This window comes from Zosterops lateralis (assembly GCF_965231275.1).
Source record: "Zosterops lateralis genome assembly, chromosome: 3".
NCBI lineage: Eukaryota > Metazoa > Chordata > Aves > Passeriformes > Zosteropidae > Zosterops > Zosterops lateralis.
This window is the reverse complement of record NC_139764.1, coordinates 21806250-21876767: the sequence shown is the minus strand read 5'-3', so window position 1 is coordinate 21876767 and position 70518 is coordinate 21806250. Positions and strand designations below refer to the sequence as shown.

The window sequence follows — 70518 nt, the reverse complement described above, 5'->3', positions numbered from 1 at the left end:
GGGTGCAAAAAGATATTGTGTAAAGAAAATGGCAAATTATTCCAATATCAAATCAACAAGAAGCTACACATCTGTAATCCTATAATGTCAGTATTCTCCAGCTCAAACTTATGGTATAAAACAACAACAACAACAAAACTCCATGCATTTTCCCTAAATCAATTTGTATGTTTTTTTCTAAGAGAAACAAATATAAATCTGAATGTGTTATTAATTTGTAGGTCCTCAGCAAGCTGGCAGAACATTCTCTACACAAGAAGATAAATATTGCTACTAGAAGAATGTCATCTAAGCGGGGCTGGTATGATCCAGTCAAAAGGCAACCATGTGGAACTCAGCACCCAAAGAGTGAGGCCTCTGTCCACTACAGACTGGATCCTTAACTTGGGGCATCTCTCCCTCAAGCCAGAGGACCTTTGAGAATCTACACTAGCTGGGGATCTGATTCACAACACTTGACCAAAGGTCAAAAGATCAGTGTCATTATGAACACCACCATGCCACAGGCTGCTGTGCATGTGCTGAACATAACCCAAAATGAGGGCTTACCCACTTGAGGCACTCTGCTTGAAACTTCTGTCTTTTTGAACCTGCCCTGTGTGCTCTTCCTTTTGTTGCTGTCCTCTTTTCCTCTTTCTGTTCCTTTGTAGTCTCTTCAGGTAAACCGAAAGCAGGCAGACGTGGGTGGGGTGGTATAATTTGGGAGCTCCTCCCAGCTACTGGAAATGCAACTTCAGTTCTAGTAAGGAACATTTCCAAATCAATTTTCATCTCAGTTGAAAAACAAATGAGGATCTTTTTTTTTTTTTTTTTCCCTTCAGCCGATCATTTCAAGAAGAGTGTAACTTTGGTCTAATTATTGCAGACAGTGTCATGATGGGATGAAAAGCCCACACTGCAAAGCCATACAATGTTCACTCTCTCTGTCTCCTGTTTCTTAAAAAACTTTAAGACATAGGAGTTTGACAGACAATAAAGATCTGCCTTGTATATATTATACACATTTCATACCTTACGCTCACTCTTAGCTTTGGATTTTTATGAAGTTGTCAAACACACAGGTGCCAATTAGGAAACTAGAATCCAGTCCCTACACAGAGATTTAGTAATTAAGCAGTGTCTCTGCAGTGTCTCCCCAAGCTGTAATTAAAAGCTTCATTAGAGGGAGAGCAAAAGCAAAGAGGCAGAGACCTGGTTTTGGTTTGTTTTCCTATAAAATATACTGTTCACTACAAGTGACCCATTCTGCACTCTCCAGGTGTATTTGGTTAAAATTAACCAGAACAGACCAGATCTAGGCATTCAGACCAGCAAAGCAGAGGAAACACAAGGTAAAGGAATTCTTAGAACCTGAAGTGCTACCTTCTACAATGTTACCTGGGTGTCTAATTAACCAATTCATTTCAAGCTATTGATGCCAAATTTCAAACTGATATTAAGAACACTTAGAAGGCTGACTGTGCTGCTGATATTTAGGGCCAAACAAAGAGGGACCTTGGATTCTCAGGTTCTTCACGTATGTATGTGCAGAGCAGTGCATGTTCTCCTCTGAAAGAACTCACAGTTTAAATATCCCTGCACAGGATGGAGACAAAGGTGCTAAACACAACAAAGGGACCAATGTGAAGGTAAAACTGGGTTTAGAGTTACCTTAAAATCTTGATTATTTCTAAGTATCTGCACCAGTAACAACTATGGGCTATAAGAATAAAAAAGTCCAGCTACTCACCCCAGACTTGTTCAGAGATTGAAATCCAGGCATTCCCTGCGAGACAATAAGAATATTAAACAGTAGCTATTGCATTCATACAATGTATAAGTAATATTTCTATTTCTCCCCCACCTGCTCCCATCCCAGTTTCAGGTATTTTAACACTCTGTCTCTCCGCATTGAGCTGATGACACAGAAACTGAAGCAACTGACTATTGACATTTGGCAAGAAACTGCACTTGCAAATATCAGCTTAGATTCATTACAGTTAATTATATTTTTTGTCAAGCAGTATGATGTCACATTGTCTGAAGTAAAAAGTGTTCCCTCATGTCATACAACCTCTTAGTTATTGTCCTAAGAACATGCACACACGGGTTTCTTTTCATGACATGACTCCTGTCCTTATCCTCCATATAAAAATGATATGAAAATGCAACATATTTAACTGCAAATACATTATGTGGAATTTACCCTTCAGGATACCATTAAAATGTAAAAGAAAATACATCCAGATGATCCAGTTCCATATATTTATGATAGTACATGACTGACTGCCTAGCAGACAAAAGCCCCTTCTCTTACAGGATGTCTTTTCAAATTTTGGAAGTGACCTCAGTGGACAAAATTCACCTTCATTAATATCTCCTCACACTTAGAATATTTTAAAAGGAACATACACATCTGTTTCATACTTTTAGTGAAGTGTTCAATGCTTTCTCTTATCTGTGTCCAGGAGCATTTTTAGAAGTGAGAAACACTGAATTCTTGCCAGAAAAACTCTTGACCCATCTTTGCTAATCTGAGCCCCTCGTGAACAACTGGTTTTGTGTTCCTCACTCCCACAAGCATCTTTCAGGTGCAGATTAGAAGACAAGGGCCAGTGAGTACCTAACTCTTCCCTCATTACAGTTTTGCATAATGTGATCCTGGTCTCAACAGACCGTTAGAAACCACTGGAAAGGATTGATACTGCCTTTAAAATGGAACACACTGGAGAGAACAATGAGGGTGAGTGCATAGCAGTGTTATGACAGTAATACATCTGATGGTTCCAGATTGAAAAATCTGTGTTCCATGTCAAATCCAGTAATAGAAGTGGAGCAGATCACAGCCTGGTCTCCCACACTGCCTCCTGCAGGCCACAGAGCCTCACCCGCTGTCCAAGGCATCACACACATGGATATCAGGATGGAATACAAAAACGATGGGTGGTCTCATCTCCTAAATTATGTCAGGATAGCAGGAAGTTTTAAATTCTAGAATTGATCCTTTGACTGATTTGTTAAGGTAGAATAACCAGTTTGCTTGAGTGTCACCACTGAAATAGTCAGAGTACTTACTTATCCCACAAGGATACTGTCAGGTTTAATTAATTATGTCTGTGAAATCCTTTCTAAATGAAAAGTGGCAAGCATGATTTATTAACTAAGTCTAAAGCACCTCTGCAGAATCAGAGAGTGTTCATTGTTTTACCAAGAGAATAACACTTCTCATAAAATACATTTCAAATGGGAAATTATAATAACAGCCCTTTTGACTTATTTAGACTTTTCTGTGAGGAGCAAGGCAATAGACTTTTGATGAGTTCTAGGAATAGAAGCATAATCAAGAACAAGAGACACAGGAACACTCTCGCCCACTGACATGAACCAGCTAAATGGCATTGCATAAATCCTGAGAGCAGGGTCTGCTGTAGGGCTGAGCTGAGAGAAAACCACTCCTCTGCTTGTTAAATGCTGCTGGCTTGTAGCCTGACGACGTGCAAGGATCTGGGCAAGGCTGATAGATACAATCACCCAACCACAGCCCCCAGCACTGGACAGACAATGCATTAGTAGCCCAAAACCACAGTAAGGTGGTGCTGGAGGATCTGCAAAGGGCCTGATCTGTGTCAGCAGGACTCCAGTGCTGGCAGCTCTCCTGCTCGCAGGGTAACACAGCTCCAACCTGCAGGCTGAATCCGGTGTCAGAGTTAGGAATGACAGGTTGCTGTCACAGATGAACATCTCCCAGGATGCAATAGGGCCTCTTTTTATGTCCACTTTTCACTGAGATGATATCCCAGAGATAAAAGAGTAGACTGAAACATTCAGAAAAGACACAGATCAATCAACCTGTGGATTACAGTGATTTAGAACATCCACGAGGCAGCTCTGTGGCCCAACTCCTTCCTGTACAACTCCACCTATTTGGCCTGTAGTGGCAAGCTCCACACCCTCCATGCCAAGAACAGGAGTTTCAGAGGAGGAAATGATTCATGCCCTCAGAATGCAAGTGAAATCCCACAGATTGAAGAAAATATTTATTCATCTGCATATGTACACATGCATACCTCATGTTCACCAATTACATTTCCATCAGATACCACAAATGAATAAAAATACCCCAAATCTGGAACTTAACATCTGGTGGCATGCCACAGATATGGCATGAAACAAGCACTAACACGTGAGTTAAAATACAATGTCAAGTGAATTTGGGCCTGATCCAGCAAAAAATAACCACAGCTTTTGCAGGCTACAGACACATAGGGTTTGAATGGCTCCACTGTGTCAACATGACACATAATTCAGAAATATCAACTTGCTGCAGCAAATAAAGACAGTAAGGGATTGTCTGGACTGGGTCAGAATCCTTTACAAAAATATTTTAGCTAAAATTATAGCGTAAGAAATGGTGGGTGATGTTTGATTTGTGAGTTGGCCAAGACAAACCCATCAGGAGATCCCCTTAATTAAGTTATTACTCATTTGTTTACATTTTGAAATCTCCACTTCAAGTCATCTCTCTGCCTCTTTGTTCCCCAGCTTCCTCCTTCTTTATCACATCAGCTTAAGACAGCCAGGCATGAGAGCCACTTATCCATGCTGGCACAAGCCTGGCCAGGCAGCACGGCTCTCCAGCAGGCTGAAAGGGTGGGACAGACACATCACAAAACTTTCAGGAACAGCCAAGCAGCTCAGACATAACTCCTTTTCTAACAGGGATTTTCAGGTGCCACCCTGGCAGGGAAGCCCCCACCTCAGCTGGGGACACACCTGAAATGGGCAGAGGACACCGTGAGCCATAGTCCTTGCCCATGCTGCTATTAAACAAAAAGGCACTGCAGGTAACATTGTAATTTGGAGATAAAGTGACAGGTGTATCACACTGCAGGTCTCAGGGCAGCCCAACCACATCTTTGCTAGTGTTTGAAACAATTCCCACCAGAGACATCTGGGAGCAACCTTCCTTCAAATGTCCTCTATCTGGATGGTTATATTGAAGATATAGAAGAGATTTGAAGCCACCAAAGAATGCAGTGGTTACACTACCTGGATGTCCAGCATACCTCTGTACACAAACTTTCCTGGACAAGTAGAAGTGTGATTTTTTTTTTTTTTTTCCCTAACCAATTCTTCAGTCTCCTGATTACAGGTAGTTACCACATGTCAGGAAGAGCTGATTGTGGACTTGCACTCCAGATCAACTTTCACTCTGATTTAAATACATTTTATGTGACTATGTAATTAAATCACAGAATCATGGAAAGGCTTGAGTTGGAAGGGACCTTAAAGATCATCTTGTTCCAAGCCCCTGCCATGGGCAGGGACAATTTCCACTAGAGCAGGTTGCTCAAAACCCCATCCAACCAGGCCTTGAACACTTCCAGGGATGGGGCATCCACAGCTTCTCTGGGCAACCTGTGCCAGTGCCTCACCACTCTTAGTGTAAAGAACTTCTTCCTAACCATTCCCCCTTGTCCTATCACTATCTGTCTCTGCCTCTTTTGTATAAGCCTCTTTTAAGTACTGGAAGGCTGCAACGAGAAGGCTCTTCTCCAGGCTGAGCTCCTCCAGCTCTCTCAGCCTCTCCTCAGAGCTGAGGTGCTCCAGCTCCACTGAGCATCTTCCTGGCCCTCCCTGGATCCGCCTTCCTTGTGCTGAGCCGGGCACAGACCTCCAGGTTGTCATGAGGGGAAAGGGGCCAAAACTCCTCCTTGACCTGCCGGCTCTGGTGCAGCCCGGGTTGTGTTTGGGTTTCCGGACTGGAAGTACACACTGCTGGATCCTGTCCAGCTTTGCAGCCACAAGAACCCCCAGGCCCTTCTCTGCAGGGCAGCTCCTAATGAATTTATTATCTTCCAGTCTGTGCTCCTGTCTGGGATCAGGCACATCACTCCCAAATACCAGAGTTTTGGGCCTGTTCCATCGCCCTGCAAATCACCGCCTGAAATTCACGCCGGTGTTTGGCCGGACAACGCAGGGCTGCCCGTCTCCGCTGCATTTCCTACACCTGCGGCGGTGCCACGGCGGCGCCTTCCTTCCTTCTCTTCCTTCCCTTCCTTCCTTTCTTTTTCTTCCTTCCCTGAGGGGGCAGGAGCGCTGCCCTTCCCGCTCTCCCGCTGCCGCTCCCGCCGCCGCCGCCAGGGGGAGCCACGGCGCGCCCTCCCCGCCGCTCCGCCCCTGACGGGCTCTGGAGAGGCTGCACAGCCCGGCGGGCTGCCCTAATCCCTCGAATTGGAACGGCAGGGCCCCCTGGATTCGTCTTTAAGCATTTACATAAGGACTTCTGAGGGATAAAAACGGGATAAAACCGGCGCCGCGCGGGGGCGGGGCGGGGCTGAGGGGGCGTGGCTCGATCGCCCCGCCCACTTCCGCATCACGTGACGGCGCGGGCCCGCAGCGATGGCGGCGCCGGGGTTGGGGCCGCTCTGGGTGCGAGACCCGCTGGGGCCGCGGGTGCGGCCGCTGCCGCTGCCCCCCGGGGGCGGCTCCGTGCTCTGCCTCCGCCGCGACCTCGCCCGGGAGCTGGTGAGTGCCGGGGGAGCGGGCCTGGGGCCCTCCGGCCTCGGGAGGCGCTGCGCTTCCGGTGTCGGCGGCGCTGCGCAGGCCGGGCCCGCCGTGAGGCCGGGCGGTGGCGGTGCCCACCTGTGCGCGCCTTGCTTCGCCTTGCTGTCGCTTAGCTGAGCAGCAGGGTTAGCTGTAAGAGAGCCCTGTAGCCTCTTATCTGCGTTATATATGTGTGTGTGTTTGTATATGTACATACACGTTGCGGTGGGTTGGCCCTGGCAGGACTCCGGGCGCAGCCCAAACTCCCTCCTCTCCTCAGCTGGACAGGGAAGAGAAAGTGTAACAAAAGGGGTCAAAGGTCGAGATGAGGGCGGGGATATCTGTCAGCAGCCACCATCACGGGCAGAACAGACTTGACTTGGGGAAATCAGCTTATTTTATTACTAGTCAAAATCAGGATAGGATTATGAGAGGTAAAAGGAATCTTAAAAACACCTTTCCTCCTCCCCTCCCTTTTTGCAAGGCTCTGTCTTCTCCCTACCAGCAGCACTGGAGGACAGGGAATGAGGGTTGTGGTCAGTTCATCACAGGTTGTTTGATTTTTTCCCATAGTGTAGCTTTTTGCTATTCATGTTTACAAGCTGATTTAGACTGTGGTCAATACTTTGGTGACCAGGGATTAAAACATGCACCATTAGAGAAAGTTCATGCTTTTCAGATTGTCTGATTTTTTTGCCTTCCTTCTGGAAGAAAGGAAACATGACTGCTTAACGTTTTTCTTTGTCAGAATGTTTAATTTTCTCTGGCTCAATGATCTGACTCAATTTTGCTGCGTTTTTAGAACATCCCAGAAGAAAGCTTGTATGTGAAGTGCAATGGGCGACTGGCCAATGATGAAGATGAGTTGCAGAGTGGGGTCGTTTACAGCCTGGAGCCGAGGCTTTGTGGTGGAAAAGGAGGTTTGTTGTTTAATCTGCTTGTTAGTGGTTAGAGTCTTAGGTTAAAAAACTTCTGCTGTGCCATAGTCCATACTGATAGCAGGAGTCCTCAGATACTGGCAGGTCTCTGGTTGTGTGTGTGACTGATACAAAGTTTCTGAGCCAAAACAAAAGTGTTTGTGCACAGCTGAGGATTGACCAGAGAAGCTGCAGTCTAGATCTTCCTCACATCCCTTTTCAGCTTATCTCTGTTAGTAGAAGTCTGTAACATGTACCAAAGTGACTTCAGAGTTGAAATTGTTTTGAAAAGGATCTGTCATCTTAAGCTCCCAAGTTCCATTCAATGGTCACTTAGGACAAATATTTCAGGTACAGATAGTCTGTGATTCGAGTGTGTTATGTGACCTAATTGACTTTATCTTCTCTTATTAAAAAATAAAAAACAAACTTATAAATTCCAAGATCTTGGTGGCCAGAGAACTAGAGAATTCAATCTGAGCTGGACTCCTTATATTGCCAAGATGTTTCTGTTTAGCTAATTCCTGATTTCTTTTTTCTCTGGAAGGCTTTGGGTCGATGCTGCGAGCCCTTGGTGCTCAGATTGAGAAGACAACAAACAGAGAGGCTTGTCGAGATCTCAGTGGAAGGAGACTGCGGGATGTCAATCACGAGAAAGCGTAAGGCATTTTCTCAGAAGCTGAAATTGCAAAATAACCTGATCCTGTAGCTCACTGTTAACAAAAGAGGTCAAGTGACAGTTGTGAAAAAAAGAGGTCAATTGCGTGTTGTAGCAATGAAATTTTGAATACTGAAAAGAGCAAAAGTGAAATCCTAAGTGCAGGTGGACTGGAAGCCAACAGGGCTTTCCTGACTGTAATTCTATTATTGCAAAAATCGATGTGATTTTACTGCAGCCTGAGGCTGAGGGACTGTTCTGCACCTCTTGGATTCCTCATGTGGAATTCTCACAGTTCTCTGTGAAGCCGCAAGACCTCAGTCTTGGGCATGTGTGAACTTAACTGGTTTTCAAAATGATCCCTACTCTCTTCTCTGTAGCAGAATCTCTGTTTCCTCAGTAATTCTGCTGGGTGGGTGCTGTTGTCTTTTCCCGTTATCCTGTCCCAGCAGGTGGTGGGAGCATTGGTGGGAGCTCTGTAGGTGCAGAGCAGCGAGCTGCTGTTCCACCAGGCACTGAGGTGTGCTGTTTGTGTGTCGTGCAGGATGGCGGAGTGGGTGAAGAAGCAGGCGGAGCGCGAGGCGGAGAAGGAGCAGCGGCGGCTGGAGCGGCTGCAGCGGAAGCTGGCGGAGCCGCGGCACACCTTCACCGACCCCGAGTACGAGCGGCAGTACCGCGAGATGGCCGAGCGCCAGGAGGAGTCCCTGCGCATCGGTACTGCCCCCAAAACCCCGCCGGTCTCGTGCAGCAGCAGGATTTAAAAATTAATTGGTTCCTTTCAATTGAATGGAACCTTAAATTTCAGTGAAATGGGCTTGATTTAGTTTTTCCTCTTTGTCTGCAGTACCTGTTAAATTCCTTGATGCCATACAAGTGATGCTTCACCTTGCTTTGCTAGGTCACCTCGTAATAAGAGCCAGATTCTGTGAAGGTGGTGTTGCTAGTTGAGCTGTAAGAATTACACAGTGAAACTATAAAGGGGTTGTACATAAAAACTAGGCATTGGATCCAACTGCAGAATACCCTGTTTCACTTCCTGGTCTTTGTAGTTACTTTATTTATCCCTGTATTGTTCTCTTGCCGTCAGCTAGATAGTGAAACTTGAGGCTGAATGGGATAAAGAACCTGATAGTTCAGTTCAGGAATCCAATTTTAATTGACTCTGTGCCTTAGTAAATCCATGTAGGAAAGCTTTTGCTGCTACTGAATTTATGTTCAAGCTTTGAGTCTATATCACCAATAGTGATTCTTTCCCATTAGTGTTTTAAGTTGCATCTGAAGGAAAGAGATAAGTAGAATTTACAACATGTATGAATCGTGTACTGATGAAGTCCACTTTCAAATTTGTTTTGAAGGGCTGCAGGTTATTGCCAGCAAAGCAGTGTCATCAGAAAGTGGCAAGAGTCGGAAGCGTCCGGGTGAGCCTGGAAAGAGCGAAACAAAATCTGAAAAAAGAAAATGTCCTTGGTAAGAGTTGTACCTTGTTTTTATACTCCAGTCTCAAAAAGGATGAAAAGTTAGTTACACACAAATAAGCACAGTCTAGTCTGAGATATAGACTGAACTAGAAATGAGAAAACTCAACTGATAAAATCAAAGAACTGAAAGTAAACGTTTCTGCATTCCTATAATTCTGTCCCAGATGGAGCAAACAAACTTTATTTGTAAAAATAGACACTTCCCCCTCCCCCCACCCCTTCTAAACTATTATATTCTACTAATTCCTATTGTCCCTTTCTTCAGAAATTAATTATATTTACAATGAACTTAAAGAGATACTATTTTTCTCCCCTGGCATCTTTCAGCTAATGTAACATGACAGAGAAGTCAAAGATTCCAGTCATTTCTGTATTGGGAATGCTGTAATACTTGTTTTGGACGTTTGTAGGTCTTTTTCAATATCAACAGCTCTTCCATTAACGAAACTAACCTAAGTAGCTGTTAGAATAGCTCCTTATATCTCTCTGAAGTGGGTTTTGGAAAGAGAAATGTGGCTTTTAAAGAAAATTTATTTAAAAGAAAAGAAGTTAAGATAGATGCATGTTAATTTGTAATATATTCCCTATGCCAGGCCAGGATTGGATGAGGCCTCAGGCTGTGAGGATGACAATAAGGATGACTCCCCTGGTACATCTGACAGAAGTTGTCCATTGGGCAGCAATGCTAATGGAAGTGTTGGAAGTTCAGATGAGTGTTCAAGCAGCTCTGTGGCTTCAGCAGAGGACAGTCCATCTACTAGTGCAAATGGAAAACCACTGGAGCAGCCAGAAGGTCCTAGAAGAGATCTGCAAAGAGAGGTGTGCACAGGTGGGCAGGCTGAAATTCTGTCTGGAGAAAACAGCAAAATGACAGAGCCTCCAAAGGAAGTGACCCAAGGAAAAAGTGGAGTGACTGAAGCTCAGAAAGAAGAGCAAGAAAATGTTCCTGCTAAGGCACAGGAAACAAACCAGTCACAGAGCACAGTAAGTATGAAGCAGTACAAAATGCGGTGTGTCTTCAGCTGCTTTTAGAGCTGAAGAAGCAAACAAGCTCCAGCAGTGTAACTTTTCCCACTGGATTGATGAAAGCCCAACTGATACTTGGCAGCAGAGGGTGCCAATATTTCCGCTTTATGAGTCCTTTCATAATATTACTGTTAAAGATTTGTTGGGGTAATGAATCTGGTCTTACTCTAGCCATAAAACAAAGTGTAGCTCTTTTTTTCAGGCTGGGGAGTTACTGGGATTTTCTGCCTTTTTTCACCTTGGGTGGAAAGTCTGCCACTGGCAACATCTGCACTCTGATGTGTGAAAGTTTATTACAGTTCAACGGGGAAAAGACCAAGGATGTGATCTGATCAATTAGAACTTTGTCAACTACTGTACTATTAGGGGTGGCAAGTTTTACACAGGATGTTTACCATTCTTTGCTGTTTACCTTTTGCTCAGTATTTGCAAGACTTTCTATTTCTAGAACAGGAAACTCCACCAGTGCTGTGGCAGATTGTTATTGCAGGTGGAAATATTTTTATGGTAGTCCTTATGAATATATTTTTTTTAAAGTAGGGTGAGAATAATGAGGCAACCAGTTGGGGTTTTGTATACTTACCAGGACAAAGGTTCTGATTCTGCTGGCAAAAATTGTTTTTGCTGAGTGTATAAGGGCAGTGCTCTCCTTCCCACTGCTGTTATTACTTGCTCTGAAGCCTCTTTGCTACAAATTAGAAGACCAGTATGTGCATTTAAATATTGAACAAAATGGGGTTAGATTTTTGTGTCCTTTATAGTGTATTAGTAAATTCCAGCATTTTAATTATCCTGTGTGTTCCATGGTCTTTTTTTGTAAACAAGGCCCTGGGATTGGACTAGACTATCTGTAGGGGTCCTTTTTACACTCAGTGAATTTGCAAATATACCAATTTCCCTTGAAGATGAAATTTTAGTTCATGTTTTCTTTTAGTGGCAGGATGAGATGTGAACTTCACAACTTGGTTTTGGGGTTAATCTTTCTAAACAGAGATGCTTTTTATTAGATTTCTTTAATTACAGCATAACTGCATCAGAAATAACTTTATTCTCCTTCCTGCTCTTGCTGGAGGTATATTGGTTATATTCTGCATCAGACGAAAAAGGGGCTGTCAGCTTTGCTGTGCCTCTGGAATCTGAGGTTAAGCTACTGAACTGCTGGGCAAGATGGAAAACTTGTTTTTCATTAGGTTTTCTTGAGAGTATTGAACTTTCCTGGGGATAATCATAGAATTCTATGAGGTCTAAGGGACCCACAAGAGTCAAAGTCCAGCTCCTGGCCCTGCACAGGACAGCCCCAAGAATCACACCATGTGCCTGAGAGCATTGTCCAAATGCTGCTTGAACTTCTGGTTTTCTTGTTTTTCTCGAATGTTTTTCTCTTTTCAGGAGGTAGAACCAATAGACCTGCTGGCGTTCAACTCTGCTGCTGAACTGGAAGCCCTGGGTTTAGAGAAGCTGAAGATGGGATTGATGTCTTTGGGACTGAAATGTGGAGGCACTTTGAAGGAAAGAGCAGCAAGGCTTTTTTCAGTGAGGGGTCTGTCTAGAGACCAGATCAAGCCATCCCTATTTGCAAAGCCCCCTAAAGGGAAAGCCTCTGGTTAGATTTGGGAATATTTACCTTTTTTGCATGTGTGTTTGATGTCATTAAATAAAAGCTCTTGGTATCCTTTCAACTGAGTATCCCCAGCTTCTGAACTCACATCCCGAGCTTTGTTAGCATCCCAAGGAGTTATGGAAAGGATGGATGGGTGGGAAGGATCTCGTCATAGACACAGTGATTGCACAGTGGGGATCTGTTCCACAGTGTATTGGAGGGAGAAGAGACACATGGAGGTTCTGCAAATCACATCTCATGGAGGTTGTGACAGGACAAGTGGGCTCTGTGTGGAGAGGAAATGGGTGTGTTTACTAAATGTTTCATTAGGAAACTGGGATGCAGGGTGCTTGGGAGGTCACCTTAACAGGTTGGAGTTTTGCTGGTGTAAATCCATTGGGTGGGGATGTTGGATGCTGGCAGTCCCTGCCTGGGTGGCAAACCTTTGATGTCACCAGCTCTCTAGAAGGCAGGGACAGTGTGTGGGACAGGAGAGCCTTCAGCTCTTTGAGCACACTCAAGCTTCTCTCTTGTATGAGAAGGGCAGTGTGGGACAAAAGTGAATTGACCATGTTAATGGTGTGTTTTGGCAACAGCTACCCAAGTTATTTCCCCTCACTGCAGTTGCTCTCTGGCTCCGGTTGCACTGCTGCAGCCACTTCCAAGCCTACCCCGTGTGTCACCTACTTGGCCTTTAGTGTTGTAGGTTCCTTGTTAAGCCAAATCAGTTCCCTGATGTGGCTCTAAAAAATTTGTGCCAGCACAACAGAAGCAGGATTACATGAAAACACTGGTTGGTGAAGAAGGACTGGAGTATTTTAAACCAGTGGTAGCACCAAACACTGTTGACTAACTGCATCTTCAGTAGTGCCAGAATTAATAGAAATGCCCTACATCTATCTTAGAGGGCAACAGCTGTACCTTGAAATAGCTCCACACTTTGGCGAGTTTATTTGGGAATTGTTTAGCTCCTGCTGAGTTAAAAAAGAACAAGCACTTGCTCTAGGATCTTCCCACGTTAAGAATTAGCCTAGAGCATTATTGTGCCTGGAGAGATGGAGGGGTGCTCACTGGCAATTCAGGATTTTCACATGCTCTAAGGGTATCCTTTTGAAGACAGCTGGATAACAACAGGACTTGGACTGATCCTCCAACAACAACAACAACAACAACAACAACAACAACAAAAAAAAAGTAGGTGAAGTGCTTGAAGCTTTTTAAGAATTTGGACATGAACAAGAAAGTCAAAAGTTGAAAATAATATATATATGTATATATGTAAACTGAACCAGTTCCAGTGTTATATGGGTTATTTCTGTAGGAGAGAAGGGCCTCAGAACAGAGGTGATCTTTCTAGTCCAGGGCCAGAGGATAATGCAGTTTGCAGCCTGTGTCTGTCTTTTCCTCCTGAGTATTTATGTGGCTTCAGATTTCAAAGATGTTTCTGGTTGTAAATGCACCAAAACTGTGAATATCTTCCCAGAGAAAAGGTTCATTCTCCCACAGAATCGCTTCCCCAAAAAGCAAGAGGTGCAACTTAGAGCTAAGTCACACTTCTGAAGTGTCATTTTAAATGCGTATATTTCAGATACCTAAGCACTGCCTCATGTTTCACTGGCATTTCTGAGTTACTGACTGAAAAAAGTAATGAGTGAAAACACTGGCACAAGCCTGAAGGAGGGCTTTTCCTCATCTCTTCCCCGGAAAGAAAGATAGGTACATCAGATACAAAACAGCAGAGAGCAGGACAGGTCCTAGAGGGAAGGAACTAGTGGAGGTTTAGAAATATCACCACCAGCAGACACAAGAACAGCTGCCGGCCTTGAACAAAAAGGCTCCGTTCCATTGTCCTCACCTGCACGGTCCTAATAAACAAGTTCCTCAAAAGCCACTCACGTAAACACCCCTTTTGCTGGAATTGCTTCCACTGGTTTGCCGAGCGCCGCAGCTTCTGCTCTGGCTGCTGTAGGTGGCACTGGGCTGACGCGGAGGATGTGTCCGCTTCCAGCAGCGCTGACAGAGCCTCGCCCCTGAGCGCAGGGCACCTGCCCCGAGAGCAGCACATCGGGTCACCTTTACCCCCCTCTGCATGCTCCTGAAACAGTCACAAGCCATCCCTCTGATTCTTATCCAACGTTTTGCTTTCTGGAGGGTGTTGGCATTTGAAAAGTCTGTTTATAGCGATGCCTATTCTTGGGAAGGTGCTGGTTTTAAATCCTAAAGCTTTCCCCAAGACATTTAACTGGAAATGGTAATGCCTGCACCCCTTTTAGGACCCGCCACCTCAGCTGGCTTGGCTTTGGTTATAGCTGAGAATTAGGGTGGCTTTGCAGATTACCGTGCCTAATGACACCCGAGGGGAGGGAGGTGACAACTCTGACCTGACCCAGCTGTCGAGGAGGGGCTGGACAGGCACCACCGCTTTCCAGCTCTGCTGAAGGCTGGGCTAATCCAGGGTAGTTAGTCCAGGTTTAGAGCCAGCAGCTGTGCATGCCTGGAAAGTGTCCTGGTGGCCTGAATGGAGGAGCTGCCTGTCCTGCTTCTCCCTGCTGCCTTCACTGGGTGCCTCCAACCAGGCACGAGGAATCAGGAATTAGCACAAAATTGCAGAGCAGAAAGGAGCAAGGAGCTCTTGAAAGACCTGTCTGGGCTGTAGGGAAAGGAGTGTTTATGAGGAGCCACGCAGCTTGTGAAACATCTGCTGGGAATATCACACATCTCAGTGAAAACACGTACTGGCTGCCCAGGGAGGTGATTGAATCACCATCCCTGGAGGTGCTTCAAAGCTGGGTAGATGTGGGCCAGGGTTTAGGGCTTGGCAGTGCTGGGTTAAGGGTTGGACTCGATGGTCCTGGAGGTTTCTTCCAACCTAAACTATTCTCTGAGGCCTGGTGGCTATAGATGGCACCTTATGGCCACTGTGATGCTGTACCTGGCATCTCCCAAGGGTGACAGAGCTACTGACCACAGGGCAGGAAGTTGGCACTCACCTGGGAAGTAATGATTATAAACTGACTGCATTCATTTTCAGATAACAGATTTTCAAAGGGGATACAGGCATCCCATGCTTCCAAAGAGGCAGATTCTTCATAAGTGAGAAAATCAGAAATAAAAATGTAAACAGAAAAAACATAAATAAACTTTAGGAGAAGCTTTAGAACAAAATTAATAAATTGGCCTGGGGAAAAAAAAAAGCCAAACAAACAAAACCCCACCTTGAGTTAACCATTATCAAAAAAAGAATACTGAGAGCTGTGGATTGTTTACATGACTTTCCAGTGCCCAGCATCTCCAGATAATCTATTCTTTCCTGCCATGGTTAAAACATCTTTTTTGGCCATTCTGCAGCTGCTGGTTTTACCACAGGAAACCAAAGTACCCCAACAGCTCTGGGGTGCCAGAGCATCTCCAGAGAATAAGCCAGAGGCAGCAGTCATGATGAGCTTTTTATTCTTTTTTATTCTTTTTTATTCTTTTTTATTCTGTTTTATTCTGTTTTATTCTGAAATGTGCTGATGTTGTTCAGGCTGCTCTCCTACACCTGCTTCAGGAGCAGACAGAGCAGCCCAAGTCCTCTAAAAACATCAAAGTCCTGCAGGATCTCTGTCACACTCCCTGCCACTCCCATCACCTCCCACTCCCGTTTGCCCCGGGTTCCCCTTTCCCAGACTCCAGCTGTTGCCAGCCAAAGCCAAAGGAGCTCCTTGATTATCACCTTTGCTGGGATGTGGATTGGGCATCTGACTTTCCACTTACACAGGCAATTAGAGGGCTGCCCTGAAAGGCAAAGTGTCAGACACCCTTGGCAGGAGTCTGTGAAGTGCAAAAGGGAAGAAACAAGAGAGGGGGAGGAAATAAGGTCTCACCAGCTGGGAAAAGCTGCAACTTCTCATGGATTTTGAAAGAAAATGGGAAAGCAGCTTTGGTTTAAATGAAACCTTGGAAAGATCACACAGGGTAAGGCAGCTAGCAGCTGCATTTAATGTGGCTCGAAACTTTTGTACACTCTCCTAGAATGGAGATAACGTGCAGAGAAAGTGCTGCTGGCATGCCCAGGCCTCTCTCTTAAGGAAAGCTTTCCTAAGACTGATGGGACCAGCTCCAGACCCCATGTCCAGCTCCATTAACCGCTGCAGCCCCTTAAAGGTCACCCTGTGAGCAGTGCCATGAGGGCCAGCCAGAGCTCACACTCATGATAAGCTCAAGCTCCTGATAAGATTGAGCTCAGGCGCTGCCACGCGAACGCTCACACAAGAGCCTAACCTGGAGTGTGGGACTAACAGGGCTGTGCAAGTCCTCCACGTGAAGAGGACACACCTCCTGCTCCTTCAGCAGCACTTGGGTGCTCTGTGCTTTCAGCAGTGCAGGAGGATGCCTGGCAGTTTAATGCTGGTTTTGCCTTAAAACACCTTTCCATTTTTAAAAATACTTTCTGGCTATATGTGGTTTATTACACCCCTGCACTGCTCTTCTATTTTATTTTATTACAGCACAGCATCAATGACAATGCTGAAGCATGCTGCTGCCAGGTATGTGAGATGTTCTGCCTTTCCTCTGAGACTGTGGTGCTGCTCAGATGGAAAGGAGAACATGACAGCTCGACAGCCTTTGTGTGCATTACAAGTTGTACCCATGCAAGCAGCACACACAAGGTGTCGCAGCAAATGCAGCCTGGATTGAAGATGACAGGCCGGGATATAATTACCTGTAACATGGACTGATGTCTGAGAAAGCCCCAGGTGTGGCAGTATTTCTGACCAGGTGTTTGCAGTGTAGAAATCTCTGGAGCTTTCTCCACATCAGCCCAGCCTCCAAGCCTGCAATATTTTCATTGCAAAGCCATCTGGAATTTAGAGGAGTAGTGTCCTGTCTCCCCAAAAGCAGGGAGCTTCAATCCAAATGTAAGCCCGAAACCAGCCCCAGCAGAGATTCTGGGACATCAGTGCAGCTGCCCTAGTGATAAATCCAAGTGTCCATGCAGGCAGCAGGGCAGGCAGGGCTTTAGAACTCACAGATTTGCACCCTGCAATACCCACAAATTCTCCCCACTGTAACACCAGGTCTCCTTGGCCACTGCCTTCCCCTCCCCGCCCTCCAGGTGTCACAGACATGCACACAGACCCACCGCTCACTTCTGTGCACCTCCTGTCCACGGCACACCCGAGCCAAGGCAGCCAGATGCAAAGCAAGGGGCGCCGGACACAGCACAGGATCCTGGTGGAGGGGAAGAGCCTCGTCCAGCCCGCTGCTCCTGTGATGCCCTGCTCCCCATTTCCCTCAACAGCCTGCCCCAAATTGCACTGCATGGAATTTCTCCTGGGATGGATGATGCCTGAAGTCCAAGCGCTGGAGGCTGGAGGGAAGCCAGGGTTAATACTCTTCATTCTCAGATAGTGACCATCTCAAACACTTCCTTACCCAGGCTCAGTGTGTACCTAGATCACCGGCTTTGTTCTTGCTGGTGATAGCTGAACTCCTGGCCTTCAGGCTGTGCCCTGCCTGAGCTGGGTGGAAAGGACCTGGGCTAAATGCCAGTGCCATTAAGATAGATACTGCATAGCTATGAGAAGGGAAAGGCCAGAGATCATTCTGGCTCATCCAGTTCTGACTCCAGAGACCCAGGCTGCTGTAGCCCAGCACTGGTGAATGGTGGGTCTGTGCTTTTGCCTTTTTTCCTCCCCTTAAAGCTCTTTTGCCACAGGTGTTCACTCAAATGAGAGGTGCCAGCCTACCCATGAGGTGATGGCAGAGACACCTGGGTAACCTCAGACCTGGGGTCCTGCAGAGCAGCAGGAGCACTCACATCTTCCTGATGGATGACACATAGCCACTGCAGAGTCTAACAGGTCTCTCTTTCCCCCTGGTCCATGGCCACCCTGCCTAGCCAGACAAACACATTTCAGAGTCCTTGCATGAGCAGCAGGTTCAACCAGAGCCTCAGGGGCCACATCCCACCATCCAACAGAGAAGGTCAGCAGCAAATGCTTCACCCCCAGAGCCACTGCCATCTCAGTGGGTTATGAACCAAGGAGAGGAGTCTGACATGAAAATGTAAATTATTAGCATGGGTAACACCCTGGCCAGCAGTTCAGAACAGTTCACAAAGGGATAAAACCACATTATCATAGAGTTTCTCCAGGGTATGTGTTGGTCAGATGTCCAACAGGAAGGGTGAGGGTTAAAATGCTTCAGTTGGGCAGGAAGGCTATGGGAGGCAGCTCATCCCTTCCAGCACTACAGCTCCAGCTGACCCCTGCAGGTTCTGTCACCGCTGCGGCTCACGAGGAGAGCATCACCTCCTGCTGGCAAATAAGATTCTAGGTTTTCTCTTTAACAAAGTGTTGGCTTAAACCCCGCAGCAGCTCAGGATGAAGCACTGGCAGTGTCGGCTCTGCTCTGCCTGCTGATTCAGCCCGGTCCCTGGGGGAGCAGATATGCTTCACCAGGAGAAGGTGGGGTCACACAGGTAGCTGAGACGAGCTGTTACTGTGTGTATGTTTATAGGAGTTGGGCACTGCATACTCACAGAAGTATGACAGATCCTTTCCCCCTCCACCTTTAGATTTTATAAGAATAAATATAAGCAAACACACGGTGACTTTAATACTTGTATTTTATTGTTTCCTTGATTTTGAAAGCACACACAACTTGAAGAATATCCCTAAATTGAAATCACTGTAATACACAGAATCAGAAAAACAAACTGTTACTCATGCAAGCAAACCTAAGTCCTAATATTCCTGTTGATTCCAGGACTCTAAATTCTGCCTAAAACTGTGTTAAGCCTGTGGTGCAAGGGCCAAAAATATAAGCCTTTGAGTTTCAGATAATATTTTATGTACATGTAGATATGTATATGTACATGAAATACATATGCACATAAATATGTTTCTTTGAGCTCTAGGCAATATTTTATGTACATATATATAGGTATGTAATCAATATGTAGATATCCAGTATGTAGACAATACACACATTTATTCATACACTCTGTACATGTGTGTGCATATGTGTGTATGTACAGATTATATACATGTAAGTGCTTCTGCTCTGCAGCTCACCAAAAACACAGCTTGCACAGACAAGGACCAAACCCCAGCAGCCTGAGAACGAAAAGCTGAGCCCATGCATTTGTTCTTCACCCGGTGATGGGCACTCTTCTTTTGCCTGGAGCTGAAATAAATTCAGTGAAATTTAGCTGGCATCAAGGGGTCCCTTAGAAGCTCCTTAGGTACCCCTCCCATGTGTGAAATGCACGCTCCTCTGAGCCCATCTACACGGGCAGTGTCTCTAAGTGCACTCTCCCTGCAGGGCATCAGGCCCTTGCAGGGAGGAAATCCCCAGGACCTTCATCCCTGTCCCCGGGGCTGGGGTGGCTCTTGGCAGGGCTGGGGGGAATTGATGCCACCCCAGGCTGCTCACACCAGCGCCTCGCCGTCCGTGAGGCAGCTGCACCTCTCCACGATCATGTTGGGGAACTCGGCCGCCTGGATCTCGGTGTGGTTGCCCCTCTTGGCGAGGTAGATGACGGGCAGGGCGGAGGTGGCGGCGGCGGCGCAGGAGCGGTGCCCGGGGCCGGGGCGGCGCAGGGCGCGGGGGAGCGGCGGGCAGCCCCCGGAGCAGCGGAACGCCTGGAACCCCGCCGGCTCCAGGATCCAGTGCTGCGCCCAGGGCAGATCGCGGAAGCTGATGTAGTGTTTCTGCCGGCAGCAGGTGGATTTCCCCGTCACCGCCTCCTCCCTGCAGTCCCCAGGGCTCCTGGACACCGAAGGAGAAAGAGGAATGAGTGCTGTAACCTGAAATTGGGGAATGGGAGAAATCACCCCTGCTGCTGATAGCACAGGGGGGCTTTGAGGCATGGAACCTGCTCAGGGTTTGTTTGAGTATTCAGACAACAGATATGGGAAGAGGAGAGGTGAGATTCAGCAGCAGCTTTCTCACTACTCTATTCACAGCTGGTAAACACTTGTGAGGGTAAGAGCTGCCTGCCCTGGATTTGCCCACCCTGGGTTTGCCCCCTCCACAATAATTCAGGGCCAAAATTACACCAGAGACAGTACAGATTTAGCTTTCATACATACCCATAGTCATCCAAGTTGAGGGTGTAAAGCACCAGCTCAGGCTTGCCCAGGGCTTTATCCCTGGGGTCCTGCGAGGTGAAGCTGACGGCTTTGGCCATTTCCGAGGCGTAGCTGCCCACCCTTTCCCCTTCGATCCACACCTCCAGGAACATCGGCTCCCGCCTCTTGTTCCGCAGCCAGTAGTGCACGGCCTGGGTCACATCAAAGCTCTTCCAGCCCGACTCACGGATAGGAACCAGCCTGTGTGACAAGGGTTGGCGTTAGAAAAGCCCATCAGACAAATCCTGGGCTCGCAGTGCTGTTGTTGCAGCGGGATCATTTATTTCCTGTAGATTGTCACATGCCTGGATTACATGATCATTTTTGCTCTGGGCAAACACCCACAGCAACTAATTGCCACCTCAAAAAGAAGCATGCAGATCTAACAGACACTGAAGGGACAGAAAAAAAACCTCTCTACATGCTCACACACAAAAAAATTAGGCAGTGCAGGATTATATGCAGTCTCAGTATTGTCGATGACAGCCTGGTAAACACCAGGCTCTCACCTGCTCCTGTCTGAGCTGCTTTAGGGCCATAAGTTTCTAGTCTACTCCAGTTCTGCCTTCAAGGGTTGCAAAACTTTCACAGAGCTTGCTATTACAGAATCAGATGGTTTTTGCATTATTTACTTGTTTAAATCAGCTAATGAAATGGCCAGTGGAAAGAATACCAGCAGCCACCAACTCAGTTGAGTTAGTGACAGAGAATTGAACCGGGTGGCAGAGTTTATAGGGGAAGACATAGCAGTACATGGCATAATTTCATAGATTATTTCACAGAATCATCATATGCTGCCATCTTAGCATATCTGCTCTTACAAGCTCGTTCTGGGTTTAGAGGCCACATAACCTGGTTGTACAGCTGTAAACCCCATCAGACTGAGCTGAGGCACCACCACATGATACCTAAACGCACCCCAGAGGACCCAAACTCTGTAACTCCAGCAGAGGCCCCTCTCTCACCTGGAATCTATCAGGGAGGTCCTGTTGGCACCGTCGTGCTGCCGCTGCACCCAGTACACGCTGACTCTGGCGTTGGAGACGGGCCTGTGGGACTGCTTGGCAGGCAGGTTTGCTCTGTCCAGAGGCTTCTTGAAGAGTTTCAGTTCAGCCATTGTGACTTCGCTGTTTTTAGGAATTCTGCCCTCCATGTCAAACATCAGCTTCTGGCGTGTGGTTGTGTCGGAGTACAGGACTTCTCCCGTCATATCTGTGCAGTTGGGGACAATAAAGACGGCCTGTCACTGCCACCCTGCTGAGCAAAGCCACCGCATTTCATGCACAATTATCATCACAACACACTCCTTCCATGCTCCCAGTCGAGCCCTTGCGGCAGAGACAGGCATTAAACACAGCTTTTCTAATGCATACTTGAATCAATGTCTTGCAAATGCCCTAATTATTCTCCTATGTCTGAGTCTCTGAAGCCTGGAAGAGCTAAATCTCTAACATAATATGACTTCAAATTAAACAGACTTCAAAAGGTGTGCACTGTGTGCCAGTGCTGGGCATGAAAGCAGGAAACTGCACCATTTGGAATGAAAAAGTATTTTCATTTGCTGCCCAGGGTGCTGTGTAAGTCCTTTGAAAGCACAATAAGCTCCAAGTGCCCTTGTGCAGCCACTATTGTATCTATACGGCTATTTTCCTCCTTGATAATTTTCCCTGTATAAAACAAACCTAAACAGAAAAGAGATGACAGCGAGTGAAATATCCTCCAAGGGGTGTGATTCCTATTAGGGGACTTGCTGTAGATTTCACCCAAAACCTACACGGCCTGCACTTTTCTTTCCCCCCCACCCGCCCAGACTGTTCCCAGGGTACCAAGGCTTCTCTCAAGCTCCAGCAGCATCCTGTCCTTTGGAAGGACTGCGGGACCCTCTCCAGGTGCAGAGTGCGTGCTAATCTTTACGATGCTGTTGTATTCACCCCCTCAGCCCAGCTGAGCTTTGGAGCCAAACCCGACCCTCATTCCCCTTTCCCCTCGGGGGTTTTCCTCTGCCCATCCTGCCGGGAGAGCCCTGGCAGGTTCTGCTGGCGGCAGCAGGGGGCTCGGGATGCTCCCAGCAGCAGAAACGTTACCTGTGTGTCCCGGGATCCCCCTGAGGATGCCAGCCAGGCTCGGCAGAGCTCGGCGCTTCACCCTCTGGCGCTTCAGCATGGACAGGTACTTGTTCTTGACGTGGTCTGGGATAACCAGATCCACCAAGTCTCTCTTGTGAAGTTTAGGGACCTCGGACAGCCCCAGCTGCTTCAGCACCACCTCCTTGAACTCTTCCTGGGTAAAGGCTTGGACCGTAGGGACGAGGCAGAGCACGCAGAGCATCCAGGCACACCTCAGCTCCATCCTCCTCCGTCAGCAAAGCAGTTCCCTGCCTGGCAGAGGTGAAGGGGGGGATCTCTCCGGGGCTGCTCTCGGCAGAGATGTGCTGGCAGGCTGCCCGAGCTGGATGGAGGTCCCCGGTGCTGGGGTTTTATAGCCAGCCTCGTCCCACTGGCACAACAAATTTCACAAGTGGGGACGAAGCAAAGGACTTAAAAGGATCACCCCCCTGTTGGTAGACACATGCCAGTTTAACACCTTCATCCACTGCAAAGTTAATACAAGAAGGTTTAGGGGGCTCCCAGATTCCTTCACGGGGAAGAAATTTCCATTTTTTTCTTAATTCCTTGTAAATATTTGCACAGAAGCCCCCTGAGCAATCAGTGTCCCCTGTTCGGGCTGGCTAGGGAGGAAGCACAACTGCAGAATACATTGCTTTATGTACTATGTCATATGATTCTTACAGGCAGCATCAACCTTTACTGCAGAGAACTTGCTACCTAAAACAGACAGAACCAATCAGGAGAAGCTTGAGCTTTAGCTGGAAGTCCATTTTTGTGGACTTCATAAAAGCATTGAAAAATCACTTAAATCTTTGAGGTGGGGAGGGTTAGGCTCCACTTTGATCTCTGAATATTTGTATCAAGTGTATGAATCAGGGCAGTGAATCACAGAAAGTGAATGATTTATGGCCTTTTATGCTGCTTCTGAATCAGAGAAGGTGGAAAATGTACAGGTGTGACATTTTAGAAAAATGTCCCATCACTCTTTATGGATTCCTGTGGGTTTCATAACCCTCATGCTTACAAGAAGAAGGCTTTCTGTAAAGGCAGATCACTTCTCAGTGAACATGAGAAACCACTGCACTATTCCCCAGCATGGATGAAGAGTACCAGTATTTTGAATGCTGTTAACAATCACAATAGAGCACTGGCTCTGGAGAGTGAAGCTGATCTGAAGGCTGGGGTGAGGAGGCTGGATGTTTGCCTAGTAACATTTAAACTGGAAACTTACGTCCTTTTCTTCCCTGGCCTTTGCTGGCATAAGACGTGAAAATCTATTTTTGGCACCAATCCCAGGAGAACTGAATTGAAGAAATAAAATGTGATTCATAAAATCATGAAGGAACATGGCACTTGGGGCAGTTCTCATCCTCTCCAGCCACATACCTGAGCCTACATACAAATGTCTTCAGCATCAAAGGCCCTTTGGATTTTATATGCCTCTGTAAATGATTTAAAATTGGTCCAGTTTCACCCAAAGCCCAGGCTGAATGGTGTGCCCTGAGGACAGTCTGGCTGGAGGATGCGATGTAATGAACTTGTACAAAATCACCCCGTTGTGGCTCATCCCTCATTAAAACAAGTGTCAGCTGAGGGAGGCAGCCTGTTTTGTACTCAGGGGAAGGCAATAAAGCAGTCTGAAAGAGCCCCACTCAACACTTTTGTTACTGCTCACTTTGTCTTTACAACCTTTTAAGAAACTTGTCTTCTTAAACATGACAAAGCCTCTGTTAGATGTTAAAAGGGCACCTTATTTAGCTAAATGGAGTTTTAAGACAAAAATGGAACAAAGTAACAGCCTGTGTATGGCCCAAGGCAGTGCATTATTTAATCCTGGACTTTGTGTAGTATCTTTCTCCGGAGATGAATTTTAGACATGCATTTGTATATTAATTCAAAATACATCCATTCCCAAGACACAAACAGCAGTGAAAAAATATCCCCTTCATTTGCTGGCTTCAAGTTCAGCTCATGTCAAATACTCCTGTGCTTGCGAACAAGAGGGAAAGTTTTATCCTGAAATCTTTGTGACCCCTCATCCCTTTAGGAAAGCTCCATACACTCAGCTCTTCCCTCAGGACTGTCTCTCCGGCCAAATGGCACATTACTGGATCCCAGAGGCTGGGGCAAAAGAACTGGTCATACAATGAGCTGTGTCAGAGACTTGGAAACCACCTGAGCTATGTTCAGATGGCTGACAAAGTTTTCTGCTGATGGGCTCTCTAAGTGTTGGCCAGCTCAGTTCCAGCAGGGAATTCGTTAGGTTTAAACGGTCACCTGGATAAAACCACAGTCCATGGATTTGTAATGGTCTCTCTCTTATGTCAAAAGACATGGTCCCATAATTATTTATCCATCCAATTAGTCTTTGCTCCAGATGGTGGTCCTACTCTGCAGTGAGTGTTCTTCAAAAGACCATGACCAGATGAAATGAAAATGTGGTTGCTCCAGCAGCACCCGGGTTTCCCGTATCCGGATGTGATTTCTCCTGTGGCTGAACTCAAATCCACCAGGACTCTCCACTGTCCAATGTGTATTGGAAGGTGATTTATGAGCTTCACACCCAAAATAAAATTATTGACCAAACATGCTTGAAGCTCAGCTAAGAAGAAAACAGAGGATGTGTATTGCAGGCTTTTCACAGGAGAGTGATTATCTGGTCCAATTGGAGGATTTGCCATTCCCCCTTTGTCGTGCAAACAAGAAAAAGTCAGGAATTTTATAATAGCTCTTTCTGTGTAATGTGTATTAGAACCTGCATGGCACTTTTGAAATGTCAAACAGAGAATTCAAAGAAGCTGCAAGGGGTGAAGTATTAGCAACTCCCAGTTTTAATAAAAGCCAGTACTTAGTAGAGAGAGAATCTCTATATTTAAGCTTTTAATTTTGTTACAAGCACTTCTGTAAGACATTTTCTGGACACATCTGTGCAATGATTTTTGGCAAATAAGTCCAGTGGGATCAAAGAGAAAGTGTGAAAGGCTTACCCTAATTATGTAGCTATTATCCTGGGAAACAAGAATGTTTGAAATGTATTTGCAGTATTGAGGGTCTGAATATTAAACTTTTGAAGATTTCAATTGCCATTGACATAACCCTTTTGTATTACAGCTGGGACCATATTAAAACAGCCCTTACTTGAGTGATATGAAAGGCAACAATTTCTGTGTGCTCCAAGAAGTGCCCACGTTTGTGCAACACATTTGTTGTACGGAGATCGGAACACAACTCTCTGTAGATTTTGGTCTGTTTTTCCCTATAGTCAGAGCCTTCTGAATTTAGGAGTGTAGAAGTAAAAATAGGAGTGGTTGAGATGCAGGTATAAATATGCCAAGTTAAAAAATAATTCATCTACAAGTTCTGTTTCACATTCTTTTTCAGCCTCAAGCCCACCAAGTTTTACACAGCTAACAAAACACTGCAGAAGAGGCTGGTCATGTTTAGAGGCTTCAAAGTTGGAAGTAAACTGCAGGCTATGCATGAGGGCATGCCCCTCTCACACTGCCTCACCAGTGCACCCACTAGCCATCCAATAGTGCTCCAAAATGAATATTCCCATGAGCAAACACAGCCTACACACCTCAAAGTGGTATTTTATAGGAATTTTTAGCTTCTTTCTTGGTTTTCATGGCCTGTGCTGGTGGTGGGGCCTCTATTCCTCTGCAGGGACTGGCCCTGAGTCAGACAGGTCTAGACAGGGAGTTTGCAGCTCACCAAACCCTGCACAAAGCCCTGTTTAACCTGGTCTTGAACGTTTCCGGGGATGGGGCAGCAACAACTTCTCTGGGTGACCTGTTCCAGCACCACAACATCCTCATAGTAAAGGATTTCCTTAGATCTAAACTAAACCTCTCTTCTGTCACTTTGAAGCTATTCCACCTTGTCCTGTCACTACATGCCCTTGTAAAACATCCCTCTCCAGCTCCCTTGTAAGCCCCCTTTAGGTACTGGTGCTCTAAGGTGTCTCCAGAACCTTTCCCTTCTCTAGACTGAATGGCCTCATCTCTCTCCGCCGTCATAGGAGAGCATGAATTGCTTGTTCAGTGTACAAAGACAGAACAGAAGCACTCAGGACTTCTGTGGGCCAGTACAGCTCCCTGGAGTTTGCTCCCCATGGCCTCAGCTTGCTCTGCAAGTATCTGGCTTGGAAAAGTTTCCAGAAGGTAAGGCCTGATAACAAAAGACATCTGGGTGTCTCCCAGGGCCAGACTGAAAACAGCAGAGCCACTCAATGCAGTTGTGTTGATCTTTCTGCTGGTTGTGATTTGTTACAAAACTTTGGCCTTGTTAATTTTTGTGCTGAAAGGCTTTGTCCTCAACCAGGTATCACCTGACTTACCTGCCCCCCCGTGCATTCCCTTCCCCCTCCCAGTGGGTATAAGGTCATAAAAGGGACTTTAGGTCTGTGTTGTGAGCTCTGGCTAACTTGACTCTGGGAAATAGAACTTCATGTCCTGTGTCTGAGAGGAATTGTGGTTGCTCTGAGTGCACAGATCTCATTCCAAACATGCTGCAACCTCAGCCTCAGTCCTTAGCGTTCAGTCTCCTGCTGAGGAGCCAGTTTCAGTAGCAACTTTTGTCATCCAAACAATCACCTGCTTGAGATATACAGAAATTATCCAGCTTATTTAATCTAGACAAGGACATCAGACTGTTCTTCCTCATCACCAGTATAGACCAGACTGAACTGGCCATCTCCAATGGAAATCTCTGAAAGATCACATCCTAATGGGTTCTTCTCTTCTGGGGCTGTGTATTGCACTGACATCATCACATCTTCCATAGGCAGCTTCTCCTTCACTCATGAGCTTGTTTTGGTCAGATGGCCAGGACAAAAGGCTATCTGTCTGAGGAGGAATGGATAAAATGTCCAAAGTCTCCCCATGTCCTTGGTCAGCTGATGTCAGCTGGCTCACTCGCAGGGGTTTGTGCTGGCAACGTTTGCAAAGTGCCAGTGTTCTGGCAGAAAGGAGATCTTCAAGATTTTTTTTTTTTTTTTAACAGAAAAGCAAACACAACTGTTTAAATACAGCATTTTCTATGCCTTCAGCAGTCTCCTCCCCACCACCCCAGTCTGTTCCTTGTTTGTAGCTGAGGAAGCAGGACTCGGATGGCTGCAGCATAGGCTGCTGGCAAAAACACTGACATTTAGCTAATGTAGTTGAATCAGATAAACAAGCATACAGCCCTGAATTGCTTGCTTTACACCACAGTCCACTTCATTAAGGAATGTCCTAATTACTGAGAAATAGCTGAATTCTGCAGGAGCACCACTTAATTTCTAATCAGAGTCCACTTATTGGCCTAGTTAAAATGCTGGTTTTTCCTTGCAATTGTATTTATACTGTAGAAGTTTATCAGCTTTTAAAAAAAGTACGTTTCTTCTGCCTTAATGTGCAGATCCAATGTCCTATACCCCTTACTGATTCTGTGCCAATTTTATGTGGCATTTGACATTCCAAAACCGGAGTGATGTCCCCGTTTTCCTCTCATGCTAATACAGTTGGAATACTATTCATACTGCATCTGTGGCACTGAGTAACCTGGCTTAATTATGGATTGTATTTCCTCCAGTTAATTTTAACTCTAATAACTTTCACTTCACTGAACAGACTGTCCTCTTTTGCTAAGAAAGAGAGAAAATGAATCACTTTTCCCCAACTCTGAGAAAGAATAACACTATATTCTAGCAGCTGCAGTTTATTTCTATTACCAGGAGAAGCTGTAAAGGCAGAAAGATTATGAAATACGTGTCAATGCAAGTTGAATAATTTGCATTACTAACTTTGCTGGAAGATTTTTTTCTTACAGGCCAAAAATAAAGATAAAAGGCTAAGATGAGTGAGACTTAAAAGCAACTTCTTCTGCTAAAAATAATGAGCTGTTGTGCAAATGATTAATTTGTTAGTGGAGTGCAAAAAGCCTCTAAAAAGTGCTATTACTTGCACAGAAAATCACAAAATCCCATGCAAGATTGTAGGAGGCAAAATAAAATTATAACACACAGAGATGACAAGACAGAATTGATAGTTTAGATTTCTCTAATCATGTACATCAGATAGAGTGAAGAGCAGCTGCCCAAAGGCTTCTGCTAGTCCTCACTGAGATATTCAAAATTAGCTTGGGGAGTGCCTTAGGAAATCCACTGATTGGTAAAAAGATATCTGCAACAACAAGAAAATAAGGTAAACTACTCACATGATTGTTTTCCATCTGCAACATCTGCTGCTGAAGTGACTCTGGGGCTATTGTATGTCAGTGGGTTTTACACCATGGAACTTAGATGTATTCAGTTTCGAAAAAAAATTACTTGAACATGGTTTTTGTCCTTGATGTTAGCAGCAACTAGGGCTGTGATCAAAAGGATGGTGAGGTAGAATTCTGAATGGGTCCAGCAACAACGTCAGGCCTGCCTGTCCGAGCTCTGGGTGAGCTGGGCTCGTACAGGGAGAACATGTCTGAGGGGCTTCCAGGAAGCTGGGAGTTTCAAGAAGTACAAAACCATCTTGGAAATGATCATCTGGAGCAGTCTGTACTCCCTCATCCTGATGTTTGATGTTCACTCTTTTTAAACAGAGGCTGTAAGCATTGCACTGAACTTTTGCCAAAGCTTTTACCAAAGCTTTTGCTTTTACCAAAGCTTTTCTTTGTCTTCAGAGTGCTGACGTCTCTTTGGAGAATGGCCTTAAAGGCCTGTAGATTATTCAAAATGCATTTTAAAAGATTTTAGATCTGTTAATAAAATTTCAAATCATTAACTCATTTTTAAAATCTAGTGAGCTGCTTACTATTAGTGGTGATTTATTATTTATCCTCTTCATTTCATTCCCCTTCTGTCTAGATTGAGCAATTTGTTACACCTTTGAGAATTGCACAACAACAAATATCAAAATAGCTCCCTAATTTTCTTTTGTTTTCAAATAATGCTGTAATGTTCAGAAAGGAGGGTGTGTTGATAGACTACTCCTACTCAAGCAGTTACTACAAAGCTGTAGTCACTTAAATATTTATATTATCATGGCATTGATTTATATAATTTTTGAATGTTATTACTATTTAATTGAAAAGAATTCAGAAGAAAAGAACTAAAAAAACCACTGTTTTTTGCGTATTTGACTCCAAAACAAACCAGAAAAGGGTATTTTACTTCATGGCACAGGAAATTATGTGATTTCCTGCCATGTACTCATATCTATGTAAAGAAGGAGTATAAGGTATCGGATATAACATGGCCCTTAAAAGAGCAAAAACTAAAGCTCTGTGACCTGACCAGTTTTAATCCTTTTAGCATTCATACTGCAGCACCATGGGAGATGCATCATGGTCGTTTGATTTTAAAAGGGAATTTAGCCACACTTGGTCAGGTCACTTGAAGCGTGAAACACAAACTTCAGTTGTTTGGTTTTTGTTTTTTTTTTTTTTCCTTTTCTAACCTTACCATTTGCTTATTCAAAACCATTAATCCAGGAATGGCCAACATTTCCACATAGCAACCAAATGCATTTCTGAACCTTAATTTTGGCTTTGACATGTGGTTCTGCAGGAAATGCCATGCATTTGAGGCTGGCATCTGTCAGGTTTCCATTTGAATAACTAAAGTCATGGTGACTAAAATTTATTTTATCTATGCAGCATGGCTCTTAGCTTCAGCAGTTGTCAGTGCAGAATCCAGCATCTTTTGACAAATCATACGTGTGGAAAAGATTTTTCAAAGGTACAAGAAGGAATTTAGAGTCCATTTTTCATTGAGCAAAACTTGGGTGCTTAGTCCCTTTTCTCTGCTTTGATTCTAAAATAGAGCAAAGAAAATTTTGCCCTGTGACAACAAAACTAGAAATAATTACAATTTGAGCAGAGACATAGATGACCTGAGAATTAATTTGAAATTCTTGATCATTTTGACCAGATCTGTTGGAAGACCTTGGAGGCAGAGTACAGGAAAATAATGTTCTCAAGGAAGTTGAGTTTCTGCAAATCTAATGGGAGGAATCTGAAAATCATTATGTGAAGCTGACTTGGAAAATTGGCCCTTAAAACTCTTTGAAGGCTCCACTGTTTGGTTTGTTTTCAGTCCCTTGTGGTAGGAAAGCTTACCTCTGGTCTTCAGCATGTTCCCAGGCTGGTAAACTGTTGAATACTTGCTGTCCTAAATGAGAAAATGCTGTGATTATAGGACATGATAGGACATGAAAATATACTGTTGGTCAGGTTGCCTTGAAACTGATCTAGAAACCACAGCAATAACAGAACACAATGGTCCTGTTTCCTAAGTGGATGGGAATTGGTTCCTTAACACAATTTCATGTCCACTGAGAAATACTCTCACTATGATAATTTGAATAATAAGTTCAAGTTCTTACATTGATGTATGAAACTCTTCTCATCTCCACTGGAACTATGGCGCAAAGGAATTACAGTCACCTTGGCTCACTGTTGTCCAGAGCAGTTGGCAATTTGGGGCCTTAAACCTCAGGTCTGCTCGTGCTGGGGCTCTGCATGCAGCACCTGCTTTCTCAGCTGTGCCTGTACAGCCTCAGGAACTGAACCAGACAGGGTGGAAAAGAAAAGGTGCACCATGTTGTGAAGGCAGGAATAATTTGCCTAGGTGTTCCCATGTCACACTGATCCTTTCTTCCACCCTGGATTTCATCTCATTCCAGAAACCATGCCACTTCACAGGACCTGCTCTAAACTTCTCCCAGATTAATTCTGACCACTCACTCTATCATTATCTGATATATAACCTGAATATATAAACATCTACTTCAGTGACTCTAAATATAAACATCTGCTCTACTGAAACTGTGCATAATATCAGTAGGAAAGGAGAGCTGAAAACATCTGGGCTCTCTTCCCAGTTCTGTCCCTGAGTCAGGACTATGACCTTGAGCAAATTGCCTTGGCCAAAATTTTCAAGTCCATATTTAGACACCAAAATAAATAAGCTTACTTTCAAAGGCACCAGCCTAGCACAGCTCCTATCAACAAAACTCTAATCACCAATAGACTCTAATGATTACTGTACTTGAAGTATGTTAGTAAAACAAGCCGTGTCCCTCTTGCCATCTGTTACAGGGAAGAAAGTTCTCTGTTGATCCATAGATCACCTGTGTGTCAGAGCTGCTCAGCCTGCAGTACTACATTACTTTCCCTTTTTACACAGATTAGGCCACACTCCCACTCATGAGGCAATGTCAAACATGCCAAGTCCAGCTGGGAGAGATCCGAGGAAATACCTTTATATCCTTTGCATACATTTGAAAAGAGAAAGATGAAAGAAAAGGAAGTGATTTAGAAAGAGTAAAAGAATCACAGGAAAGGAAAAATGAGAAAAGACGAATGGGGGTGGCAATAAAATACTAGAGAAAGAGGAAGGAAAGAGTGGACAGGGAGGGACAAGAATGGGAAAACCAGAAAGTATGATGATAATATGTCCAACAGGCAATCACACAATAAGGAATAGACAGATTTAGACAACTCTGCTTCCCAAAATGCAGGTGCCAGAAAGCACACGGCGAGGATCCACGTGCCTGTGATGTGCCTCAAGCAGCAGTCATGCACTTGGAACTGGCTGGATGCTGCTGCTCCCCACCATTTCCAGTCATGCTTTACTAAAGCCATGTTCCCCAGAGTTCAGGAACTTCCTTGCTGGAAAAGGCCTCAGTGCCCTTGGTTGTAGCAGGAAAAGGCCTCAGTGCCCTTGGTTGTGGCTGTTTGCCATGGCCACAGCCCTTCACATCTTCTGCCTAAGCCACTTTGCACGCTGACACCAAGTCACCCCAGCCACTTGCTCCTTGCATTCCTGGCACCTGACCCCCTGCTTGGGCTCACCAGGATCACCCTGCTGTCATTAGTGACCCCCTGTGCTCGCCTGCTCTGTCTGCAAAGGAGCCAAGTCGCTGATGCTGTGGAAATTGTAACTCAGACCTTGTCAGCTCTTTGAAATCCTCACAGTTCGGACACTGAATTCTTTTCATCTGCAAATCCAGAAGTTGGAAGGGGGAAATCCTTCCAACAGGAAAAAAAAAAAAAAAAAAAAAAGACTGCTCATTATGAAAGTCCTTTAAAAACTGTTTAATCTATAAATTTATAAATGATCAAGCAGAATGTTTGATGCTAACATTTTAAGGGAAACCAAGCCAGTAAATCAGGAAGTGTTGTCACCAAGGCCTTGGAACAGGGTTCTTATGTCTAAAAGCTGGAAATCTCTCTGAACTTTCTGCAGACAGAGCGTGGATACAGCAGATCAATCATGAGCAGTTTCTTCAAAGTTGTCAAACCGAGTGGTGCTTGGAAAGAAAAAACATAAAAAGGGAAAAACTAGTGCTCTTCTTCTGACCTATTTGGATTAAAACCAGGATTTCAGAGCTTGCTTCACAAAAATTTACTCTCAATCCAAGGCTGCAGCAAACCCAGCTGAACTGATCCACCAATGATTTAGACTGCAAGATTTCCTGGAGTGTTTTCTGGCTCCTGCACAACCAACCACTCATCTTTGTGCTCCAGGGAAAGCAGAACCTGAGGCAAGGATGCTAAATTCTGCCCAGGGCCCATCTCAGTACTGTTGCAACAGGAATCACTGTAAGGACACCTGTGGAGCACAGAGGCTCTCGAGGACACTGGAGTTGTTCAGTAAAACTAATGTATGTTGTACCTGGGAATGAGAAAACTTCACAAGCCCTGAGTGGTTTGATATTTCATACTGGTAACAAGCACACCTGGTGCCTGATAAATCCAATGGCTCATGTGGCCAGGTGCTCTCCTCCTCAATGGGACAAACCAGATAGTGCCAGATGGTTTCTCCATCTTCCTCTCTCTCTCAGGGAGCAGCCTTAATTATAGTTAGTGCTGTACCACCTATGCATTAAGTCCCTTCAGCTTCTATACACATGGGGTTAAAGCACAGATAAGCATTAAGATAACGTGTACATTCAGGAAACAATGAAGTCACCCACGTTGCAGGCCACCTTGCCCTAGTTTTGTACCAAAGTGTGTCACACCAACAGCGGTTGCATTGTGACAAGCTAGCAATAAACCTAACAATCTTGTGTATCAGCAAGGGATTCTCCACACCTGCAACTACTCCAAATAAAACAAGGTTTAAAACCTCACCCTACCCAGAGGTGAGTAATGAGGAAGCTCATGGATTCATAACTTCATAAATCAACTTCATGCAAAGTATGTTGCAATAAGGCTACTTATCCTCCCATACTTTTCAGCATTGCTATTTTAGATTGCAGTTTCCTATGTGTTTTAATAAAATTCCAGTTTTCATCCAAGTATAACTTGATGAAGATGACAAGAAAAATGAATCATGCTCGAGCATCAATACCAATGCTATATTCACCATTTCCTATCTGACATAAAATGCAAAAGAAAAGAAAAGCAAATTTCTATCACAAATCACTAGATATATTTGGTTAAATACGTTGTATTGACCAATGTTGCATTGATTTGGTAAAATCTGCTGTATTGATTAATAAAAATACATTCCGACTTCAATGCAAGGCTATTTTTACCTTGAAATTCAACATATTAGTCCCTTATTAGCCTATGAATGAGAAGCAGCACCACAAAAACAATTAAAAAGAACAGAGAGAAAAGAAGGGTAAATTGTCAATTTAAATCAAGACTTGCTGCTTGCTGATCAGTACTATGACATTTAAATCCGTGTATCTGTCTAGGTTTTTCTATTTGCTTGTTTATATTATAAACATTTTAATGCTCAGACCTTTCAAAGGAAAGTCCCATAATGCCCACACTGTGTCCTGTGGCATACTGAGGGTCGTAAACAGATTGCCAGATGAAGGCAAAGATTAAAAGATAGCAAAGGGCTGCCAGGCTGGAAGCCTGAATTAAATCCATTAAGGTGTATTTGAATAGGCAGATAAGTAAGGAAGAGCAAGCTGGGCTGATGAGTTTCTTCAGAGAGAAGAAACCACGGCGAGAGTTGCCATGCATGGCAAAGCTCAGGCCACCTGCTACTCACCTCCAGAGACTATTGAAGTCCTGTTGGGATTCACCCATCAAGGGATGTCCTGCTGTGATAAATCAAACTAAAGTGACAAGGGAGTTCTTCAGCCATAAGGTCATTTAATAAAGTAAGGGAAGAGTCACACGTGGAAGTGTAAATACCTCGCACACTTGTTCAACCTGGTGCTAAAGAGCTGTTGAAGTGGATATGGAGGATGCAAAATAAAAGAAAGATGGAAGGATTTCAGAGTCTATTGACCTGCTCCCTTAGGTCTTGAGGGTGGTTTTCCATCTGCTCTAGCAACATAATTAAACGTTTGTGAACTAATGACAGTATGTGGTTTTTGTCACCAAAAGAACAGACAGTGGTAAACAAAACCCTATTTACAAGAGGTAGGGAGGAGGGAAATGTGACTCTGCTGTTGAAATTAGAGATAAACAAAATCACACCACTTAGCTAAAGAGCCTGTCTAGACAGAGAAAGAACAAAAACAAATGACAAAAGCTTGATGTTATTCTTGTGAGAGAAAGAGAGAGAGAGAGGGAAAAATTATTTTGTAGCTAGGCAAAAGTCATCACACTGAAGAATGTCAAGACTAGAATGTTGAGATCACTGAATATTACCTATTTTACACTACAGAGTAAGATAATCTAACCAGAGAGATCTAAGGCCTTCTTAATTTTGAAAAGCCTGGCAAGAATCGAGAGTACAAACAGCTTAGGAAATCAGTAAGAAAATCAACAGATTTTCATCTTAGAAGTGCAAGAGCTGTAAGCATACACTGAGGCTTCACCTATATGGTAGATCTACTCTGCTGCACAAACATCAGTAAAATTTAATTTAAAAGAAAGTGATTATAATTATTCCACTGTAAAATCCTGTTTTGAAATAAGTTGTCCACAGGAAGAGTTGTTCCAGAAAAGGCAAGATGGAACAATAACTCTATGACACTCATGTCAAACAACTTTCCCAGCAATGTGGCCCTAAAGAGGAGAGAGTGTGTTTAAAGGTAAAACAACTAACATCCTTCAGCAACAGTGGGATTTCTTTCTTCCAGCAGTGAATCTGAACCACTCTGAGCTGAGAACTTTAATGTAATTTCCTAACTAGCATAATTGTTACAGCCAATTTAAAATCACAGATTATCTACAATGCATCAGCTGGGTAAATGATGAAATTCTGTCTTGAAATGTCTCTCAGTGACTGCAGATAACCAGGACTTTCCCCTTTTTGTGGGATGAAGTGGGAGAAGGCAGATAGCATGTGTACAGCCAGATGCTGCTCTACACTGATCAGGCACTCCTGAAAAGTGAAACAAGGATTTGGCAGAGCAAAACAATTGTGGATTAATAAAATGGCAGGGAGCAAGAGAGGATGTGTGCAGGGCATTAAGTAATGCACAGAGTCTGAATACACGGGAATACAAGGAGTTAAAGATGGAGAGGCAGGGTCAGGACTGTCAAATGGAGCAGAGAGTGGCTTCTTGGCAGGTGGGACATTAATTCCTTTTAAACATAGAAGTCAGCAGATAACCGAGGTTTTGATCAATGTTATGTCAGACTGAACCTTGCAATGCCCTAATTATTTTAAGTTGGTTTTAGAATGAGTTGATGTCAGACTGAACCTTGCAATGCCCTAATTATTTTAAGTTGGTTTTAGAATGAGTTGCTGTTGTAAGACATCACTGCTGCTTCATCCATGAGACTGCAGGTAGGGGTGCAAACCTTTGAGGGCAAGTCGTCCCTAGTTCTCCCTGAACAGTTACATTTTCATCATTACCATAATCTTCCTCTTCCTCATATACCTGCTGCTCATTGAGCTCAATCCTGCCAGTCAGGGGCAAAAGATGAAGGCACAGGAGGATGAGGATGGTTGGCAATGCTGGGTATCAAAGGCCTGTGGAGAGAACAGTGAGATAAAAGGTAGAGAAGAGGTGGACAGCAGACACCTGCTGTACAGTGTTTCTGGTCTGTTGTCTGGAAGCAATGAATCCCTAAAGGATAGTCCTTTGGATAATGTCCTTATGGATATCTGGGAGTTGGTCTTATCCCAGCTCTGTCATAGGCTCATTAGCTTAAACTCCCTAAGTCTTGTTTGTTTGTTTGTTTGTTTTTTTCCAATTCACAACATATGAGTAGGTGTACGGAGACAAGGGGCTAGGCATATCATGGAACATTCATGCTACTACATTAATTTATTATTTTATTTCAGAGCTATCTGTCAGAAGAGATTTGGCCAGCAGGTCAATGAAGGTGATTCTCCCCCTTTACTCTGCCCTCATGAGACTCCACCTGGAGTGCTGAGTCTGGCTCTGGGAACCCCAGCATAAGGAAGATGGGGACCTGTTGGAGTAAGTGCAGAGGAGGGCATGAAGATCTCAAAGGGCTGGAGCACCTCTCCTACAAAGACAGGCTGAGACAGCCGGGATTGTTCAGCCTGGAGAAGAGAAAAGCTCCTGGGAGACCTTAGAGCACCCTCCCGTACCTGAAGGGCGCTACAAGAGAGCTGGAGAGGGACTTTCTACACAGGCATAGAGGGATTTTTACAAGTACATATAATGATAGGACAAGCGGGGATGGATTCAAACTGAAAGAGGGTTGGTTTAAATTAGATAATAGGAAAATATTCTTCACTCTGAGGGTGGTGAGGCACTGGCACAGGTTGCCCAGAGAAGCTCTGGATGTCCCACCTCTGGAAGTGTTCAAGACCAGGTTGGATGGAGCTCTGAGCAACCTGCCCTCATGGAAGGTGTCCCTGTCGATGGTGGGGGATTGGAAATGGATGATATTTCAGGTCCCTTCCAAACCACTCTATTCCATGATTCCATGATCTCAGTGTATGGACTGCTCCACTTCCACCTGCGTGCTTGCCCACTTCACCAGACCTGAAACTGTGAAATCTCTCTGGAAATCGATCATATCTCACATTTCTTGGGGATCCTTTTTTGTTTGGTTGGGGTTTTTTTTGTGGTTTTTTTTTTGTTTGTTTGTTTTTTTGTTTTTTTTTTTTTTTTTTTTTTTGTTTTGTTTTGTTTTTGGTTTTGTTTTTGTTTTTGTTTTTGTTTTTGTTTTTGTTTTTTTTGTTTGTTGGTTTGGTTTTTGTTTGTTTGTTTGTTTGTTTTGGTGGGATTTTTTTTGGGTTTTTTTATTTTGGGGTTTTTTTGTTTGTGGTTTTTTTTGTTTGTTGGTTGGTTTGGTTTGGGTTTGTGGGGGTTTTTTTCCTTCTTTGGTTTTTGTTGTTGCTGTTGTTGTTTTGGGGGGTTTTTTATTTTGTTTTTTGTTGTGTTGTTTTTTGTTTTTTTTTCCCCCTTGTGCTATAAAATGCTCTGTTCTGTTCTGACTTTAGACACCGGTAGGCGCTCTAAGATCTCCCCGGAGCCTTCTCTTCTCCAGGCTCGACAGTAGCGGCAGCTTTTCCCGGTTATTTGAGGGCCCGTTCCCTGAGGGAGGCGCGGGGGCGGCCCTGTCCCAGGAGGGGCGGCCCTGTCCCGGCGGGAGTGGCACTATCCCGGCGGGCGTGGTACTATCCCGGCGGGAGTGGCTCTGTCCCGGGTGGAGCCGCCCGCGGGGCCGCGCCCTGGCGGGAAGCGGGAGCGCGCTCCGGGGGCGGGGGGAGCGCTGACCGCGGGCCGCGCGCGCATGCGCAGAGCCCGGGACTTGTTGCCGGCGCTCGTAACTGCGGGGCCGGGGCCGCCCGTGAGGTGACGGGACGGGGCGGCGGGGAAGGGAAGGGCAGAGAAGGGAGGGGAGGGGGTAGGAAAAGCCGCCCCGGCGCAGGTAAGGCACGGCGGGAGCGGCGCTGCGAGGGGCCGCGGGGAGGGGAGAGGAGCGGGCGAGGCGAGCGCGGCCGCTCCTCAGCGGGACCCCCGCGGCGGGGTCAGGAGCGGCCCCTCCCCGCGGGGAGCTGAGCCAGCCCACCCTGCCGGGCCCCGAGACACCCGCTCCCTGCGCCGGGCCGAGCCTGCCGCTTTCCAGCGTGCTCCCGGGGCAGCCGGCCCCGCCTGTCGCCGCCCCACGTCCCTGCCGGAGCCCGGAGCCCGGAGCACAGCCGGTCCCACACGGAGCCGCTCCCGTCTCCGCAGCCCGGGCCGGTGCTCCCTGCGGCTCAGCCTCGCCCCTGGGAGGTCTCCCCTGCCCTCTGTCTTCCTGGCAGCTGGCTTGTTTGGAAAGAATAGCTTTCGAGAGTTGGAAGTAGCGCCTGATAAACTCCGGTGTGGTGCTGAGAGTTTGGTGTGCAGGCGGTGCAGGCGTGTGCTGAGGATTCCCCAAGGCTCTTCAAAAAATGCCTTATTTTCCGCCAGCGCTAAATTTCAGTCCGTAGAAAGCAAGGATAGAGTCACGGCACAACTTTTGTGGGCTTCTCTCTTTTCTTTTTTTTTTTTTTTTTTTTTTTTTTTTTTTTTTTTTTTTTTTTTTTCCTGTGATGAAACACGTCATCTGAGACAAAATTTCTTACTCACCATGTCACGCTGTCCAACATTTAGAAAATACTGTTTTGGGAGGAGTGTTCTCCATGCTGTTTTTCCCGCTGTTTAAAAGGACAATGTTTCTTTATTCGTACTTGTTTGTTTGTTTCATTTTCAGCATCCAGAATAGTGCTGTCGTCAGAGACATGGGCATTCCTCTTGGAGGCACGACATCCCAAAACTAGTGTCCCTGGACCTGTGTGATGAGGACCTACAATATCTGCTTTTGAAGAATTGAGGTTTTTTTCTGGGAGTGATTTCTTTGTGAATTTGTCAGTCAGAAGCGTGTTCTGCATGAAGCAGTACTTGGGAATCAGCAGGTTAATAAGATCCAAGAAAAGAAATGTTTGAAGTGGAAAGCCCCAAAATAAACGAGCAATTGCCTGTGCTGCTGAAAAGAACTTTGTATCAATAGCCAAATCTCGTGTATTCTTGTATGGTACAACCTTATCTGATCAGGTCAGTTGACCAAAATGAGGCAGATGTCTGTTCTCTGACAAATACTCTTTGTTCTTTCTTGTTTGTGACATAAGATAATTGCTGTGTTGGCCTTTCAGTTGAATTATTTTGAAAAAGGAAATTCACACAATATTCCAAGAATGGAAAGGAGCATGTGTGTTTGTGTAGTAGCTCTTTTCTGTGGAATTAGGGGTGAATTTGTTAATGATCTCAAGATTTTGACGTTTGAATACAAAGTTCACGAGCTGGTGCATTCACACATGCCCATCAAGTAGGAATAAAATCTTCAAACTGCTGTTGTTGGAATATGTAATGCCCTGTGTGATTCCTAGAATCACAGTCCAGGCTGGAATATGTAGTTTGATGTTACAGATTAAATGATAGGGAAGGTTTTTTTAGGAGGAGTCTTTTGCAGTTGTCCTCAGATCTCCATAGAGGATGAGGTTCCCTAGATGTCTGGAATTCTTGTCTGGGCATTGCTGGTAGCTGAACCTGCCAATTATTGCAACATATTTCACGTGTGAAGGGAAGAGATTGTCAGAGGCAGCTTCTTTTCCAAAGTAGTTTTCTGGTTGCATCTTCCTGCACTTTTTATATTTATAATATTAATATATCTCACAAATACCAACCAGGCATTTCACAAGTTGGTTTCACCTTTTCTTTTCTTTTTCTTTTAAAGGGCTAGACAAAATGAACCCTTTCTATTTTCTGGGTTTTGGACATTCTCATCTGGGCTTCTTTGGGAACAGGAGTGGACTTTTCAACAGAACAAATGAGACTTACTGCTACAGCACTGCCCAGGGCAGCACGGTGCTCCAAGGAGTAACTTTTGGTGGAATCCCAACGGTGCTGCTGCTTGACGTGACCTTCTTTTTTGTAAGCCCAGTTTTCTGTTTCCTGAATTGAAAGTACTGCTGACCTTCTCAAAAGTTAGGTTGTTCAGAATTCTCTTATTTATCAGCTTGGAGTTTGGTTTCTGAGAATCGTCAGAATAAGAAATGAGTTGAGGCCCTCCTGGCAACATTAAAGTGGTTTTCAAGTGTTGATAACTGTTTGTGTACAGATGGGATGGTGGTGTCACTGCATGTTGGATGTGTAGATGTAGGGAGAGTGCAGTTTCACAGGATCTGTGTGCAGAGTCAGTGAATTTTGTGGTTGTAGCTCAAATTTTCATCTTAGCTGCAAGAACATTTGGGTTTAAGTACTGGATACATTTGCAGGAAGGAGACACCGTTACTAACTCAGTTGTGAAATGTCAGATTTTCCACATTATATTACCTTTTGAAAAAAGAACTTTTTAAAAATTATATTTCCCAAAGCTATAGATGAGGATGAAATAATGTACTGAAAAGCTCAGTCCTGACAAAAGGTGGAATGTGGTTAGTTGCTATCTGCGGGCTCCAGGACAGGCCTGAAACTGCACTAAAACTTGTGGTTCATTTTTTAAGCTTGGTCTAGGTGGTCTTCAGCCACCAGAAACAGGGCTGCAGACCTGCAGATTGGCCTGAGAAGAGGGTCTGTGGTAGTAAAATAGACTAAAGGGATAACAGTTTCTGAGTTCAGGAAATCTGCTGTAAAGAAACTAAAAATACCTGTGGTCTGATCTGGTCGTTCTTTAGGAATGTAGAGGATATTCCTCAAAGTTATACAATGGCATTCTTTGCTGTTGATTTGGTGTATGCTACCATAAACCCATTTTCTGAGGATGTACAGTATTTACAGATCTGTGTGACCAATGGCACAGCATTTAGTAAGATTTAGTTGAAGTGTTTGCCTTTCTTTTTAAAGCTGTGGCTCAATTTTAAGATACCAAGTCTGCTTTTGAGTTCCTTGTTGTTGAACTCTGCATTCAGGCAGGGTTAGGTATACAGTTGGGTGCAGTGTTCCTCTCTTCTTCAGGTACCAAGGACTGAAAATTATTTATCAGCTTCTGTATTCTTATTTTCATTACATTTTTACTGCATATCCTTTTAGTAACTGTCAGTTGAGGGGTTTCTGATATGTTATTTCTAGGCTGGTTTCCAGAGGAAGTGAGGTTTATGTATTTCATTGTCTTCCCATTTTTATCTTCTGGTCCTGCCTGATAGCTGTAGAGTACTATAGCCAGTTTCAACCAGAGTTGTGAAGAATCTGGAGAACTTTCCTGCTTGCACCAAATTTAATGACCAGATGAAGGAGGAAGATGTAAATTAATCCTCCCTGTTAGGAGGAAGGCTCTCATTAGAAAGTTATATTCATTGTGAAATGTGGAAATTAGCTGTATAATCTTGGCACAGAGGTGATGTGGACATGTATCCTGGCTGGGCAGTCAGTATTTGATCCCAGTGAGTTACATCACTGACACCACTTTCCAGCCAAACAGGTATGGGATGGAGGAGGAACCAGAAGGGAAGGGTGTATGCTACATATGCATAGAAAACAGGCCTTGTTACTTCATTGCTTTCTGTAGAGCCACTTGTTTCTTAAACAGCAACAAAAAAATCTATTAAATTCTCAGTGATGGAGCTTTTTTTCTTGTTTTCTTCATCTGTTTCAAAAAGGGAAAATACAGAGGGCAGATTAAAAATACATTGCAGAGATCAGAGATAGGTTGGTTTGTAGCATGGCCACCACTGAGCTGGTTGGTGTATGATAATTGATTTAGGAGCTAGGACAGCATTTTGTCAGTTCTTAGACACCTAAGAATGATTATTATGAAAAGGGAAAAAATAAATATTAAAATATCTTATTTTTTATTTTCTAGATTTTAATATTACTGTTTTCCATTATAAGAAAGAGATTCTGGGACTACGGTCGTGTTGCTCTGGTGTCAGAAGTTGAAAGGTAAAAAAGATGTGCAATCAGAATGACTTGTTAAAACCATTTGAGGAGTGGTCAGGAAAGTACAGTAAATGTGGCTTATATTAGGTGCATTTGTATCAATTAGATATGTTTGTAATCACTTGTTTGTTAAAAATGCCCTCACACTGCTTTATGTGAAATACATCCCCTCAGAGAGTTACTGTCCATGGTTTCAGCCATAAGTCCTCTGTTTCCATTGCCAGGAATTTCATCCTATAGCTGTAAGTTAAGGAAGTGGAGGTAAGGAAATAGGTTGCTTGTCTGCTGACATGCTGCACATTGATGTTTGCAGTGTGCTTCTGTACAGAGGGATATTATCCATTTTGTTTATCTTGGCTCAAGCCCAGTGTATTCCCAGAGCTCCCTGCACAGCCTGTGCCAGAAAATTTCCCCAGGGTTCAAAAATAAAACTTACTGTGGCAGGTTTCTGAAATTCTTCACTGCTTTTTAGTAATACTTCAAATGAGCTTTTGATTTTGTTATTTCTGTAGGATGATGTGTTGGGATGTTTAAAATCTAAGCTGTGTGTGTGCGAAGTGGGGAAACTTTAACAATGAGCCTCTTCCTGGTGCAATCAAGTTGTGGTAAATTTACAACTGAGCAACAGGAAAGAACTCAAACCTTGGTTTTAGGTGTAACCTATGGACAGTTGTGAAAGATAGATGATGTAAAATAGAATGGGCAATAACTGAGAAGGCTTTAATCCAGCTGGCTGAGGCAGCAATCATGAAGGTGCTCTGGAGGCATGGGACCAACAGGCTGAAGCAGTCAGACACCCAGCAACCTGTGTTTTTGTCCTGCTGGACTGTGAGCTGAGCCTGCTGGCCTAAATTACAGGGACACCTAGAACACACTGCATTCTAACAAGTGTCCTCCTGTAATTACCATTGCAACATTTCTTTTGAGCAACAAACTGAAAACAGGCACTCTGCTACTTTTGAGGGCTACAGAGTTTCTAAATGTTTCTAGGCTTGCTGCAGGACTGTGTGAGGAGATGGCTTTGCAGGGATTTAGTTGTGAGGGGAAATTGTAAGCACTGGCTGTACAATAAAAGAAGAAAGGTTGAGGGAAAAGAAGTGATGTCTTGTAGTGAGGATTATCCAAACAGGAAGCCAGCTTGCAAATCTAATCCTGGCTAGGCTCCCAAACCTGTGTTGCATTCTATTACATTGGTATGGTTTTAATATCCTGATAAAATGTTATTTTCTTTCCAGTTCAGTTATGTCCTCTCATGTCAGGAGCTCAGGTGTCCTCTCTGTTCAACACAAGACATACACAAGTTACTGTAATCAGGCATGTGCTACAGGGTGAAAACCTCAGCTTTCATAAGTGAAAAAGTGTGTTAGGCAGAATTGTTAAAGTTGAAATGATTCTGTAGAACTCCATCATCTGCTGTTAAAGATACTTAAAAGCATCATTTAATGTGTTTTAGTGAATCAAGATATAACCGGTTGTCAACCTCATCATCAGTACCTGAAGATCTTGAATATGATAAGGTAAGTATTCTAGAGTTCTGATAATACTTTCTGAATGGAATCTGCTGTAATTTGCCACTCCATATAGGCCAATGAACCATCATTAAACTGGAAGTCCATCTCTATGCAAAAATGAATTGTTAACTGTGTTTTTATAGAGCCATGCATAATCTCTGTTTCCTGGCAAACTGTTGCCATATCATAAAACCAGTATCTTGTGTCATTGTTTCTAAGTCTGGTTTGTTGGGTTTGTTTTTTTTTTTTTTTAATTTGAAGAGGGACTATATATTAATGTTTCAAAGTGGGAGTGGAGAGTGAAAAAAAGACTAGTAAATAATTTGTACTGGGATAGCCCTTCAAAAAGTTACATTGTGTTCATATTGCAAATAATACCTAGTTGCTCTTTACAGTACATTGTTTCCTCACAGTATTGAGAAAACTGGATGCAAGTGTGAGGCTAATAATAGTGTTATACACTCTTAATAACCAAATTGGTTTGGAGTGGAGGGTAATATTTTGGCCAAACTTTTAACTGGCTCCCTCCATGGTCTTTCTCTCATGGTACACCTCTGTAATTTTGTGTTGCAGCTTCAGAATGAACCATGCAAGAGTTGTCCAGTGGTGGCACCCTAAATTTTCAACATTTTATACATACATGCATCAACTTAATATCTAGCCTTGCAATTAATTATTTGTGTGAGCATCAAAAGCATGCTAGTGTTTGATCAGGATTGCTCTGCTATTTGTGTACTTTACTTCATCTTCTTAAAACCCTAAAGCAACTTTATCTGTTGAGTAACACGTGTCTATTTAGTTGGATAATGTTCACTTGAAAGAAGAGCCCTTTTGAGAGAAAAGGGAGTTTTTTGAACCATAGTGGGATGCTCAGTGAGATCTGAATTCTGTGTCCAGTTTCATTGGGGGATTTGTAAACCTATGTAAGAAGTCTTTCTGTTAATGTGATCACAGCAGTGTTTTTAACAAGCATTTAACTGGTGAACTTGTATTTGACCCTTGTATTTCAGAGCAATAAACTACCAGCTTTTTAGTTAAGAGGTTGCCTTAATATGTCTTGAATATGCCTTAATAGGAAGACTTGTCTTAATTGGATGGATTAGACTCTATTTTTTGTATGTCAGCTCCTAAAAACTACTTCTTTTTTATGTATAGGGATTTTGTTCTTGGATTACAGCTGCTTTTCGGATGCAGTAAGTATATGAAACAGAAATGGTGTGCTGTGGTTTGCTTTGATGTTTTTTAATTTAGAAAGGTGATTTTTATTCAAAAATTTTGGGAGTAACTTTCCCCTTTGAGTAGATAGAATTTTAATACAAGCACTGATACAGGTGCCTCTGGCTGGTTGAAAAAAGGAAGTGAAAACAAGGTCAACTTACAGGAATACTTTTTCAGGATACAGTTGTCCTGCTAGCAGCCCAGGGACCTCCTTCAGTCTTGGGATAGTATGTGAATCTGAGTTAATCTATAGAATTTACATGGATTTAGAGCTAATAATTACACTCTAAGATTTTACTCTTCAAAGAGCACCTTGTGGGTGTTCCCCTGTTTGAAGCCAGCAGGGCCCCAGGCAGGCAGTGGGATTTCCCTGTAAGGGTTTCTCTGGAGAAATGGTGGTTTAGTTGGGGCTGGAATTGACTAACTAGGGAAAGTCCATCCCAGTGTTTCCCAGAAACTGAATGTTAGACGTGTGATGTGTGCTCTTTATGTCTCTTCAGGGTTAGTAGATCATGACTTTAAAAATCAATTTCTAGCTTGGAAATATGAAAGGAGTGGGGGTTAAGCCTGTCTTTCTCCATTTTTGCTAGTTCATTTCCTTTCTCTTCCAAGTTCTCCTATTCTAATAATCTAATCTGCTGACAGTGGAGAGATGGTGAGAGTCCATTCCAAAGCTGTTTATATCTCCTGTTACCTGGGTGTCATAAGAGTGAGGTAGTTCTGTTGTAATTTGCCTCACAGGGAGCCTTTATGGAGATGTGTGAATATTGTCACTAATCTTAAATTTAGAGAGCTAGGCTTGTGACTAGCATAAAGCAGGAGGTCACAGCAAAAGACTTAGTCCTCTTCTAGTCCAAAAGGATTTGGATTCATATTTGCTTTTCAGATTATTGTTTCAATCTTAAATTCCCTAGTGTTAAATTTTGTATGGTGGCATTGCACAAGAAAAATACACATTTGGAACCTGAATTTACACGTGAAAGAACACAGCCATTATGAAATCCAATAGGGATTGATGCAAATGGGGACATCTCTGAGTAGACTGAGGATTTAATATGTGTTCATAAACCACTCCCAAGAAAACTAAGCCAGCTGACCATGTGCTTTTGTGTCTGATGCAGTGATGATGAGATTCACGAGAGGTGTGGTGAAGATGCCATCCATTACCTTGCCTTCCAGCGCCACATCATCTGCCTGCTAATTGCTATCAGCATTCTGTCTGTGTGTGTGATACTGCCTGTCAATCTCTCGGGTGATCTGCTCGGTAAGAATTCATTCTTTTGTATTCTTAGAACAATTCTTTATTTTATATAATAGTAAAAACTTTTTCGTTTGGGTTTTTTTTCTAATTTTGGTAAAATTTATAAGGTGATGTTTTAACCAGTATAGTGGGTTGACTCTGCCTGGATGCCATCTTCACAAACTGCTGCACCAAAAGTCACTCTTCTACAGGGTGCAGTCCTTCATGCACAGTGTGGATTCCCACAGTTCCACAAGTCTCACTAGGAAACCTGCTCCAGCATGGGCCCCTCTCTCCATGGGTCCACAGGTCTCTGCTGTCATGGACATGGGGGAAGTTTCTGGCAGCTTCTCACAGAATCCACCCCTGTAGCCCCGCTGTTACCTAAACTTAGCCACACAAACCCAACACACCCCCTCAGTCTGATGTGGAATTTGTGTGATTGTAGGGGGCTCTCTAAACAGTTGTCAGAAACAAGATTGCAGACCTCTTGCAGACGTAGATGACACAACTTAAAAGGCTCAAGGCAGGATTAACTTTACCCATGCCCTCTTAACTGGTGTTGATCATTATTGTTTTTATTGGTGGTGGTTGTCAATGGAAAACATCTTCACAGGTGAGAAATCTTTTTCTAGTATCGAGTCTGAACCTCTTTTGCTTCAATGAATTTAAAATAATTTTTTTTGATCTGCCACGAGAGATAATTATTATTTTCCTCTTTACAAAATCCTTGTAGCTGCTTGAGAATTACAAACATTTTTTATCTGCTTTTTCCTCTTTCTCATAAACAAACCAGTTAATTTGATCTTTAATGAGAAATATTTTCCATTTGACTGATCGTAAAATCATCAGCCATGCCTTGGATTTTTTGTTTTAATCCAGCTACACTGTCTCCCATTGTTCCTTTATGTCTTGGTTTGTGTTTCAAAATTGGACAAATCTTGCAGAGACTGTCAGTGCTGATTGGATAAAGATCATTTCATGTTTCTTGCAGTGTAGTCCTGATTATGTCTTCCAGTGTGGCACTTACAAATAAAATAATCATGTCCTATAGTCTGCCATTCAGTTTGCTGATGGGAAATCTGAGTTCTTTGAGTGAGATCTCTGTTCCACCCTGTTTATACATTCATCCATTTTTGATTATGAGCCCTTACAATCCCATTCCATGCCTGGCTTTGTATCAGTCTCATCAAGATCATGTTTAAAGTGTTGTTCACCGTTTTTAAGAACCTTGTGACATAGCTCATGTCTATAATAGGATACATTGTACCTTTTCCTTTTTGTATTGTTTACCTGTGGAACTTCCATCTCTGACCTCCGTTTTATGAGTTCTTTCTTGGCAATTCTCTATTTTAATATCAGCTTTTTATTAAAGCAGGACAATGTAGCTTCTGTTTTTTGGCATTAACTTTTGTGAGTCTAGGAAATGCATCAGAAACCAAAGCTTTAGTGTTCTCTGCCCTTCTTCCTCCTCTTCCACTGCAAGCTGATTTTGTGCACTTGCAGTTCTTTCAGTTATGATGACTTAACATGCAATGTGGTTTAACAGTCTGGGCTAGAAGGATTGTTTGGCTTTCTAGAGACACTTAACTCCTTCTCCATTGTGATCATTTACTCAATTTTCCCTCACTTGCATTATTGTTTTTAAAATACTTAGTCTAGGAAATAATGTCATGTAAACCCATTTTTGACCTTACCAAGGTTATCAGCACTGCTTTGTCAACACTGAATTAATGCAGCTTAAAAGCATGAGATAAGAAATCAGTTAAGATAAAAGAAAACTGTGAAGGAAGTATGTTCAATCCCTAAGCAATATTGTTAATGGACATGAAGGGAGAGAACTGCTTCAAAGACCTAGTGTTTAGATTTTCAAAACACTCAACTGTTTTTCTTGATGACTAGAATGTAGTGTAATCTAGGGGGTTTTTTTTCCCAACTTTAAAATGCAGGATGGAGTAAACCAGCATTGATTATTATCAATGAACTTGCTCAGCATTAAAAAGAAATATATTGGCTTCTTTAAAAAATAGAATGAAAGCTGACTTTCTGACAGTAAGTGTTGTGTCAGTTAATTTTCCTACTTGTTCTTTCTCTTCCTAGATAAAGATCCCTATAGTTTTGGAAGAACAACTATAGTAAACTTACAGACTAGGTAAGTAAGTCTTGCAGAGTCCCTCTGTGCTGGTGTCTGTTTCCTGCCATGGTCTCTCAACACAAGAATTGATATTTGCAGCAGGGCTCATGGGCTTGGAATAACTTAATCCCTGTCCATTGACTGAAACTGGGATAAGTTCTGCTTCAGGCTGTGCACTTACAGTGCCGATAAGAAATTTTAAGACTGGGCTTCTACTCTCTCAGGTCTCACTTCTTACACCATGTGTTACTCTTGGCTAATGACTGCATATCCAGTGATATTTTTTTCAGAAATTTTCCCATTAAAAGAAACCATGCTTCAGAAGGAAAGTAAAGCTGATAGATTTACTGGAATGTGTAGCTGGGATGATTTAAATTCCTTTACATTAGATTTATGTGTGTGCATATCCCTCCCATCTGAGATTACAATTAAAATGGCTTTTATGTGTTTTAAAAAGTCTGTAAAGTAGTCGAAGTACAAAGCTGCACAAATCTTCTGATTTATTCTTTCTCAATCCACGTCAATCCCTGACACTATGTCCAGTAGAATTTCTGTTTTGTTTAACCATGCTATGAAACCAAGTAACTAGGTAACCAAAAAATGGGGATTTTCTTACTTTGTTGGATTTTTTTATCTGTAAAATAGGTTGCTGTATTTTAGTTTAATTGCAATTATTAATGCTTTTCTCAAAACTGAAGAGCTGTTCTCAGAACAGGACTTCTGTAAGCTTTGAAGAAGGACCTATCAGAAAAGCAGAGGCTGTTTTCATTTTGAGTAAGGATTGCATTCAAGGAGAGTTCAATTGTGCACTCAGCACAGTAAATAATAAAGTAAATCACAAACATTTTGGCAAATAGCATCATATGTGCTATAAGTCATCTGAATGAGAAAAAAAGCCAAAGGCTGCCTAAATATGTCCATGTCATAGAGTATATTTCCTTTTTAGTTCCATGACCCATAGAATTTTATGAGAAACAAATAATCCTGTTGGCTGTCCAAAGCAGATGCATAGGTGTGACTGACTACCAGTAACTGCCTTTTTTTTTCTTGTTTTGTGTTCAGTGAGAGGTTTTGATCTGATTATCATTTTGATGGCTGCTTGTATCAGTTGGACAATTGGTTCTTCCTGTTTCTCATATTTCTAATATTTTGTCTGACAGCAATAATCTTCTTTGGCTGCACACAGTTTTTGCTGTTATTTACCTGATTCTGACTGTTATCTTCATGAGCCATCACATGAAGTACGTCACATATAAAGAAGAAAACATAGTAAGTGTCTGTATTGGAGTGAAATAAAGTGTATTTGCTAATGGATAACACTAAAAAAGCACCCCCTGCATGCTAGACTGTGACATAGATGTGAAGGGATTGAATGAAAGCAACACTCTACTGAGTGAATTGTGAAAATGGATGGAGAGAAGGGGTTTGGGGAGGGATTTGTGAAATTTTGCTGTAGCCTATTACCAGTGTAGAAGGTGCTGTCTTAAATAGATGAGCTCCCATCAAAATCAGAATTACCTACATTTTTTCCCACTTTACCACACAGCTAATTGTGCTGTGTCTTGGCCTTCTTTATAACCCTGTTTTCTCTTTTGTAATGTGCTTTGTCAAAATGTAACTTGCACTTTCTCTCCCAGGTTAAGTGCACGTTGTTCATAACTGGTCTTCCAAAAAATGCAAGTGAAGAGACAGTACAAAACCATTTCACGTAAGTTCCATACTTGAGTAATAACATTGGAGTCATGGAATGGTTTGGGCTGGAAGGGACCTTAAAGATCATCCAGGGCAGGGACACCTCCCACTAGACCAGGTTGCTCAGAGCCCCATCCAACATGACCCTGAACACTTCCAGGGATGAGGCATCCACAGCTTCTCTGGGCAACCTGAGCCTCACCACCTTCACACTAAAGAAATTCCTCCTGGTTTCTAACCTAAACCTATTCTCTTTCAGTTTGAAGTCTTCTCCCTTATCCTGTCACTACCTACCCTTATAAAAAGTTTCTTTCCATCTTTTATTAGGAGTAGGAGATGTAAAATTGTCCTGGTAGTTTTCCCTGCCCAAGCAGATAAGCTTTTTGAATTTTGCACAGGTTAAAATTCAGAAAAGACTGTATTTTAATGAAGTTAGTTAGCTGATCTTAAAATCAGAGTTCAAGAAAGTGTCTGTGTATCCACACTTTCCATTCATGCTCCCACACTGCATTTATTTGGAATAAAGCTGTGCATCTCATGTTAAAGTCACTTCCAACAACTGTCTGTGGAAGTCTCTGCTCTCTGATGCCTCACTCAGAAATTAAATGAGTGATGAGATGTCAGTTAGATACCAGTGCTGCTCTTTGAAACAGTTTCTTCATTGTCCTCCTGTTCCTTTCAGGGATGCCTACCCAACCTGCACTGTGCTGGAGGTACAGCTGTGTTACGACGTAGCCAAGCTTATTTACCTTTTCAAAAAAAGGTATTTGTCTTTGTAACCTACATGAGTTTAGCTTAATTTTATGAATGTTTTGCGAGTCCGTTATCAACATGCACCAACAGTACTAACCTGGTGCATCCTAAAGATGGGTTCTGCTCTTCAAGTTTTGGTCTGAACTTCAGTTAGATCCAGTTATGTTTTAAAGGGGTTTACAGAATTCAGCCCATCCCCTGTTGGTGTGATATATTGTGTGTTGCCTAAATTAAGTTTTGACTGACTGATTATTTATGGATGTATGTACTTGGTTATTTATAGACAGGCAGTTCAAAGTGAAAAACTGAACTGTTGAATTAATAACTCTGTTAACCCTGCTTCTTCGGCCAGAGGTGCTGATCACAGGAGAGACAAGTATTATCTTCTGGGCTCTCAAGAATAACATTGGGTTGTTCTTTTTCCTGGAACACCATACAAGTGTAGACTTTATAATGATATTACAGATTTGGAAATAAATTATATAAGTAACCAAAATAAACTTCATGTAAATATCTTTGGTGACTGGTTAATGTGCCATCAGTCCTTGGCATAATTTTTTCCTCTCGGGGATTATAATCTTTTTAAGCTCGATGTTGATACTGTTTTCTTGCAAAATGTTATGGATATATTTTCTGTGCAGAAAACAGGCAGAGAAAAGCCTGATTTACTATGAACACCTGCATCAGAAGTATGGCAAGAGGGTCCAAATCAACCCTAAGCCATGTGGTCAATTCTGCTGCTGCGAAATGAGAGGATGTGAAAGGGTAAGAGATTGTGTTCTTTTTTAGTTATTGCTAAGTGGGTTATTAGAGGAGTAAAAAATAGTTTTTGTGTCATGTTTCATTGACCTTCAGAAAATTCTTCATTCATTGCCCATAGCTCATCTGCCATATTCTTGTACTGCATAGAAAAGGAATTCCCTGAAACTTTTGAAATGTAATCTTAGTGCACAAACTGAAGTACAAGAAAATCTTCCTGTTTGTCTTTGCCTTGTGACATGATTTGTAATTTGTGGGAGTGGCATGAGGAAGGGTGACTATGGTTTGTGTAAGCTGTGTGTTAATGAGGATATTTGCCATCTGGTACTTGCATGTAACAGCCATCAATTTCCCCACAGGAGGATGCTGTAGATTATTATACCAAAGCTAGAAATGAACTTGAGGAAGAATATTCAAAAGAGGAACAAGCTGTTCATAATAACCCACTGGGAATGGCTTTTGTAACATTTCAAGAGAAATCCATGGCAACCTAGTAAGTTTTGTCTGTTGTCTTGTTTGTTCTCTTTTTACTAAAATAGTACAACTGATCTCTTGTTTGTGTCCCTTGTTTGCTTATGTTGGTTCTCCCTTTCTTCTTTTTTCACCATTCTGTGGATTTGCTCTGCTTTGCTTTCTGGTAAGTTTTTCCATAAAAGTGTTTTAGCCTCTATGCTTTGAATGAAGAAATTATCTAAGGGACTAAAAGGCTTGGGACATTTAATGGGATAAAGAGCCTTTATCTTCTGTGTGGGATGCAGTCCATCAGTGTAGATTAGTAGGAGGCCAGACTAATTGGTTCTTGAATATGAGTTACTGACATCTCCATTTCCTACTGTGCAAATGGTCCAATTACCAAACTGTCAGAGTGGGTACAAATTACAATGCCAGTAAAGTCATCTCAGCAGTGTAGGGTCAGTGAAGGGAGCTGGCCACAGGTGATAGATACACATATTCTGTATATCTCTTACCTGTTATTATAGATATATGTGTAGACCTAATAGCAGAAGTTGTTCTGTGCTTTTATTCAGTCATTTGCAGAGAAAAATGTGTGTAGCCTCTCAAGTTCTGTTGACACTTGGTGAGCATTTTTGCTAACACAAAGTGGGTAAAGGGAAGCAGAATAATATTTGTATTAAAATGTAACACATCATGCTTTTTTTTTATTCTTAGCTTCTGTGGTTTAAATTGTCTACATTCTTTTGGCCTTTAAGTCATGTTAGAGAGACAGTTTTTCAGGCCGTTTTTCAAGTCCAGGATATAGAATTTCTTGCAAGAATTTGGTATATTGGAGGAGGTTTTGCTTGTTACTCTTCCACTGAGTAGCAATTGTGTGATAAAATCTGCCTCCTCTCCTAAACTTGTAGTGAATTAACATTTTGAGATGCTAAAATGAAAGAAGAAATAAGCACTGAAGTTCCTTCTCTAGCTATTGATGTGTTATGTACAATTTTGATGGTGTAGTCCCTCCCTGAGCAAGCATTCTGAGATGCACTGCAGGCATCTCTGAGTTGAATCATCAAGACCTGAAAAGATTTTATTTTGTTTAGCTTGGAATTAATATGGTGGACTCCATTCCCTGGGAAATTAGATTTAATTATGTGTGAGGCTGAGGCTCCCATCAAATTAGAAAGTTGCTTGGTGCCCTTAGGGTGCTCTGCTCTGCAGAGCCCTGAAATAGGATGCCAGAAGTGAGGTTTTGGGGCCTCAGGTGGTTGTAGAAGCTTTTTAATGATGGCTAAAAGTTGCTCTGTATGTATTTTTAAAAATAAACTATCAAAGAATAATCAACTGTCTTAAATACTTGCTGCTGCAAGATGCTGGCAATCTGACATCACTGCTTGAATTCTGGTAAGGAAAAGATCTCTGGGGTTGAGGGTTATTTTTGCTAGTTTGGTGTTCGTGTGTTTGTGTGGTTCTCTGTCTTCTTTATGTTAAGACCACAACTGAGAAACAAGCATGTTCACAGATTTTAGAATCTCCCCATTTAAATATCATATATATTGTTTCTATTGTTGCTACTGTAATAAAATAGTCTCTGAATGTGTGCCTCGCCCTTCTACTGCTGTCCTTTGAGAGATCTTTGAAAGCATTTATTCTGGGCATGTTTGAATTTTCTTTAAATATTTTGAGTGTCAGTCAACTCCTAATATTGGAAGATAGAATTAAGCACTGCGATTATTTTAGGAGTAGGTGAAAGAGGCTAATATTTTGAATTGTGAGAATACCAGCATGCTAAAAATTCTTCTGAGAATTGGTACTCAAGGCAAAATTGGCTGGCTTTGATACTAGTGTAAAGGATTAGTCTGCAGTCTCATTTCATTAGTCTACTTTGATTTGAAAACAGCTGTATTATGTAAAGATGTGTTTAGGAAACTTTTTTTTTTTTTCAATGCTCTCAGGCTTTGATTTTTATTTTTTTTTTTTTTTTTTTAATATGACTCATTGCTGTTGTTCATGTTGGTAGAAGCAGTAAACAGCTTAAACCAAGACTGGTTTTTATTTCCATCAAAACAGATCTCAGGCCTGTGGTAGCAACTGTTTATATAATGGTCATTATTGCATAATATATTACATTGTTGTTTAAACTCTATCTTGATCACAGGTTATTAAAATTAAAAAAAAAAAAAAAAAAAAAAAAAAAAAAAAACCACAACACATCTTTATCACTATTCCCAGACTTTCTCATTACATATTTAGCATTTTCAGGTGTAAAAAAAATTGGAAAAACCTTTCTCTTCTTCCTTACAGCATCCTTAAGGACTTCAATGCCTGCAAATGTCAGAGCATTAAGTGTAAAGGAGAACCCCAGCCATCACCCTACAGCAGGGAGCTGTGTATATCCAACTGGAAGGTTACATATGCTCCTTATCCTGAGAATATTTGTTGGTAAGATTCCCGTCTTACATCCATTTGTTCATGATTATGTAGGTTTAGAATGGGCACAGGACAGATAGGGATGAGTGTGTTATTCTTTAACCCTAAACTCAAACTTTGTGTAGTGTTGGAATGTGACTGATCTCCCTCTTTATTTTCATTACTGGTCTTCTTCACTGACCTTGGGGTAATGGACTAGAGTTTTTCCACCCCAAATTAAAAAAAAAAAACAAACAAACAAAAAAAAAAAAAAACACCAAAAAACCAAACAAACAAACAAAAAAAAAAAAAAAAAAAAAAAAAAAAACCACACCAAAAAAAAAACCAAAACAAGCCCTAATCTTGTTTATGTCTGCCCCTCAGTGTTTCCAGTTTTTGAGGCTAGTGCATATCTACTTTTGAGATCTGAGGGAAACATCTTGGTGTTAGTGCTGAGTATGCTCAAAGCATGTATATTTTTGAGTTGCCATGTGATGAGCGTAGCCTGATCCACTCTCTAAACTCTGGTCTGTCTTCTTCCTGTTCTTTTTCTTTTCTCCCCACCCCACCTTGAAGAAGAGGGGCCACAGGGATATGCCAAGTTCACAGAAAGACTTGTCATAATTAGGGATGTCACTGAGCCTCTGTGTCCCTGTTTTGTTTGCTCTGAATATTTGCCTTTGCCTGGTGTTCAAATCATTCCAGTCCTTTTGGCAACCATCTCAAATAATGTTTAAGAACTTCACTTGCTTAAAATCTAGAGTTGCTGTTTTAATATGGCAGGAAGGGATGCAGTGTTTGCAAATTTGTAACTTTATTTCAAATCACAATTTTTTCTGCCTCTTTCCTTGCAGAAATTCTCTGTATCTTCTATCTCTCTCTTCTTCTCCCATTTCTGTTTAGTACTTTTGTATTATTGAACAATGGAAGTGTTTCATCTCAAACTTTAACTACATTAGATATTGCTTTGTGTATTGAAAGAACAAATATGTTCTTCTGCAAGCACAATTTATGGTATCATTCAAGAGAGGTTGCACAGTTCTCTTTATTTCTAATAGCAACTGGAACTTGTGTAGTGCTTTGTTATATAACTGAAAGCTCAGTTTAGAAAACGCAGGGCCACCTGTTACTTGACAGATAGTATATATATCTTTTTTTAACAGCAAATGCTTGCTCCTTGTTTTAATGACTTTTTTATTTTTACTTCTTTCTCCAGGAAAAATCTTTCAGTGCATGGATTGAAATGGTGGTTTAGATGGGCTTGCATTAATTTGCTTCTTTTTATTGTGCTGTTTTTTCTTACTACTCCTTCCATAATCATCTCAACCATGGACAAGTTCAATGTCACTAAACCTATTCACTACCTTAATGTGAGTATTGCCATATGTTTGGATATAGCTGTTTTGAATCAGACCAAAATTTTGGTAAATTGATAGGGTTTCATTGTCTTACCTTCAATTGAAAATCCTACCTCACACCTTCAGTTGAAATTCTCAGGACTGTTTTATGTAGCTGCTGATTAAAACCATAAGTCCAGAATCAGGTCTTTAGCCCTCTTTTGTTCCTGGATAATAGTCTGAAATAATTTTTATCTGAGGCTTTATATTATTATAACATATTTATGTATTTGTGGTAAAAATCTGTAATTCAAACTTAAATAATTCTGAATTTTGTAATCAAAAAATCTTTGCAAAAAAATGAAATTTCATGTCCAACTTGCATTTTGAGTTTTATGATAAGAAGAGGGAAAATTCAGGTTTTAAATTCTGAGGTAAAATGTTGGTTTTTATTTTGTTCATAGGGTTCAAAGCAAGATGGCATATATATTTGATCCTAGTTTGACTGCAGCTAAAGCAACCTGCAAGCTGTTCTTTTAAAATATTTCCCCAAGCTAGTGTAAACTACATAAAAACTACTTGTGAGGCTGCACTCTCACAGAATTTGATTCCCAATTCCCCTTCGGTTTTTTGTCTTGCATGCCAGTGCTGAGCACTCACTACTCAATTTAAGACTTTCTGAACATAATTTCTCCAGTTCATCCTGTTATAATTTACAAAAAGCAAAATATTAGCATCTTTTTGTTCCACCACAATGGCAATAAAGTGTTTTTAATACTTATTTTTTTCCCCCACTAGAATCCTGTCATCAGTCAGTTTTTCCCAACACTCTTGCTCTGGTCCTTCTCAGCTTTGCTACCAACAATTGTCTATTACTCAACATTGCTGGAGTCCCACTGGACAAAGTAAGCAACCTTTTCCTCTGTTTTTACCTTTTTACCTTATCAGCTGAACTACTAAAATAAATGAAAGTGCTGATCTTTGACAGAGCTCTTGAATCTGCAGGCACCTCATAGCAGGGAATTTCCTGTTCTTGTCTCTTTCTAGTGTTATAACCACACTTCAGGATTTGGGTAATTTGTAACCCACACAGCAGTTGTAATATGACCACGTGATTTGCTTATGCTTTCCCCTGCTCCCCACCTCACTCCTCTTTGTGTTTAATCAGAAAAAAAATTGTATGAGCAGGCTCAGGAGGTGTAGCTTCAACAGGAGCATGGGAAGTCCCTCTAATCCCATAATTCTTTTTCTCTGGGAAGATAGACCATGTGGTTTAGATCCCCTCCAGGCTGTCAACTTATAAAAAGGGCATCCATCTTTTTGTTGTTTGGCATGACAAAATGGTCTGGATGTAACTCCTGGCGTGCAGCTCAGATCCGTTGCATATCAGTGGTGATCTGAGAAGACTTATGGGGCCAGATGTGTTGATGCAAGGTTTGCACATTGAACTGGTGCACCCCAGAGATGTCAAGCCCACTAATGTGCTGACCTGAAGAACTCAGCACTGCGTGGTTTGGAGTACTAGATTTGTACCAGATTACCTTATTTACCTACACACAGATAAAAGCACTCAATCCCATCTTCACTCAACTTCACTCAGTCTTAATCCATAAAGCTGATAGTCATTGTTTGTTTGTTTGCTTTTACATTCTAAGGTAAATTCGGTGGTTTTCCTTTTGAATTTTTGTACAATTCCTTTCTAAGACACCATGTCCAGAGTCTACTCTTTATTTGTCACAGTTGTGTGCCTTTCATCAACTTTGTTTTGGTAGCTGTGCTACACACGTGAACTTTGAGCCCTTCTCAATCAGTTAAAATAATTTTCTGAAGTCACTGGAGATCACAGGTCTGATTTCAAGCCTCGATGTAGTTACACTGGTAGGTCTTACAGTGCCCAAGTGTTCTTGTAATAAAACCCTTCTGCTTTTAAAGCCCTATCAGATACCACCTCTAAAAGTCTGAAGTGTGCACAGTGCTGCACTTTTCTGGCAACAGGGTGTCACTGGATCCGTGTTCCTGCTACTGTAGTAGGGGTATAGCATTAGTAGTGCCATGTTATTCCTTCCCCAAGACTTGACACTTGGGAGGGAGGTTGTCTAAGTGTCTGGTTTCTTGCCAGTTATGCCCTTTTCTGAACTGCTTAATCCCTCCTGGCATGACACTTGAAGAGCTGTTTGTTTACAAGCTGTTGCAAGATTGAATGTCTTTGGGTGAGAGACCAGCTGTGCTGGTTGCACATCCCCGTGTGTGTGGTGCAGACCTGTAGTGATGCTCATCCAGTCTGGATTAACATTCAGCCATATTTTTGTTGCCCAAGAAGATACTGAAAGTCTGCTTGGTCCATATTGGTGAATATCTCAAAAATGTTTGGTAACAATGTGATGTGGTAGAGGAAGCTGGAAGATTGACAGGTATTGGCATAGTCCAGGAAAGAACCTTCATATGCAGCAGCCTTTTGTATGAGTTTCTCACTCAGTGCCTTTTTGTATTGATAGATCTGCAGAGAACAGAATAATGATGCATAAAGTCTACATATTTTTGATCTTCATGGTATTGATTCTGCCTTCCCTTGGTCTGACCAGGTAAAGAATCATAGTTTAATGACATAATGGCTGAGCACTTTTATAATGAGACATCTTGTGTTTTCTAGTTGTGAGGTATAGTCAATGTACCCCCACTCCCTCCGGTGTGTGTGGTTATGTTATCATTATACATTAGATTTCAATGTTCATCTTACATCTGGGATCCTCAAAGCCCTTAAAACTTTCCAAAGCCTGGCTTTTCTTTTAACAAGGAAATTCAAGACCTTTTAAGATCAATGGCTAATTAAAAGTTACCCATACCCACCATTATAGCTGAGAACCAAGTTTCCTGACTGTGTCTTATACTTCAGTTGGAGTTGTCCTTTTTTTTCCACCTTTACAGTTTTTGACTGTTTCCCTGGGTGACATGTATTTGTCCTATCTGTATAATAATTGCTAAAAATTAATCATTAAAAGTTTAATATGAAGTAGATATTTTAGTCTGTTTGGTTTTGTATATTTTTTCTTATTTCTAGCTATCAGTAACTGTGATGAAGCTAGTGTTCAGATTATGTGATTAAATTCTCTCTATCCACTATCTCGATTTAAGCTACTTTAAAAAAAGCAATTTTAGACAGTACTAAGGTGTAGGAGACTGAATTACATTCACCATCTTTCTTTCAGCCTTGATTTCTTTTTCCGCTGGCTGTTTGACAGAGAATCATCTGATTCTGCAGTTAGGCTGGAGTAAGTATTAGCTAAATAATATTCTCTCTTTGCTATTCCTTTGTAAAAGAATATTTAGGAGTTTTTGTTTTGTTTTGTTTTTTTTAACTGTCTTTGGTTATAGTTTATTAAAATTTCCTCAGGGTTGCTACTCTGGGATGATGTTGAGCTTCTAAATAAGGGGAGGAGACAATAACGTTGTTGGACATTAGAAAGAACTTCTTCACAGAAACAATGATAAGATATTAAAATTGGATGAGGATTGTTGCATATCATGAACAGGGGATCTTTGCAAGGATTACAGTGAGACCAAAGAGCTGCAGCAGTTCTCTTTCTGTGATCCAGTGAATCTTGATTTTAAGAAAAATGTACGTTTTTACACACATTACATTGCAAATTTGCAGATATTGGTTATTTTAAGCTCTTGTGCCTGTGCCTGGAAGGAAAAAACAGAATGCAATTATTAGGACATAGATTTCCAAACACTGTTTCAAAATCAGCAACAGGAAGACAATTAGGAGTTACTAAGTTAGGAGGGATGATTAGGCTATTGCAGTCTTATCTCATCTTGTGTCAGGTTGCTGTTGCAGACATCAGACGGTGCTCTTGTCTGCTGTCAGGCACCTATCAGGCTGCTGCATCTTTTTGTGAACAGTTTATTCCTCATCTGAACTGCAGCTCAGCCAGGCTCTTACATACTCCCCTGGCTGCATTTGTAGCTGTGCAATATTCTTTTACAGCAAGGCTATCAGAAGTTCTTCTGGCAACTTCCCAACGTATATAGTGCTTATTCTTACTGTAAGGGATTTCCGAAGGTGGTAGGGATACATTGTATACCTCCAATGTTTGCTTGCCTTCCTCCCAGTCAGTGTGTGGTGTCTTTCCTGGCAGATGTGTGTTCCTGCCTGACCAGGGAGCCTTCTTTGTGAACTATGTGATTGCCTCAGCCTTTGTGGGCAATGGGATGGAGCTGCTGCGCCTGCCAGGCCTCATCCTGTACACCATACGCATGATCATGGCCAAGTCCACGGCAGAGAGGAAAAACATCAAACAGGTACGGGAGCTCCTCCTTAGCAGGAGGCATTTCCGTGACTGATCCTTGTCAGAAACAGTGGGAGCACCTGTCCTTCATACCATTAACTATCATCTCCTGACTTTCTTTTTTTTTTTTTGTAGCTTTTGTTTCGCTTGTCCAGGACAGGTTCATATTCCCTTCATTCACAGCACAGATAACAGGGAGGGATTTATTCCAGTCAGAGATGATCAAAAATCAAAACCCAAGCTCTGAGCTTCAGGTATCAATCTCTTCATAGCTCTAAGTCAGAGTTTTAAGATTTGGATTTTATAGAATAGTTCTGATTTTATCTTATAGTCTGAACTTCAGGGGATTTTTTTTATTCAAATCTGTCTAGAGTTAGTTTCTTCTGTCAGCTGTCAGGTGTGTACAACTTGCTTTAAACTGAACATAGACCTATATGCCTATATTCCATTTTAAGAGGTGGATTTTCACTTCCAGGTGAAGTTTCATCCTATAGCTTGAAATTCCAGGTGTTACAATGGGAACTTAAGCTGTGGTATACAGCTACCACAGTTAGGTGAAGTATCAGTCTGGCACAATTATTTTCTGCCTTGTGATTTTAAGGAGCTGCTTCTTGTAGATGCAGATTCTCTGAGAAATTACTTTAAGGCTAGGAAAGAAACAGCACCTTTTCTGTATGCCCAGGTAATAAAAACACAAAATACTTCATCTCATTACATCATTTCTGCCTCTTAGGGAAACTGATCTCTCAGGGAGAGTGAATAAGAGAAGGTGAATTGTTGCTTCAGTGAATCTATTCTTAACTCCTGACACATTGATGGATGACTTGAGAGTTTTGGGTGTTTTGTTTTTGTTCCTAGCAACAGGCATTTGAATATGAATTTGGAGCAATGTATGCCTGGATGCTGTGTGTGTTCACTGTCATCATGGCCTATAGCATCACGTGTCCCATCATTGTCCCTTTTGGTAAGTTTTCCAGTGAGCACTGTGGGAGTCAGATGGGGCATGTGGGAAGTTTGGAGGGCCCAGCTCTGCATTCTTATTCCCATTCAAATGTTGATAACCCTTAGGACTTGGATCCAAGTTTCCTTCCCTTTTTGTAGAAGAACAGTGAAAAAGATGATGAATTACTTAGCTCTTGTACTGCCTTTAGAGGTTGAAAGTACATTTAATGTCTATTAGGTATTTATTTTATGTCTCAGATTTGAGAGTGCTGGCTTTGGTGGTGAGGGGTTTAGATCAGACATAAGTAGTACTAAATAATTTTTATATAGTTGGTATTTTCATTTTCTAATCCAAAATTTTACAGCGCTAAAAACAAGATAATTATCTAAATTAGATATTGTTCAGAACTTGTTCAATCAACAACCTTATTATTGGGAGAATGTGGTCGATTCTTATGTAACAATGTAATTGATATTTACTTACATTCCATTTTCTGTGCAGTTGTAAATATCTGAATGTGCCACTGCATCCCAGAGCAGTTGCAATTCATAGCTGCCACAGCAGTTGCTGGCTGTTTGTTTGGATAAGGAATGGCTGACCTGAAATCCACTCATGAATCTGGTGAAGGCTGAGAGACAGATGTTAAACCACTGTCAGGCCTTCCTTACCAGCACAGTGGAAGGGGACTTGGGAAGTTGTCCCTACTGGCTTGACCTCATGTGCCAACACCTGGAAGGAGCTCTGGGCTCTCCTGGGAGCACAAGAGGCACCACAGAGAAGTGTATGGAAAGGGGAGGGCTGGAACAAGCTTAGGAGCAGGTGCAGTCCTGCAGCTGTACCTCCCTCGTGTCTGGGCGGTATCCACTCACTTGGTCAGTGCAGATCTCCTCACAGAGTTGCTTATCGAACCTCCAACAGCCTCTGCTTGGCTCTCCTGTTTCCCTGCCAGGTTTGATCTACATCCTCCTGAAGCACATGGTGGACCGTCACAACCTGTACTACGCCTATCTCCCTGCCAAGCTGGAGAAGAAGATGCACTTTGCAGCGGTCAATCAGGCCCTGGCAGCTCCCATCCTCTGCCTCTTCTGGCTCTATTTCTACTCTTTTGTGCGGCTGGGTGAGTGTTACCTGCTTCAACCTGGAAGCTGCTGCCAGGTCTCTTGCCACTTTCCCTGCATTAGATGTGAAGTTTCCTAAACTTTGTGGATTTTCTTTTTCCTTCCATAAAGGGAGAGTCATGGTGGTTGCCTGTGGCACTGAACTACACAAGATTTGCACAAGAGCCTTTGATGGAGATGGCTGATATATTAAACTGTTAGCATGGGGCTCCATGTTCCTTCATTTCAAAGGAGATCATGTATTCCTTAAATAAGTATGCCTGGAATTGGCCAGTTGGGCTGTGAAGTGACAAACAGTAAAAATAATTGCATAAAACAAAAATCTGTTCAGACTTAGCTCTTTATAGTAAGATGATTGTTGACTTCACTACCTGCAGTTGTGCAGCCTGGGCATAAGTTTAATTTGCCTGGATGAATTGGATTCTGCCTCAGTTGTACTGCCATCACTTAGGAAAAAAATGCTGAAACGTTGGCTAATGCTAGTCCTCATGTGTTCTAAATCATCCATCAAATTTTACATGGAAGACTGCAGTGAGATGGTGACTCCCCACATTGTAGTTTGAAACCTCATGGTTTGTGTGTAATTTATTTTTAAAGTAGTGACATTCTGTGTTTTTGCAAATACTTGGCATTGATAGTATTGGCTGTGCTGTACCAACAGCTTAGATGTCAAAAAAGGTGCAGCTTATGGGTTTTTATCCATGATACAGAAGGAAGAATTTGGCATGGAATGGGGATGTCAATGATGCTGGAAGGGTTGAGTTCCCCTTCTTTGGAAGGAAGCTCCTGATAGTCAATTCTGTTTTGCCCTCATGGCAAATGCACATGTTTTCGATGTGTTTTCTAGCATACCAGTACTCAGAAAGGTGTTGTTGGCAGGCTGCCATCCAGCTTTAGGGAGAGATAAAGCTATAGGGAAATCTTCCTGTAAATGCAAGAGGCACTTGGAACTATTGCTTCAGGCTGTCCTTGGATTTGAATAGGTATTCCTGCATTACTTTTGTTTGAGAGCTTGTTTTTTCCCTTGTTTTGGGAGCTGTTTTCACAACCAGGAAGACCAACAAATCTGGGTCTTCTAAATTAATAGGAAAACTTCTAGAGCATGCTTTAGAAAAATTAACTCCAAGTGCTTGGCATCTGATGCAACTCTTCAGTTGTTAGGAAGGAAATCCTGGTGAACTAAAAATTAAATCTTTAATATAATGTTTTCTAGTTCTGCATGGTAAACCCATCATTTGTCAGGGACCTTAATAATGGAAAACACAGACTGGATTACTGTGTTTGGCTTGGTCAGTGTAGAGGATCCTGTTTACAGGATGTTTTTCAGTAGTTCATCAGTGCACAGGGCAGTCTGAGAGGTAGGAATTTGATACTTTGATTTCATTGCCATTGATTTCGTTGCTGCTTCTTGTGCCAAAAAGAAGGAAGGAAGGAAGAGTAAGAGCGCTGCTTCTTTATCTGCAAAATAGATCAGTTTATGCTGTAAAACTTGATTGCTTGGTCATTGACTTGTGTAGTTGGCTTGATATGGGAATTTCAGTCTGGTTGCAGAGTCCAATGACAATAATCTGGTTTCTCACTCCTTATATATTAATGTAAAGCTGAAAAGACCTCTCTCCCAGTTCTCAGTCAGGATGAAAAGCCACCTGACTGCATACAGAAGGTGAGAGGCTGTACTCATCTTTTTCCTTCTCAGTGCCTGTATTCTTTCTCAACTCTTATTCCATCCATCCACCCATCCACCCACCCTACACCTGCAGCACTGGGCCTCTCACCACAGAGGAGGGGAAGTCCTATCAGTAGTTCAGCTCCCATCTCCTGGCACAGTCACTTGAGTCCCATGTTCTCCAGAGCTATTGGCAGGCAGGAGTTCTGAGGACACAGCACAGGAAAACTGATGTAGGGCACTTTTCCTTCCCTAATCTCTGTTGCTCTTTGACTTGTGGTTTGCACCATACATTGGCTTTGGGGTAGACACACCTCACCGTCTGGTAAATATTTGTGTAACTTGTGCTTATAAAAACAACCTCCTCTGAAGGACATTCCAGAATACCCCTAGGGAGGTTTTTTCACTTCCTTTTTTGGTTTGCATGGTGATGTTTTTGTACGGCTTTTCTGGACTTGTTTTTTGCATGTGTGTGGTGTTTTTCCCCTTGTGAACAGACCTGTGCAGGGCTTCTATAACCTGCTAAAGTGTAAAACTTGTCTATTCTGTGCCACTGCCTATGCTGGGGTTACCACAAAAATGTCTGAGGGTTGGTGTTGCCTCTTTTGTCTGAAGAAGCTTGGAAACAGCTAGGGTATGCAGTGATGTTTGCTTTTTCCTAATAGCCAATTCAAGTCATCCTTACTGCAAAATGAGATTAATTTCTTTAGAATATTTCCCTAGTGCATTTGGAAAATAAGAAGCCACTGTAATCTTTAATACTTTTTCCATACTAGGCAACCATGTCATTTGCTGTAGTTTATTGCATTCTCTCTGAACTGAAACCTACCTGTCAGCCTAGTTCATATTTACTGTTTCTTCTCTTGATCTATTTCCTTGGATTCTTCCCAGTTCTGTCCATATTTTATTGTAGACAAGGCTATCCAGCTGAAGGCTTAGTAGGATTGGATTATTTTGTATGGGTGCCAGACTTCTTTTTTTTTTTTCTTTTTCCTCTCTTCCCATGTTCTGTGGTACCATCTCACTACTGACTGCTTTCCAGCAGTTGTATGCTGCAGTGCTATTGTTATCTCTCATATCTACATTTTATTTTTCCTTCCAAATTTTACTTATTTGCTGCTTTCTCCATACAGTTTTGTCTTGTTGTTGGGTTTTTTTGTTGTTGTTTTGACCCTTTAAAGCAGGTGGAGTGGTTTTGTCTACCAAGACGATTTTGATTCTCCTCTCCCCTCACCTCCATGCCCTTGAGCTGATGGCAAACCATCCAATCTGGTGCCATCATCATAATTAATCAATGTAATTAATATTATGTTTCCCAGATCATTAATTAAAGTATTTAAGAAGCTGGTCCAGAATGGATGAATGAGGGAGGAGAAGAATCACTCTGAGTCTTGTCTGTAATTTAAGTATTAGCAACATTTCTTGGTCTCTAGGAAAAGTGGGAGAATTTAGTGTACAATAACATTCTCCTGTTTGTGGCTGGAAGTGAGCTGCCCATTCCTCTAAGGAAAAAAAATCCATGAGGTTTCTGAAAGTGAGAAGGATAAATAAAGGCTTCTTTTGGTTTTGTTGGGTTTTTCTGCTATGCATTTTTATATTGTATTCTCTGGATATTTTTCTAGGTTTTAAAGCACCTACAACCATGTTTACCTTGCTGGTTGTCAACATCACTATTGTTATTTGCTTGGCTTACACTTGTTTTGGCTGTTTCAAGTACCTGAGTCCACTGAATTATAGGGTAAGTGATGGATACCTGACCTTTCAGCACCTACCTGTGTACCAGCAATTCCTGCTGGGTTGTTCCTGCCTTCCTGCTAGCAGTGTCAGTTCACAAAGGTTCATGGTAAGATGGCTGAAGAGGGCCTGTAGCACAGGTAGGCTGCTTGGCAGAGTGGAAAATCTCTGTGTCTGCAGGAACTGAATTTGAGAGAAAAGAGCAGTATGGAAAAGATATCCTGGGCTGCATCCCCAGCAGTGTGGCCAGCAGGTTGAGGAGAGGATTGTGCTCCCTGCTCTGGAGAGACCCCACCTGCAGTGCTGCTTCCTGCTCTGGGGTCCCAGCACAGGAAGGACACGGACTGTTTGGAGCGAGTCCAGAGAAGACAACCAAGATGATCAGAGGATGGAGCAGCTCTGCTGTGAGGCCAGGCTGAGAGAACTGGGGTAGTTCAGCCTGGAGAAGAGAAGGCTCTGGGTTGACCTAATTGCAGCTTTCCAGTACCTGAAGGGAGCCTACAAAAAAAGATGGAGAGAGACTTTTTACAAGAGCATGTAGTGAGAGCACAAGGGGGAATGGCTTTAAACTGACAGTAGGGTTAGACTAGGTAATATTAAGAAATTCTTTGCTGTGAGGTTGCTGAGGCACTAGAACAGGTTGCCCAGAGAAGCTGTGGATGCCCCATCCCTGAAAGTGTTCACGGTCAAGGTGGGTGGAATTTGGAGGAACCTGGTCTAGTGGAAGGTGTCCCTGCCCATGGAAGGGGGTTGGAATGGGATGATCTGAGATCCCTTCCAAGGCAAACCTTTCTGTGATTCTGTGTAGAAGGATTGGTGGAGAGAGTGCCAGCACTGCACTGAGATCTGTCTGTGCAGGTTTTGGCTGCTCATGATCTGTGTGTATTGTTTTCACTAACCAGTTTGATGTTGTCTCTCTTTCTTCCCCCACCTATTGCTGGTTACAGATTGAAGACACACAAGGTGAAAGAGGAAAAGAAACAGATGTACCAACAGTCCCAACATCTTCTGTAAGAAGCTAAGAGTTACTAATATTCCCTTACATTTCCTAGAAAAACTTAATTTCTCACCCTGCTTACCAAAGAGCTTGTGTAGGACATATTAGTCTGAACGGACTGTGGGATTTCCCACGTGCGTGTGGGACCAGAGTTCTGCAGCTGGGCTCCTTGACTGCTCCCAGGTGGTGTTCCAGAAGTACCTTCTGCTGCTGTTTTAGGAGTAGCTGAGACACACTGCTTCCAGCAGCTCTGTGTGCTGTGGTCTGTGCCCTGCCCCAGACAGTGCCTCACATCTGGACAGCTGCCAAACGCAGTCAGTTGCCACTGCTTTGCTTCTGAAAGCTGTGACATGTAGCAGGTCTTGCTTGCCATGTCACTGAGAAGGATGTAGGACTGAGGTAGAAGGAAAGGCCTTCGTGCCACAGACAAGACGTGCAGGTGCACCAGGAAGCCTCCAGCAGGGTGCAGAAAGCCTGAGGTGTTAAGGTGAAGAATGGGAAAAGGATGAAAAGAAGAGTGACAAGGGGAAAAGGTCTCCTGGGTGAGTTATCCCAGCACTGTGCTTTGAGAGACCACTAAAAGCCTTCACTTGTGATTTCAGATGTACGTCCCTCAGGTTTTGCGTCCTCATCCCACCGAAAGGACGGTGCTGGCCCCCACGGAGCAGCAGTCCTATGGCACCATGGACAACACCTGCCCCCAGGCAGAAGGAATCAGGAGCTACGCCGCTGGAGCTGCAGTTGTGGAGCAGGCACCGGGAGCTTCACTCTGAGTGCCGAGCATGAACACAAGGTGGAGTACTTGGCCCGGGTTTCGCAGAACTAACTCCCTGCCACCTCCTACTAAGTATTCGGTGTTATTTATGTATTCCTGCCTGCAGAAAAGGTACAGAAATAATTCATTGTGTGGTCTGCAGCTGTGCTGGGAGATTAAAAAGCAGATGCCTTGGGACTGATTGTTTTCCAGGCTGTCTACACACGTTGTGAAACAAACAAGTTGAACGAAGAGATGCTGATCCTCAGGGACTTCACTTCTGCCAGCTCATCACTTGCCTTATGAAGATAACTTATGCTGCATGTAGATAACTGGTCACCAAAGCCAATGCAGCTATTAGAGCTGTCATTTATTTATTCAAAATAATTCTTCCCTTTTTAAAAGCCCCCAACATTTATTATTTATAAACCTCTTGGGATGTGTTAAATCCTGAGACAATGCCACTTTTGATGAAAATGCTGTTTGTGTGGGTGCTGAGAATGGTGTGTGGGAGTCTCTCCTCTTTTCACCCAAAGTAGTCAGCGTAGTTTTGATCATGTTACTTTTTTTTTTCCTTGAAAGAGATGAGGGAATTACTGTGCACTTGGGTACTAAAAGTACCAAAGCAAAAAGACTGGTGTAAAGAAGGGAGTGATTTATCTGATACTGTTTTTATATATTTTTGGAGGACATTTAGGTTGTTAGTTTCAGTTCACTATTTTTAAGGGCCTTCCACAACGAAAGTTCACCTGCCAACAGTAAAGGATGTAAACATTTTTTTAATCTCTTTTAGTCTTGGGTTAAAATGACGGATCTCTGGGTTTTCTCTGTAGTGCCAATTATACGAATTGTAAGATACTAAGTTTTTAAATTATGCAGTAGGTGCTAATCTATCCTGAAGTGCAATGTGTCAAAGTGTAACTAAAAATCACGGAGCAATAAAACACTGAGTTTAGAAAAAATTCAGACTGTCTTGATTTATTTATTCTTTTCTCTGTGTGTTGAAACATTCCTTTTGCTGGCTGCCTCACAGCATGGTCATGAACTCTTCATAAGAGCACTGCCACAAGCCTTAGAATGACAGTATGTCCCATGAGGAATTTGAATACTTTTGGATTTCTCTAGGGGACGAATCTTGGCAACCTATGGGTAGGAGAAGCTTTTTGCCCTCCGTTTCCTTGCTTGTTGTTAAACTGTTATTTCCTGAATTTGACCTTTTCTAGCATGTCTGTAAAGCAGCAACATCTTGAGAATGAAGGAGGCTTTGTGCCATAAATGTGTGCAGATGTTCAGTGTCTTGCAGGGCTGCCTCCAGCTTCCCAAGAAGAGCACTTGGACAACTGCTGAGCATGAGACCTGCCTGCTGCAAGAAGGACCCTGTGGAGCTCTGAGCCCTCTGATTATTAACTGAGCTGAGCTCAGCTCTGAGCCCAGCCTATTAAGTGAAGATGCACCTGCTGGTTCTCAAAAGGCAGGTGAGGAGCCTTGCCTAGTGAGAGGGGCGTGGATTTGTCAGACCATTTTATACTCTCACTTCAGTGGTGCGGTTTAGTCAGGGGTTTGTGTGTGTGTGCGCATTTTGATTTTTAGCAATCATGGCATTACAAGGTGGTGCATACCTTGTGCACACAGTGCCATTTCAGGTCGGTGTTCAAACCAAGAAGGAAAAAAACCCAACGGACTCCACATTTTTTACTCATCTGCAAGTCTCATACAGATGTGAGGTCACAAGGAGGAGGCAGCTTGTTGTATTAATTAGATCAGAAGCTTGTGATTGTTCTGACTCATTTCTAGCTGCACTACCCTCATCTCATCCAGGTGTCTGCAACAGCAGTGGATGCTTATGTGTGTGCTTATTGAAGAATCAAATAAATCATTCAGCTACCACACTGTTTACTGTGCTGGGGCTGTGGGGGTTTTATGCTCTGTTATATAACTCACTTTTTTGAACTGATGACTTATGACATTCACTATGAGGTTCTTTGTGTCATATTGAGGAGAAAAACTCCTTTAATGATTTGATTTCCTTCTTGTGCCTGGGAGGTTGCTGAATCTTGGTGGTGACACTCCTTGTGGCTGGCAGAAGTTCAACGCAGGCAGGGCCATCTCTCCTGTGAACTTGAATAAACCCACCTCCGAGGTAATGGAAAGTTACATCTTGCTAAAAAGTCATTGTTGGCATTTGAGAAACCAGTTCATGTGTCTGATGGGGAAATCACCTGCATATTTCACTTATTGTGTAGCAGCCATTCCTGTTTGCCACTGTGCTCTGTTTGCAGTTAAACTCATAAAAATGTCTGGTATTAGGACAGGCACCAGTTGGAGAAAAGGTTGGGGTCACCTATTAGGAAATTATCACAAGATCTGTGTACAGCAACACACAAATTATAGGCTGGTTTAGGATCTTTGCTGTGTTATGCTTGCTTCACTATTATCTTTTGGGTCCCTCTCTGAGAGCTGGAAGTAATTAGGAAACTGCCCTGGCTCTACTTCATTCCTTCATGCTGGTGGATATCTGCAAGGGGATATAATTAGATCAGCAGGAGAAACTCCTTGCGTTCCTGACTGAGCCTCAGAGAAAAGCTGAGGGATGGAAGCCTCAACAAATGTGGATATTATATTGGCTGCACTGTATTTGAAATTCATATTTAAAGCCATGGCACATTCTTTACTGTTCTTTTTATAAACCTTTTGGCAGGCAGCCTAAGCAAATGGCCCAGCTGGAGTTGCTGATTGTGGCTCCCAGGAGCCATATTTGTTGGGATCCAGCGCCTGCTGCTTGCCTTGCATTGCTCAGTTGGAGCAGCGCCTCCCCCACCCTGCTCCTTGCTAAGCCCTTCCCGACATCCCAGCAGGCACCTCCAGCAGCGCTCCCGGGTGCAGGAATCCCGGGCAGGCTGACACTCTCCCTCCACAGGAGGAGGCCCCAGAGCGAGGTCTGTGATGGGATTCTCTGTGACACAGCTGGGGGGGACAGCCTCTGACACTTGGAAGAATGGAGCTCATTTGATACTGTACAACAGGGTACACTTCTGCAAAGACTTCAGGGAAGATGAATTTCTTCCAGAGTGAGGAGAATGCTGCATGGTTTGCTAAGGCTCAGAAGCCTTGGCTTGCTTGAATACACGGAGGTCTGTGCCAGGATTCTGTGTGCCAGGCCCATCTGGCTCACCTCCAGCCCTCTTACAACACATCCTCAACACCCAAATTATTGCAATTTCTCATTTGCATGAGGTGCACACGTTCATGCTTTGTTTTCTTCTGAGCTTTTCCCATATCCTGAGCCAAAAGCAGATCTTTGTTCTGGCTAAGTTTCCAAGTGCTCCAGTGTAGCAGTAGACCATGTTCTTTCTGGCTCTTTACAGAGGTC

The 70518-nt window shown here is 42.9% G+C and overlaps 3 protein-coding genes across 6 annotated transcripts; 2 read left to right on the top strand and 1 right to left on the bottom strand.

The window, feature by feature from the left end:
* The first annotated feature begins 6371 nt into the window (after positions 1–6371).
* SDE2 (SDE2 telomere maintenance homolog) lies at positions 6372–12283 on the top strand. Its single transcript, XM_083857686.1, has 7 exons — positions 6372–6507; positions 7328–7445; positions 7990–8101; positions 8645–8814; positions 9456–9567; positions 10172–10562; positions 11994–12283. The coding sequence occupies exons 1-7, from the start codon at positions 6382–6384 to the stop codon at positions 12210–12212; spliced, it is 1248 nt and encodes a 415-aa protein (XP_083713812.1). The 5' UTR covers positions 6372–6381; the 3' UTR covers positions 12213–12283.
* Positions 12284–19622: 7339 nt separating this feature from the next.
* Positions 19623–22737, bottom strand: LOC310906753 (left-right determination factor 2-like; the record flags this gene model as incomplete). Its single annotated transcript, XM_083856209.1, has 4 exons — positions 22409–22737; positions 21290–21536; positions 20286–20525; positions 19623–19962 (listed from the first exon to the last, which is right to left on the bottom strand). Exons 1-4 carry the CDS (start codon positions 22671–22673, stop codon positions 19623–19625), a joined length of 1092 nt encoding a protein of 363 aa, XP_083712335.1. The 5' UTR covers positions 22674–22737.
* Positions 22738–38012: 15275 nt separating this feature from the next.
* Positions 38013–68109, top strand: TMEM63A (transmembrane protein 63A). 4 transcript variants are annotated; one of them, XM_083858632.1, is made up of 24 exons: positions 38013–38106; positions 38990–39110; positions 40010–40206; positions 42074–42153; positions 43604–43667; positions 44817–44854; positions 46001–46143; positions 48220–48271; positions 49414–49522; positions 49891–49961; positions 50628–50708; positions 51340–51463; positions 51817–51950; positions 54206–54343; positions 55527–55680; positions 56446–56552; positions 58143–58229; positions 58854–58916; positions 59787–59949; positions 60795–60900; positions 61829–61996; positions 65286–65401; positions 66345–66407; positions 66997–68109. In XM_083858632.1, the coding sequence occupies exons 3-24, from the start codon at positions 40021–40023 to the stop codon at positions 67165–67167; spliced, it is 2418 nt and encodes an 805-aa protein (XP_083714758.1). In that variant the 5' UTR covers positions 38013–38106; positions 38990–39110; positions 40010–40020; the 3' UTR covers positions 67168–68109. The 4 variants fall into 4 exon arrangements, with proteins under 4 accessions (XP_083714758.1, XP_083714756.1, XP_083714755.1 ...); XM_083858630.1 differs by having other exon boundaries at positions 38990–39191; XM_083858629.1 differs by having other exon boundaries at positions 38990–39330.
* Positions 68110–70518: the final 2409 nt, after the last annotated feature.

Coding starts and splice junctions, on each gene's coding strand:
- SDE2 (XM_083857686.1), top strand. CDS start 6,382: ATGGCGGCGCCGGGGTTGGGGCCGCTCTGGGTGCGAGACCCGCTGGGG. Junction 8,102..8,644: donor GATGTCAATCACGAGAAAGC/GTAAGGCATTTT, acceptor TGTGTCGTGCAG/GATGGCGGAGTGGGTGAAGA. Junction 8,815..9,455: donor GGAGGAGTCCCTGCGCATCG/GTACTGCCCCCA, acceptor TTTGTTTTGAAG/GGCTGCAGGTTATTGCCAGC.
- TMEM63A (XM_083858632.1), top strand. CDS start 40,021: ATGAACCCTTTCTATTTTCTGGGTTTTGGACATTCTCATCTGGGCTTC. Junction 51,951..54,205: donor GAGAAATCCATGGCAACCTA/GTAAGTTTTGTC, acceptor TCTTCCTTACAG/CATCCTTAAGGACTTCAATG. Junction 54,344..55,526: donor TATCCTGAGAATATTTGTTG/GTAAGATTCCCG, acceptor TTCTTTCTCCAG/GAAAAATCTTTCAGTGCATG.